We start from the raw sequence: 71,481 nt of genomic DNA, 5'->3' as shown, positions 1-71,481 counted from the left end.
GTTTGATACGGGTCTTGAGAGATGGGCGGGGCGTAGTGAAAGCATTTCCGCCCGAGGATTCCACAGCGGCCGGGGCATGAAGGCAGGAAGGAGGGAAGCGTGTGGGAACAATGAAGAGACAACCTCTCTGGAACAGACAGACTGGGGAGGGGTGGGGGGTAACGGGACAGGCTTGAGCATCAGACAGGGGATCAGATTATGATTATGGCTTCCTGCTGGGAGGTCAGCATGATTATTCTGTTAGCTGAGCTGCTCATCGAAGTTACCTCATTTCTCGAAACGTGTTTGTAGGAACACATCCCAACAGAACCAAGTGCTTTCTATTTAGTAGCGTGTTTGTTTTCTTTGAGGCTGCTCAGACCACAACAGGCTCGGAGGGCCGCTCTCCATTCCTGAGTCATGCCGGGCCTCGCTGAGCTGGGAAATCAGGCGGCTCTTGGCCCTCGGCCTCCAGAGACTCAGGCCTGGCTGGAGACCCTGGAGTAAGCTTTCGTAGTTCTAAGTGCCTGACTGGGGTTGGGAGGAGAGCACCCCGCCTGCGAAGGCAGATAGCCTGAGAAATGTCTTGGCCTTTTGGAATCAGTGACATACTCATTCTCTGTCTGTAGGTCATAAACCCTACAAGGGAAGAGCTCTACAGAATTTTGAGAGGCCCCTCCCCCCCTCCCCTGGCCACCCCTCAGGCCGTCTTACAGAAGTAGAAAGAAGTTTGGGTGTTCACAGACCTTTATTCGACTTCTGACCCTCCTGTGTGACTTGAATTACTAAACTTTGTGGGACTTTTATTTTTTAATCTGTAAAACAGCCCAGCAGCTAAGCGGTTATTATTAACTCTCTTCCTCCTCTTTTGTGACTTCTCTCTGTCCCTGACATTTTTGAGGAATATCTTTTTCTGATTGTAAGTGCTCTCTGCTATCAAGAAGGTGAAAACCCTGTTGTTTAGGTGGCCTGTGGGTCCTGAAGAAAGCACGGGGATGGATGGAGTTGGCCCGCCCCTGACCTCTCTGTCCCCAACCATGTGTTTATTTCCTGAGGATAGGATTTCAAGTCAACCACAGCCAGTCCTTCAGATAGTCCGAATAGTCCAGAGTTCTTGGAAATCATCTCAGAGTAGGGGGACCAACTACCCTCCTTTGAGTTTAAAACAAGAAATAATGGCTTAAAGGCATTACGTGCCCTACAGCATATAAAAATGAAGGTTACATACGACAAAGCATTTTATGAGTTCAGTAACAGGTGGGCAAGGCCATAAACTATCATATTACTAAATTGCTACCATTTCTAATGTTCAAGGCTCCAACTACAAGTTTGTCTTTAGAAACTGTGGCATAATTTGGGTATTCCCAATCGCGCTTGCAGCTAAGAAGCACATAGAGTTTGCTGGTTAGTATTTTGCCTATATTTGAATCCTAAAAATAACCACCTCCTGAGAACAGAGTGTGCTTTGTGAAGCATATACTCCAGTTGGTTAGAAATGGAAGGTACATTTTTCCTCTCCCCTCTTGCCTTTCATTTCTAAACACATTTGCCTCTATTCTGAAGCAGAGGAGACTCTTAGAGCAGCTGCAGCAAGCAGCTGTAGAATCTTCTGTGTCATCTGCTCCCCGGCTTTGCAGACTGTCCCATCCTCTGCTCCCAGTGGTCCTTTCCCGCCTTCCAAAATGGGTCACCGCCCTCTTCCGCGATCTGGCCTGGTGTCCCCTTGCTTTTATCATTCTTGATGATCAAAGAAATCATTCATCAAAATGTTTTTGTCGGGGCGCCTGGGTGGCTCAGTGGGTTAAAGCCTTCCGCTCAGGTCATGATCCCAGGGTCCTGGGATCCAGCCCCGAATTGGGCTCTCTGCTCAGCAGGGAGCCTGCTTCCCTTCCTCTCTTTCTGCCTACCTGTGATCGGTCTGTCAAATAAATAAATAAAATCTTAAAAAAAAAAAAAAGTTTTTGTTATATGAGGAACAACCGGAAGGAAAAACAAAACAAAACAAAGTCTATGGGCTGCTCGCCGCTGCCCTTGCAAGTTTTGTGGGTCGTTTCTGGTGGATCTCTTTCCAGCGTGCTACCGTATCTGCGTACCGTAAAGCTGTGCTTTTACATTTGCGTGCAGAGGCGGGATGCTGATGACTGTTTGAGGGGAGGCCCTCCGCAGGATTACCTTGAGAAAGATGATTTATTCATCCCCTGCCTAGTAGACAACTCTACCAGAGGCCGCTCCCTGTAACTTTGCATGGAGCGTTTAGGGACGGTCTGAGCCGCTGCCGGTGTCGCTCTCAGTGCATAATAAACTGCTCTAATCAGTGGCCACGGGACTTCTGTTTTTCAATGTAGAGTTGAGCCGAAGCTTCCCTCTAAGGTAGATTATGGGAGCTAGTGCAGGAAAAATTCCTTTGCATAATACGTTAAAGCCATTTCTGTTCCCGGGCTTATAGGGAAGAGCCAGCTCATTTCAGCTGGTCCCTTTAATGTTTGATTTTGAACACTTAGAAAATGGGCTTGCCTTCCTTTTTCTCTTTTTGAAAAAACTATTATGTTGTTTTAAAACATACATGTTTTAGACCTCAGGTAATATATGATCCAAATACTAACTTAAAACAAAATATTTTTAATATAGTTGATTTATAACACATTACATGCACCAAGCATAGAAAGCAGGTAATAACAAATTATATGGTTTACTTTACTGTGTTAGCAACAGAGCAGTCTGCCTTGCAAAACAATATAAATCATCTTTTACCACTGCTCTCTGAAAGTAATTCAGGGTTAACAAAATCTAAATTGTACCTGTCAGAACTACCAGTAATATCTTCAATTTTCACTGACTATACTCTCCCTTCTCTGTCCATACCTTTAGACTAATGGAGCAGTGGCACAGTTTTCACAGAGAAAAACAAAGGTGGAAGAAAAGAAAGGAAGACTTTATAAAGTTTCATTTGGGTAGGTAAGGGAGCAGACCCCAGCATATAAGGACACTGGCAAAGTGTACCTGAAATAAGGCAGTACCCGTGCACCAGACTGGATAGGGGTCAGTGTGGTTTGTGCCAAAATAGGCCAAACCTCCCCTTTTCTCACATAAATAGAACAGTTTCACTACTTAGCAATAAATATATTACTGCTTTATGAGGGGAAAAAACCCCAGCTAAATTGCCTTCTTAAGTATCACACCACATAGTAAGTTTTTCTTTGCATAGAAATGTAAAAAGAATGTGCCTGCAAATGGTAATTAACTGGAACTGAGAGTAAATACTTTGTGAAGAATAGATAAGAAACTAGAACAATTAGACCTCAGTTGGCGAGGGCCAACTGCAAAAATACAGAAACTCTGAGCTGGAAGGATTTGATTCGACCTCTATAAATCAAATCTTATAGCCCCTTTGTGGCTTCCCAGTGAAGTGGTTCTTCTGCCCTTGTTTTAAATACTGTAGGTGTGGGGACACTCATTACTGTAGGTGTAGGGAGGGATGAATACCTCCAACCTCAAGTTCGTCTTACTTTGGGAAATATACTTATCTGTACCTACACATTCATTTGAATCTGATTCTTCCCCGTCACCCCACAGAGCATAGATCTAATCCCGCCTACAACTTTTCAAATATCTGAAGACGGTCATCATGACTTAAAACTGTTCTGTAACTGAGCCATTGCTAACTTAAGACTTGTCTCCTAAGCCAGTCATAGCAGGAGCTGTATCCATCCACACTACTCAGCAGCTGAAAGAGTCTCCTCCCTACAGTAGGTTGGTGGTGGTGATTCTCAGTTGATGGGTCTCTGATGCGGTTGTGTTGACGAGTTACTGCTGAAGACACTGGAGCCAGACAGGGGAGGTCCTAAGGCTAAAGAGCCCAGGAAGAGCCCTGAATCTTAATTAAGTTGGTGGCAGCAAAAGCAGGCACTGTAATATTTCACTTTTGCCAAAAAAACAAACACAAAGACTATTAATTCCTGTCATTGACATTCAACCAAGCCTATAATTTGGGGGTTAGGGCCTTGAGCTCCAGTTCTGCCACTGGCCAGTTGCATGCCCTTGGGTAATCCTCCCCACCATTTCAGAGCTCCCTCTGTGATATTTAAAGGCCTCTGCTGTTTTTCTGCCTAGAAAGGTGGCCCCTTCTCCTGGCCTTAGCTCAGATGTCATTTCGCCAGGAACCCTGGCCTGACTCCCACTCCTTCCCCACCCTGAGACTAAGCCTCTGTCTGCCTTTGTGTCTATTGTAGCACTTTCTTCATTGTGTGTTAATAACCTGCTTACTCGCATGGAAGGTACTAGAAATTCTTTTAGACTAGGGATTCAGTCTTGGTTCCAGCTCTTGGTTCAATGCCTGATACACAGCAGAACTCAGAAAATATTTCTTGCATTTTAAAAAGAAGGGAGGAAAGAGAAGACAGAGGAAGAAGATAAAAGAAGCAAGTTAGAGTACATTATCTAAATAGCCTCATACAGTTAAAAAATCTACAATTTCTGGTTCTTGAGTTCCATCCTTAATGTCAAGCCCAGGTTTTTAGAAATTCAGATTTTCTCTAGTAAGGGGATGTTTCAAGTGGTTATACCAAATTAGAAAAACTATAAATACATATTCATCCATATAATGCAAGTTTAGGACTGATATTTAGCATTCATTTAAAAATAAAACCTTATTTTATTAGATGAGGGAACCGAAGCACAATGAAATTAAGTTCTCTGCCTAAACCCACCTGGTTAGTGGGAAGACCAGATTTCAAATCCTGATCTCTCTTGCCCCCGAACCAGGATAGCTGGTCCCTCATCTTCTCCTTTTTTGAAAAAGCTGCTACAAACTCAGCTACAAATGGAAGTGACAGACGTTTTCCCTTTTATGTGATGGTTACATCAATCCACAACTTTCTGGTTATAAATTAAACTTTGAGAAACACTCTTCCCTGCTCCTATACAAACTGCTGAAAATGAGTCCTCTTTTCTTCCAGAAATGTCAGAGGGTGCTGCAATGCTACGAGAGATGACTCCTGTAGGTTGTTTGCTAAACAGAGTTGCGGTCATGTGAATTGCTTTCAGCCGGGTTGGGTATCAAGGCTCAATGTTCTGGTGTTAAGCCATAGGGCAGAGCTGCCATGAGACCAGCTTCTTGGCACAGAGCCCCGAGGTGCAGCTGTAAGGTGACCCAGTGCAGGCCTGAGGCCAGGGCCCAGTGCTCAGTGCCAGAAACCTGAGCCAAACACGGGAACTAATTCCCAGGGCCCTGAATTGGTCTCAATTAAATTTTTAGATGAAAAGATTTTTTGTTTATCCCAAAGAACCACTTCAATTTATAAACTCATAGGCAAGCTGGGTGTTTTGCCATTATGCCTGGAATACTTTCTAGAAGCCAAACCTTTAAAAGCCAATGAAGAAGAAGTTGATGATGACAACTTTAGATGATTTAAGAAGTCATAAAAATATTCTTTGAAAGCAGCATCTTTTATTAGATATGCTGACTGGAGAAATTTTGTTGTTCCATGTCTTTGAATATGCCATGTAAGTTGTCTATCTTCAGTGTGAAGTGGCGTTGGAGTGGAAATGGTAGACGTCGTGGTTAAGGTGATGGTGGTGATTGAAACAAGCTCTGGGCCCACACAGATTTGAATTCAGAACCCAGCTCCACTACTTACGAGCAGCTTCTCTGGGGTAGGTGTGCTATAGTGTAAGCATGGAGATATGGAGATGGTGTTGTATATTGGGGTTTTCAACCTGCCTATGGTGGAAACACCTAGACGCTTATAAAAGGTATCCCTGACTGGGCCCCCACCCAGACCAATTAAATTAGGCTCTCTGGTGGGTCCCAGCATGAATATTTTTGGAATGCTCCCCAGTGATTCCAATGTTATAGACCAATGGCATAGTGACCCAAACTTTGGTTTGGGAGTCAACTTGCTTGGCATCATCCTACCTGTATACCACATCATGATATTTGACCTCAGACAATATACTTAACCTGTCAGAGCCTCAGTGTTCTCGAGTGTATAATGTATTAGTAAGAGTTTAATGTAGGGACGCCTAGCTGGCTCAGTCGGAAAAACATGTGACTCATTGAGTTCGAGCCCCACGCTGGGTGTAGAGATTACTAAAAAAAAATTAATTAATTTTAAAAAAGAGTTTAATATTGAGTGGTTAGAGGATTAAGTTAAGGAAGTCGTGTAAAATATAGCACAGTGTCTATGATGTAGTGAATGTTTGATCAGAGCTGCTATTTTATTTTTATTATCCATGATTCCTTTAACTCACCTTGGGTTTAAGGCCCAATTTGGTCCTGTTCACAGTCGTACAGAGAAGACTAAAAAAAAATCAGAAGTACCTTACTAATGAACATGAACACAAGTGGAAAATTCTACAAGGATAAATATGGGTTATGTAACCTTCCTGTCAGATCTTGAGTGACGGGATAAAGTTCAGGGTCTTCACTGACTCGAGCCCCAATGGGACCTACTATTTATCATTTCTCCACCTCACAGAGTCTTCTATAGAAAAAAAAAAAAAAAAAAAAAGGAAAGAAACCCTGGAAATATGGAAACGTAGAGGCATTCAAGGGAAATACATTTGGGAAGATGGACGATGGAGGCTGGAGACACCCAGCTGGGAAGACAGCTGAGAGCTCAACAATGTGTCTCAGTAGCTGTCCAACTTTAATATCAGAAAATCATCTAGATGCTTGTGAAAATGAAGATTGCTGGGCTGCACCCTCCCAGAGATTCTGGGAGTACGTCTGGAATGGGACCTAAGACTCTGCCTTTCTAACAAGTTCCCCGGTGACAGTGATGCTGCTGGTCTGGAGACCACACTCTGCGACCCCTGTTGGCTAGACGTGTAGCTCTTGGTAATCTGGGTGTTCTTAAACCCTGATGGTTGTTTAGGTCCTTTCCCATCTGCACCCATGTAAAGTTGGTGGACACCCCGCAGATCTCTCTCTCCTGATGACATGTTGCCATCGAACAGTGTTGATTTTCTGTTCATGAGTCCTTTTTCAGCCTGGAGTTTTGAACTGCACTTTCTTCTGTCCCCTTGGAGATTGTTTGTTGTGTAGTCTTAAGCTCTGACAGTAGAATTCCATGAATGGTTGGGTGTTTGTCTTTGCCCCGTGACCAGCCACACACCACCTCATTCCCAATTCCCCCAGGGCTCTTGCATATCAAGACAGAGCCCAGACCCAGAAGCACAGAGTGAGTGTCCTTCCAATAGAGGTCTCTTACTCCTACCTAGCAACAGGCCAAACTCAAAATCTGGGATTTTGGGGGTACAACATCAACTTCTTTTATTTAAAGGACATCAGGACATATAGGCAAATTTAAATTTGGTACACATACAGACTGAACTCTGTCGCCATCCTGGGTCACATATGTTACCAGAAACTTGGGAGGGTAAAGGACTGTATGTAACTTGATAGGCTAATCCTGAAGCCAGCTTCAGAACCATCTTGGTCTTCTAATTTCACAATTTCTTTACTATCACTTTTACCATAGTTATCCAGACTCAAAACTTGGGCATGATGATCTCTAATGTCTGTTGAGTACTTCATCCTCGCAACAATCGCATGAATGGGTACTATCTTCTTTATGTCTGAGAAAACGAAAGTTTAGCAAGGTTAAGTCATAACTAGAATACGAGCTCCAGGATCTTGGTCAGTTTTATTCTCTGATATAGCCCAAGTGCCTAGAATAATGCCTGGCTCATGCTGGTGTTCGTATTTATTGAATGAACAGAGGGTCATAAAATAAGCACATAGGATCTGGGATTTGAAACCAGATCTGGCTTAACCACTATACCAGACTTGCTCTGGCTTCAACTTTGACTTTCCTTCTGTCACCCCATGAACTTACCCCCCAATTCAGTTACAAGTCCTAGCAAGTCCGTATCATGGTGCTTCTTGCATTTGCCTCCCTTTTTCCATTTCCGCTGCCACCAACTTAGTTAAATGATTGCTCTTTAGTTCCTGAGCTGTTCTGTGCCCACTGCAGTCTTTGCAGGACCCTAAGCTGCCTACACAGCTTTAACCAGATAGATAGCTTTTTTTTTTCCTTCTTTTTTTGAGAGAGCGAGCAGGGGGTGGGAGGGGCAGAAGAGAGACAATCTTAAGTGGGCTCCAGCGTGGAGCCCAACGTGAGGCTTGATCTTATGACCGTGAGATCATGACCTGAGCTGAAATCAAGAGTCAGATGTTTAATGGACTGAGCTATCCAGGTGCCTTGATAGCTTTTTTCTTAAAGCACGTTCCATTCACATTGTACTTCTGCTTATAGACAAGGGAGATAGTGTGGTATAATGGAAAACTAAGGAACTAAGAAAACCAGGGCTCTGGTCTCAGCTCTGTGACTTTGACCAAGTTATGTATCCATGCTAGGCTTTACTATCACCATTAGTAGCATTAGGAAGTTAGACTGGGTGAGCTCTTCCCGCGCTAACATTGTCTGGTGAGGGGATGCAAAGATCATTACACCCAGCTAGGGGAATCCCACCTGGCATCAGGTAGGAGGGGCAGTTGTGCCCACCAGGCGTTTAGAACAAGAGGAATACATATTTTTATCAAACAAAGCAGAGCAGTGTAAGTGCCATAACGGGGTAAAATGAGGAGGGAGGGAGAGAGCACATCTGGTTACTAATGGGGGACACGGACGGGCATTGAGGCCACTCTTCCTCTGACATCAGCCTGTCCCTGGTGTGCAGGTCCTCACCACTCTGATGAGAGGAGAAGCTGCTGAGATCCCAGTAGCTTTAAGGGGCTGCGGAAATCCATCATGAACACTGACTGTCATTTCGAAGTTGTTGGCTCAAGACACACCAGTTGGTCTAATGCTTAGGGAACTGCTTACAGGGGCAAAGGGAGAATGAAAGTGGTTGTCATGTTTCTGATAAATGCTCCGTGTCTTCCTCTGCCACTTATTAGTCTGGTGCCCTTGAGCTGGTCCCCTATCCTCTCCGAGCCTTGATCGCACCTCTGTTCCCCATCTAGAGGTTGGGGATAATAGTACGGCCCTTGCAGGATGGCTGAGGGAATAGATTAGATGTCATATGTTAGGTCCCTAGTGTAATGTCTGGAGCACAGTAGGCATTCAGGAAATCTTACATTCCGCTTTACTGCCTGACCCACTAAACAGGTCAGTGTTTGACAACACCTTTTAAAAGACCCCTTGTGGGGAGGGACGCCTGGGTGGCTCAGTAGGTTGAGTGTCTACCTTCGGCTCAGGTCATGATCCCAGGACCCTGGGATGGAGCCCCGCATTGGGCTCCTTGCTCAGTGGGGAGTCTGCTTCTCCCTCTGCCTGCCGCTCCCTGGCTTGTGTGTGCGTGCACACATTCCCTCTCTCTGACAAATAAATAAATGAGATCTTTACAAAAATTAAAAAAAAAAAAAACAGCCTTGTGGGGAGGCCTGGGAGGGGTAGAGAGAGAACTCAGAGTATTTTATATACTTTGCCCTTGCATACATTCAGATTTTGGAAATTATTTGCCATATTTACTTAGGAAGCACCCTCACCTCGCAAGTAGAAGGACCAGGTAGAAAGGGCATATCGGAAGCTGTCCCTGGTTTATCTGTGGATAAAGGACTAGGAAATAGGGAGGCCCGGCAAGCAGCATTATTGCTTCCTGCAGGTGAACCGGTAGAGACTTAGAAAAAGAACTGTGTGGGGCTCCTGGGTGGCTCAGTGGGTTAAGCCGCTGCCTTCGGCTCAGGTCATGATCTCAGGGTCCTGGGATCGAGTCCCACATCGGGCTCTCTGCTCAGCGGGGAGCCTGCTTCCCTCTCTCTCTCTCTCTCTGTCTGCCTCTCTGCCTACTTGTGATCTCTGTCAAATAAAATCTTAAAAAAAAAAAAAAAAAAAGAAAAAGAACTGTGCCTTGGCCTGGATGGCTACCCTTGTACCTCTCACTTTCCTTCTGTAGTTATCAGGCCTTTAAGGAGTGGTGGTCACTCTATCGAGGGTTGATAGTCATCATAACAACCAAGAAAAACTCATGTGGCAGAAAAATGACGCTCCACTAAACTTGGAATGAGGAAATATATGTGTAGGGTAGAATTATTCTTTTTTTAAGTTTATTTATCTATTTATTTATTTAGTAGCCTCTGCACCCAACATGGGGCTCAAACTCATGACCCTGAGATCAAGGGGTGCACCCTCTTCCCACTGAGCCAGCCAGGTGTTCCGAGAATTATCCTCTTTTAGAAATTAAGGAACACCATTCATTCAGCCTTCGCATTATTTATTGATGACTACTATCGTGACAAGTGCAGTTCTAGGCGCTGGGGATACAGCAGTGACTAAAACAAAAATCCCTGCGTCCCTGGAGCTCAGGTTCTGGTGGGAGATGTAGAAAACAAATACTATAAATTAGTTACTGGTATTATTAGGAAGTAGTTAGTGCTAAGGGGGAAAACAGGGCAGGAAAGGGGACCAGAGACTATCAAAGGGGACGAGCCGTTGAAATGTTTAGGTAGAAGTCCAAGGACAGTCTCATGCAAGGTGGTTTTGAAGTAAAGACCAGATGGCAGTGACAGGTCAGCCATGAGGATGTCCAAGGGACAACTTTCAAGGCGGGGGAGGAGTAACCGCAGAGGTCCTGAGATGGGAGGGCGCCTCGTGTGTCTGCGTCTCAGGAACAGGCAGGAGGCCAGCGGGTGAGCTGAGGGGGGAGCTGCTGGAGATGAAGTCATGGAGAAAACAGGCTGGTTGTGTTGGGACTTACAGGGCACGGGAAGGATTTTGGCTTCCAGTCAGAGTAAGAAAAGAAGCCACCCAGGAGTATGGGCAGAGGGATGAGTAAGTATTTTATAACCCATATCGACTGAGTGCTTCCTCTGTCGGAGTCTACTTTAAATGCCTAATTTGTGATCTTTACAATAACCTTGTGAGGTAGGACCCGCCAACTTCCCCATTTTACAGTTGAGGAAACAGAGGCCTAAAGAGGTTGTGTACCTTGCCTGAGATCACACAGCTAGTAGGGACTTGGCCCAAATTTAGACCCACGTCACTCTTAACCACCTCATTGTCCTGCCCCCGCAAGTGTCTAAGAGACTGAGACCTAGTTCCTTTTTTTTCTTCCTTGATATCTGTATTTCCAGAGCACACTTCCAACAAAATTACTTCATACTCATTCATAAATACAGAACTTCTTCACTTAAACTGATAAATATTCCCAGTATTCTGCCTTGTGATTACAAGTTTTTTTTTTTAAAAAGCCTCAGATTAGCATATTAACAAGCATGTTGACATGTTGCTCTTTAATTATGCAGACAGCAATTTATTTTTTGCTCCTAATATAGAGGTTGATTGGGAAAATTTTATTTTCTTGCTTACAGCCTTACCCTAGTGCTGCCTAAATCACTACTATATGATTTGGTATCTATAATTTATCATTTCCCCCTGCTATTAGATGAAATGCCCTTTAAAGCATTCCACAGCAAGGTGAACACAAGTCAAGCTTGCAAAGTTCGAGAGAAAAGAATTCAAAGAGTCATTAAAGAATAATGAAAGTTGATTTATATAGCATACAATATCAGATCAGGGCTGCCCAGCTTCACAAACATAATGATTCCAAGTCATTTTCGGAAGGCATCTCAATTTCAGCACCTCGTTTTCATCATCTTTGAAGGAATAACAACACAAACACCCTATTTTTATAAAGACTCCAAAAGCCAAATCTTTAATTTATCCTCTGGATTTCACTAAAGCGAAGGCTGAAACAAAGACGATTTTAAATATAGGAAACCCAGATTCCTTTTACTGCTGTGTGGCTTTAACATTCTACCGCTGTAGCCAAGAGTCCTTGGCTTCTGGGGCCAACTGCCTTCTGCATGCTGATTTTCCAGTCTCTTCGGAGTTATTACTTTTGAGTACCATCTACCGCGACTTCAGTCCCTATAGGCAGCGGGGGTAGCGGAGTTTGGGAATGAAAACATGGGGGAAAATTTCTCCCAGTAGAATCATCAACTCAATCTCATTTTGCGTTGCAGCCGGACGGCTTAGCTGTCCTCCCGGCTGCTTGCAAACATGTCTGCCTCTCAGGTGGCCGTCGTTGAAGGACTACGACCCGGACCTTAAACACAAGAATAAAGTTTCCTATCATAGTATTTTTCAGTGAAATAGGTGACGTGTGAGGAGGTGTGTGTGTGCGGGCACACAAGTGTGCCAACCATGAGCAAGTACACACACACTCAATTTTCGTGGCATTCGCAATAAGGGAGATGGTCCCAAAGAATTTCTTTCTAGCCTTCATAAACTTTTTTTTTTTTTAAAGATAGAATGAGAGTGAGAGAGAGAGCACAATCAGGGGGAGCAGCAGGCAGAGGGAGAAGCAGACTCCCTTCCAAGCAGGGAGCCCGATGCGAGGCTCGATCCCATGACTCTGGGATCATGACCCGAGCCGAAGACGGACGCTTAACTGACTGAGCCACCCAGGTGCCCCTTCATCAACTCCATTTAACTTTTCCTCCCAACCCCTCAGACCCAAAAGGACTAAAAAGTCCTGGCCTCAAGACCTCAGAAACCCTATTACTGAGTTATGTGAAACGGAAATGTGGGACATTTTTGGTACCGATTTTTACGTGGAAGTTATTTTGACATGGAAACAACTAAATCAAACCTAACAAAGGTCTTTTGAGAAGAAATGGTTAAAAGGGCATGCTTTGTGGCCAGGAAAACCACAGCAAAGTATTCCAATTAGGAATAAATTAAAAAGAGTGCTATACTTTTCTGGAAGGGTCAGGCAGTCAAATACTTGGCCTTGAGCTGCCTCTCATCCCCCCCCCTTGCCGACCCTGCGAACAAGTCACTCCCATCTCTTTGTGAACGCACCAGTTGCTGCCAAGTCTTGCCAGTCCTCTGCGGAAAAGAGCCAGGGATTTTCACCCCAGGCTGCCAGCCAGCGTCAAAGTCAGCAGGAGGGAGCCGAGGTGCGGGGGGGAGTCCTGTGAGGCCCCAATGCCAGCTTTCTGTCTACAGACGAAAACTCACTCAAGTCGTGAAAGCCAAATCTGACATATTTAAAGGCCTCCCAAAGAAGTTTCGTAAGCTGTTTTTCTACTGGAAGAGTAAGCTCTCATTTCCCGGATTATGTTTTCTATTTTCCTTAAATTCAGCAGCGCTTTTTTTTTTTTTTTTAAATTTAGTGACTTGACAGAGAGAAAGAGAGCACAAGCTGGCAGAGTAGCAGGCAGAGGGAGAGGGAGAAGCAGGCTCCCTGCTGAGTTGGGAGCCTGACATAGGGCTCGATCCCAGGACCCTGGAATCATGACCTGAGTCGAAGGCAGTCACTTAACCAACTGAGCCACCCAGGCGCCCCCAGCAGCGCTTTTAATCTGTGACTCTCACTGGTATATAAAACGACTCTGCTGTCTTCGTAATCAATCTAAAGCTTACAGCTGTGACATCTTGGTACTTTCTGTTGTGAGGAATTGCCTCATGCTAACACCTGATGACCATCTGTTGCTAACGTTCCTGAGATAACCTGTGCAGCTGACGTGAGTGGTTAGTTGGGGGAACCGGGGCCATGAGGGGAGGCACCCCAGACAGCTGAATTTGATCAAGAAGTCATACACTCTTGACTTCTTAATCAGAGAGGATTTTGCTCTTTGGACGGCATCCTCCACCTACCTGTACTTCAAGCTCTAGCTCGGTTCCTGCCTCCTGCCCAAAGCCTTGCCTGACAACTTAAGACCTCATGGAGATCTTCCTCTGGGACCACCCGAAGAAGCCCCATGACGTGTGTCGCTGCTATGGCACTTGGCTAGGTCATCACGTACCCCCAATGATTCACTGACTTTTTCCAAGTCAAGGGCCACACGCTCTCTTCAGCGCCCTGCGCGGGGCCCAGCATGGTGGTGAACACACGTGAACACTTTGTGGTAGAAGCGAGTTGAACTGACACAGCCTTTTTCACATTCTTCTCTTATCCGTCGGAAGCTGGAGTTTTAGTTCCCCATTCGCTATGGGTCCCTCGGTGACTCAGAATCTTCCAGAGTGCAAGTTGCATCACTCCTGGAAAAGGCTCTTCACTTGTGTTTTTTGGCTTAGACATCACCTTTCTCTATCGACCATGGAAAATGGGAGACCACGTCCATCCCTCGTCATTGCAGTCATTGGGGAATTACCAGGGAGGATAAAGAGGAAAAAAAGTAATAGAACAGAGAAAGAAAATAAATGTAGAAAAAGGATGAGAGGAAAACAAACCAACCCTAGCCCCCGATCCCGCCCTCTGCCGGAAACAGATTTCCCGTTTTAATGATACGGCATAGACTCCTTGCCTGTGGGTTTAATAGATGATGACTTGCGCATCTTAATAATGTCAGCTTTTTAGGGAATCGTATGCGGAAAGAAGTGCCTTTCCTGGGTGAACTAGGAATAAGCTGGAGAGGCGGTGACTTTGGGGGAAAGTAAAAGCGACAGCCTAGCAACACTGGCGCATTGTGTGCGACGGTAAGAAATGACAGTTCAGAACGAGGCAGGCTTCGCTCTCATGTGATCAGCTCGCTCTGCCCTCAATGAGTCCATGAGATTTCGCGTTTTATAGGTTGAGCTTCCCACTGGCAGCAGCTGAAGCCGTTCATTATGCACATCGGTCACGTGATCCACTTCATCAACCAAATGGAACTGGGAGAATAAGTCACCCTAACAAGATCCTTCAGTGCGCTCTTAAAAACTACTTACAGATGTACTCTTCCTCTGAAGGGATACAATGAGTTTCCTTGTACGGTGCCACATGATACAGGAAATGCATTATCCCCATCCAGATTCAGGCAGACCAGGAGGAAGCACGTGAAAAGAAAGCGGCTCACAAAAGCACACACAGCTTTTGCTAAAGTCCTGAGAGGGGCTCATACACCAATTTATGATAACGGCGGATGAAATCCCAGTCCTCCGAAGCTCGGTTCATTACCAATGCTAATGTCCACACAGGGAAAGGAAACCGCATCAGTATTCAGCATCGACACAAACACAGCTAATGCTTTTTATTTATGGTTGTCACCGAGTCCCCTCAGCAGTAGGCCAGATCTCCATTCGTGTTGTAACTTCAGCTACTTTATGGGCTTTTGTGACTAGCTGTGTTATGGACCCGAAGGCGATTTGTGCCTTCGGACCGTGGCTGGTGAGAGATAAGCAGCCACACTTTGAATCGAATCAGGGCGATTTCGTTCACGGGCAGAGCAGGTAGGATGAATGTTTTTGTAGGCGAGTCCAGGATTAGAGTCACCTGTCATTGTCACATCTTCCGATTTCAGTTGGTGTGATCAGTTTAGCATTCACTCAGATGACAAATACTCATTGACTACCTACCATGAGCCAGGCACAGTTCCAGGTACTAGAACAGTGAACAGACTGTCCTACCGTCATAAAAAAGTACATTCTAGAGGGGGCAGCGGGGGAGGGAGTAAACTAATAAATACGTACTATGTCAGAGAGTGTGGCAATAAACAACCCATCGCAGGGACTTAAAAAGACAAAGTTTCTTTCTCACTTACACTGCGTGTTCATTGCATGACAGCTGGGGGCTCTGTGCACCTTTGCTCCGGAACCCGGGCTGCCTGGAGAGCCATCACCTGGAGTATGGCTAGTCCCCACGGGGGAGGGAGAAGACAGAGTGGTGGATTGCACGCTGGATCTTCAAGATTATGCCTGAAATTGACACATGGCCCTTCTACTCAGGTGTCACTGGACAAAGCAAATCATATGGTGGCATCCAACTTCAAAAGGTGAGGAAGTGCAGTCATATCACGTGTTTGGGAAAATCAGACACACTTTGCGGGCAGAACTGCTCCAGATGATGCTATGAAGACAAAAATGCAAGGTAGAGGAGATGGTCTATGGGTAGGTGGTTTCTGCTTGATGTGGAGGGTCAGGAAAGGTCTGTCTGATAAGGTGAGATTTGAGGAGAGATCCTGAGAGAGGGAGGGCCATTTGGTTGGGGGGTGGAGACTGTTTCCTGCAGAGGATACAGCAAGGACAAAGCGTGCCTGGCATGTGTGAGGTTTGCAGATTGAGGTGTCTAGTGCGGAGTGAGCAAGGGAAAGCTGTAGGAAATTAGGTCAGAGAGGTCACAGAGTCGTAGGACACTAGGTAGCACCTTATGACATGGGCGATGGCCATTGCAATTTTTTGTGTAAAGACTGAGCTAGGTTTTAAAAGTGTCCTCGTGGCTGCTGTGTGGGCCAACCAGGCAGCAGTTAAGAGGCTTTTTCAATAATCCAAGTGCAGTAAGGGGTAGATGGGTCATGGTCAGGTTCTGGGTATAGTCTGAAGGTGGAGCCAACAGAATTTGCCCGTGTATGGCTCAAAAGAGAAAGAGAAGATTCCAGGCTAACTTCAAAGGTTTGTTTCTTCTAGTAATCCCTGGATATATATGAGCATTACCTTGTGTGGTTTTTTAGAATCTTCACATTTGGCAATATCACTGTAGTATATAACCTCCTCCGTAAATGAGTTGAGAGTTGGACAGCCGAGTGGAGATCTGGATGCTGGGCAGTCAGCTTGAGCTAGGCACCGGCTCAGGGACTTATCTCCCCACCTTGGCCTGATATGTGCTGTCCCTTAAGGTTCACGATCCAAGTTCATGTATAAAACCAGAGAAATGAACTTCATAATTATAAGCAAAAAAAGCAGCTTATGACTGAGTCATCCCCACCTTATCCCACCCTTCCTCATCCCATCCTCCGCAAACCTTAGATAGCACCATACCAAGAAACCCATCTATAACAACACAAGGTCTATCCTCAGTGGACACTAGTATAATGATATATCACCTCCAATCCTCCGAGAAATTGTTTGAATAGAAATCTTAATAGAACATTGTGATCTTCTGAATAGTGTGTCCCCTCTTTCTACTCACGCTGTCTTCCTGTAACATGGCTCTCCGCATCACTACCACCCAGTAAATGGCACGAGAACTCCCTACCACACCTGGGCCTTCTCATAGGTCTTCTCCAGTGGAAGAGAGCATAGGTCGAATGCAAAGTTTGCAAACTACCATAAGGGAGTGAATGACTAAAGGTCAATGCTATTTTTGAAAACTACATTTTTGGTATAAATGCTCAAAAGCATTTATTCTTTCAACCAATCTTCTTGAACTTGTGCCACTGGTTCTAAGGTTCTGGGCACTGAAGACACAACCTGTGTTGTGTCTTTTTTTTTAGTTTTTTTTTTTAATTTTTAAAGATTTTTATTTATTTATCTGACAGAGAGAGAAACAGCGAGAGAGGGAACACAAGCAGGGGGAGTGGGAGAGGGAGAAGCAGGCTTCCTGCTGAGCAGGGAGCCCGATGAGGGGCTTGATCCCAGGACCCTGGGATCATGACCCAAGCCAAAGGCAGATTCTTAATGACTGAGCCATCCAGGCGCCCCATAAGGAATTCTTATGTTGAAAACCGGGAAAGCATAGAAAAGTATTTTTAAAAGATAGGATTTCCACTAAAACATAACTGCTATGAATATTCTGGGGCCGTCTTTTTCTAAGCATACCTTTCCTTCCTATCCCTTCATTTTCTGAATAAAATTTATAACTTTGGACTTCTATAATACATTGAAAGTTTTTTTCTCATAAAAATAAATCATAGCAGATTACAGTATTTGTTGAATGAATTGTTTATGGAAACAACAAATTACACTGAAGCAAAAAATTAAAAATGAAAGTCACGGATAATACCACTACTAAAAGACAGTATCACCATTAATAGTTTGGGTTATTCAATATGGTTTAGAATAATCAGCACATTTTTACAAATTGCTCCATGACAAATGATTTACTTTTTAAATAAAAACTTTCTCTCTCTCTCTTTTTTTTCTTTTTTCTAATTACAAAAGCAACCTGTCATTGGAGATATTTTGGAAAATACTGAAAATGACAAAAGGAAAAACTAAAAGTCATTCAGAGTCCCACGACCCACTGGCAATTCTGTTTTGAACATTTTCCACTGGTCAGGAAGCAAGAATTTCTCTTGCCTTCCATAGTCCTTAGAGCTGGACTAAGAATCAAATTGACATAAGGCAGATGAACAAGAGGAAATCAAATTTAATAGCGTACATACAGGGAACCCACACAGACATGGAAATTCCAAAGACAGGCAAAATGAGGTCTGTATTTCATTCTGAGCTAAGAAAGGGTAGGGCCTGGGACTTCAGAGGAAAAGAATGTACTTCACAGGGTGATAAGAAGAGCAGATGATGGGTAATTAGGTATTTGCCCTGCCAGATGGGTCACCCAGATAAAATGTATCTCTGCTAATAACCCTTACTTATTAGGACCCCCAGTTTCGATTCTTCTGGGTAGTTAAGGAAGGGACAGAGATTTCTCTTGAGGCTGTAGGGTCTTGACTGCATTCAGCTCAGAATAATCTTCATGCCAAAGTGGCTCATCTTGGGTTGGCATGCCCTTAGTCCCTACACAATCTTTCCGGAAACTTTTTCTAGTCTTTTCTCTGAGCAGTATAGTACAACAGGTTAGTTAAGAACCTGGGCAAGTTATTCACCTCTCCAAGCCCCAGATTCCTCATCTATAAAACAAAACTAGTAACACCCACTTTGTAAGATTGGTGTGAAATTTAAATGAGATAAAACATTTAAACTTCTTCGCCCGTATCTGATACATAATAAATGCTCAATATGAGGACTCTCACTATTTTGCAAGATATTTCTATACGGCTGGTCATCCTTCGTACGTACACTTTTATCATTTTTTAAAACGTAACTACATATCGTTAAATTTTAAATCTTGAGACAATTTTGAATTTTCGGAAAAGTTGTGAGTAAGATACAAAGACCTTTTTCCTCCAAACCATTTGGAAGGATGTTGCCAATCCGATTCCCCCAACACCCCCGAATATCATAGCGCACATTTCCTCAAAGAGAAACCTTCCCTTCTAGAGCTCCAGTTCCCAACAGCAACACCGGGAAACTAACATTGACACGTTGAGGTGTAATGTTCAGACACTAGTCAAGTTTCTCCATGGCCTGATAATATACTTTACAGCAAAAAGACTCAAATCAGAACCACATGATGCAATGATTTGTCCTATCTCCTTAGTCTCCTTCAGTCTGGAATATTTCCTCTTCTTTCCTTGACTTCCATATCCTTGACAATTTTAAATAATAGAGACCGGTTATTTTGTAGAATGTCCCTCCATTTGTGTTTGATGTTTTCTCGTGATTAAGTTCTATGTCTCTGTCAAGAACACCACAGAAGTGATGCTATGTTCTTCTTGTTGGATGCTATGAGCTAACCCACCTGCTTTGGCTGTAACAACCCATGCTGGACCACCTTCCCACACAGATACCCTGCTCATCTCTCCTGGGCCCTGAAATCTTCTACGGAGCTACCTCTCTGCAGGGACGCCCTCTTCACCCTGCCTGGACTCAGACACCCCACACACGAGGCTATCCCTTTGTAAGAACAATCCCCTTGCCCCATGTGGGCTCTGAAGCCCCAGGTGGGCTGCCTCCCCCACCCATGCCCAATCCTCAACCCACCTGGGATCCAGCAACCTGCCCTGAGCCATCCACTCAGCCTGCTTTTTTGGTTCTGACACTGAGCCAAGCCAACCCTCTTCACCAACACCCAACACCCTACACCAGGCTTTCCTCTCATGCAGATGCCCTCCTTACCCCAATTTTCTGGTGTTCTAATTCTTCAAAGATTTGTATTCTCTCTCTCTATATCGGTTTTTCCTCAAACTATAGGAGTCTCTGTATATATTATTGATGGTCCATCAAATACTGTTTTCATTTCAACGATAGTCTAAAAGCACTTATACAATAAAATATAAGCTTATTTGGTTCAACTGGGATGTTTGTTTTACAGCCACACTCTTGTTGTTGGTGCTTTGTGTTTAAAATTGGGTGGGCACCCTGTGACAGTGAATGTGGCAATAATCAACTTTTAATGTGTCGGTAATCTTTAGATCGGCATTCCTGGCATCAAAATAACGAAAACCATCTTGCTTCCTATTTGATGAAAATCATAGCGAATTATCTTATCAATTAGAAAGCTAAAGTTGCTCTTTTTCAGGGATAAGATGCAATTACATTTAGTGTCTTAATGTATTTAATAAATTGGTTTTTGATTTTCCATCATAAAAATAGCCATGCTACTTTAACTGTCACAGGCTAATGAGAAAAGATGACTTAACACACAGATGATGCGTTCATGCAAAGTGAAGGCCAAAGGAATCATGGCAGCAGCATAAATGAAGTTCTACAGTAGTTCAAAGAGAGAAAAATGGAGAGAAAATTGAGTCATTACAGGTCTCATGGTAGCATAGGCTGAATTCAAAAGAAGCTAGGCAAAGCAGTCACTTAATTCAGATTATAAGCAGATGTGTTGGTTTGATTCTATGTTTGTTTGACATACCAGCTTGCAAATATTCTCCATGAAGAGTTTTTTGTTAGGAGCGTTCCAAAAAAAATATATGATCTATCAATATTATATTTTGGAGTGAACCCTTTTTAAAATCAGTTGGACTAATTAAAATAATCAACTGATAGTTTCACATGAGTAACCTGATGGGAGGAAAAATTATAATGATAATGATTGTGAGTCAAAGACTGTCCGTCACTTTTAACATCAAATATTTAAGTCAACAATTGAAAGATAAAATGCAAAAAAGCATCTTCATTTGCTTTTGTAATGACACAGATAAATTAAACTCAACACTGGCTATTTAGTCTCAGCAAAATGTTACCACTTTTACACTAAATTATTGTTTTTTATTTGAATTTATCTGCTGATGTCATTTTTATTTAATTTGTAAATTTGATTTGTTCTTATAGTTTATTTTTTAAATATTTTATTTATTTTTTGACAGCATTACATGTGAGAGATGGAGACACACACACACACACACACAGAGCAAAAGCAGGGGAAACAGCAGAGAGAGAGGGAGAAGCTGACTCTCCCTACCGAGCAGGGAGCCCGATGCGGGGCTCGATCCCAGGACCCCAGGATCATGACCTGAGCTGAAGGCAAATGCTTAGCTGACAGAGTCACCTAGTCACCCCTTATAGCTTTTTTATTTTTTTTATTATTTTTTAAAGATTTTATTAATTTATTTGACAGACAAAGATCACAAGTAGGCAGAGAGGCAGGCAGAGAGAGAGAAGGAAGCAGGCTCCCTGCTGAGCAGAGCCCAATGTGGGGCTCGATCCCAGGACCCTGGGTCATGACCTGAGCCGAAGGCAGAGGCTTTAACCCACTGAGCCACCCAGGCACCCCGGCCCCTTATTGTTCTTTTAAATTGCAAAACCACATACCATAAATTCACCATCTTCACCAATTTTAAGTGTACAGTTTGTAGTGTTAAGTATACTCACACTGTTGTGCAGTGGGTCTCTAGAACTTTCTCATTTTGTGTTCGTATAGCTTTTAACGAGCTAAGAATATGCGCTATGAGAATTTATACTTAATCATACATTGGTACATATTTAAGGAATGATATAATGAGAATTACTTACGCCAACATGGGGGAAATTTCAAGAGAACTTTTTCCGTTGGGGGGAAAAAAGTCTGAGAAACACTAATCAATATGGCAACTGTCTTTCAATTTAAATGTCTGCTTAACCAACCCTCCCCCCTTTTCCTTCGTGGCTAGAGAGCTTGGAGTGAGCTGTTTTGGAAGTGACAGTGATACCTTGTTTCTTGAAAAAGCAGAGCCGGGGAGAGCATAGCAGTGTTCCCGACCTGAATTCAAAATTTCCTTTTTAATAATAGGTATAATATGAACACAATACTGCCTTTCAAATTACTTTTCAAAATAGTTTCAAATCCATTATCCTATTTTTGAGGCCCCGTTGTGAATCTCTAAAGTTAGTTTCCTTTAATGTCAAACATCCTTGCCAAGTTTGATATGTTACCTCTTTAATCATCCTAGCCTGTGCTGCTCAAACTCTTGCTCCTTCGCGACCTGACGGTGGGAAGAAGGCTGTGTCCAGGGGCTGGGATTGTTCTGTGAGTCGACTGTGGTCCAGACCTTAGTAAGAAAACAAACGAATGCTGATGATCTCCTCTGGAAAACTAGATGGAGGTGTTTTTAGCTTAAAAGTTCATGTGTTGACTCTCCTGAGGCTTCATTTTTAAAATGAAAGATTTTTTGTTGTTGTTAGGGTTTGCTATTTTACTTCTCAGAAATAAGAAAATACTCAAAGTCCCCACAAATAATCACCGGTTAAGAGGGAGAAAGCAAGAAGGGCAAGAAAGGAACATTTACTGAGAACTGACTACCTGCCGGGCACTATTCTAGAAGACTTCTGTCATCCGTCTTACCTTATCCTGACAGTCTTCCTGGGAGTTGGTTCTGTCGTCTTCATTCTGGAGCTGAAACTCCGAGAGAAAGTAACTTGCCTAAGGTCACGCAACTTGCGAGTAAGTGAACTGGGACCCACACTCAGGTTTGTCCCATTACAAAGCTGCTCCACCTGCGCAAACGAGAAACTGGTTAAGACGCTTGTTAAACTTGTCCAGACAGACTCAGCGTGGTCGGTGCTCTCTGCCACATACTTTGCTTGGGGATATTGGACAATGCCAATACTCACTCATGGAGAGAGTTCCCTGGCCCCTTCCCGCAAATTATCATTTTCTGCTTCCCCACTTAGTTATTTGTAAATAACATTGGCCAAACGGCTGACAGGTTCAACTTCCAGCCTTCCCCACTCCCTGCTTAGCAGAGTCGAGAAACCCATCTGCTCTCTCCCAGTGGATCCCAGCACCGGCCAGGTCTCTGCCTTCCCAGATCACTGGAGGGTACAGTGCAAAAATCACATCCTTCCCTTCCCTTTCACTGCAGTATGGTCTGGCCCTTCTTGTGGGATGGACGTAGCCTGTCTTTAGAGAGAGCTGATGTATACCTTGCAGACTGCATTGGCATTTATTGGTTTATTTTTAATTTTTTAAAAGATTTTATTTATTTGAGAGTGAGAGAGAGCACAAATGGTTGGGGGTGGTGGGAGAGGGAGAAGCAGGCTCATCTCTGAGCAGGGAGCCCGACACGGGGCTCGATCCCAGGACCTTGGGATCATGACCTGAGCCGAAGGCAGACGCTTAACCTATGGAGCCCCCCCAGGTGCCCTCATTTATTAGTTTAATACATATACTCTGCAGTGCTTTTCCATACTTTCCCGTTTCTTACATTGTGTCTCCTAATCTTGGATCTCACCCACATGGTGGCTTATAGGGATGTTGAATATTATAATCAAAAGGGTGTGTGCGGGGAGGAGGAATGAGCAAGGCTTCTGTTTGTTAGGAAAATGTCCAGTCTGCTTGTTGGAGACACCTTGAAACGGCGTAGATGTGAGCTGAGAGCTGGGTCATAGCGAGGGTCAGGGGAAAGGGAACAGTGGCTCCATCACTCAGCATTTACCATGTACTGCCTTGACTTGGTCTTCTCACGTGTCATGTCCCATCCTAGATTTTAAATAATTTTATCTATGTCCTAGATTTATTTATTTATTCATTTTGGAGAGTGAGAGAGCAGGGAGAGGTGCTGAGCGCGGAGCCTGATGCAGGCTTCAGTCCCACCACCCAAGACTCAGATGCTCAACTGAGCCACCCAGGCACCCCCCGCCCCAACCCCGCTGCCATGTCCTAGATTTTAAATAATTTGAAGGCAAGAGTCATGTATCACTCACCTTTGTGCCAAACATAGGACCTTGTACACAGTGGGCATTTAATAACTAATTGTAGATTGGTTGCTGATCTCTAACTACTGCTTAGTTCCCACTGAGTGACCCTTCTGGAATTAGCTTTGAATACCTGTCTCATTGGAAATGGTAGCATGATGGAACCAAAACCTTCACGGTTGCCCTGGGGCTTCTGCTTCCGGGTGCCTTTTTGACGAAGAACTGTATGCTGGTATCCAAAGACCTTAGTTTGGAATCTTAAATTTTAAAAACCTGGATGTAGGAAGGTCCTGTCCACCCAGTGTGCAACCCCCCCCCACCACCACCTTCAATCACCTCCCAGCCTGGCTGAGTGCCTGAACTTGGTTATACTCTTTTGCCTGAGAGGGTTAGTGCATGAAACTTTTTCCAGCGCGGACACCGGAGCTCTAGTTATTTCTTCAGACATTCATTTTTTTATTTATTAAGGTCAAAGGTAAGATGACGAGTGAAGGGGCCTCCAGGGCATTGCCCAGGGGCCTGGGGGTTGACAGTGGAGAAGGAGCACTGGTGCTGGGCATCCGGAGGGAGGAACGCAGGGGCGTGGACAGGAGCAGGGAGGGGGATTGGTGCTGCTAAATAGTAAGCACCACTGGACGGTTGCTCAGGGAGGCGAATGCACAAGTTGTGCCCAGTGCAGCTCTTTTGCCCCAACCTGGTTTAGAATTGTCCTGTGTCCTTGGAGTCTATTGTAAATGAGCATCCTGTTTTGAAAACCAATTCGAAGCTAGAATGGGAGACGTTTTCTTTTAGCCACAAAGTGAGAACAATGAAAATAGGACTATCCTAGTTGATCATTACTTTCAATGTTGTAACCACAAAAATGGGAAACTTCTCTTTCTAGCTTGGGAGGATTTTATAAAATCTCCACATTTTGTGCACATTTTGAACGTGAGACTTTCCCACCCCTGAACCCATCTGAGAGGGATTTAAAGCTCAGGGATGTGGCTGCTCTCTGTAAGTTTCTGAGTAACTGAACTTTATAGATAACAACAGATTGGAAGATAGAATCAGTTAATCCTTGAACTCAAGGAACCCTTGGCCCATATCCCAGATAACACACGATGCTGAAAATCAGTCGGTTCCCGGCCTCACCTACACGCCTTTCTCCTCTCCTCGGTAGAATGCCGCTTTTGACCCCCGCCAGCCTGAGAGCGTGGCCTCCCCGTTCCACCTCGTTGCGCGCAGGGACAAGCGGCCTTCTGTGCAGGGCGTCGCCCGCAAGGTGGCAAAGGCCAGGCAGGTACGCGCCGCCCAGCTGCTGCTGAGCGACGAGGCCGGCCGCCGAGCCCCACGCCAGCTTGTTCTAAAGCAGCCCTTTTGATAACAGCGATTACGTTTCCCTCACTAGAGCCTTGGGCTGATTGAGCCCCAGCCAACTTCTCCCGGTAACAAAGAGGAGGGGAAAGTAATCCAAACACAGGTTTTATTATAAAAACCAGGGAGTGAGAGAAGTGTGTTTATTCTGTAAGATAGCACACCTGCTCGGTGCCCGGGAGGCTCATTTCCATCAGTTGCCATGGCAAACTCGTTATACTTCAAGGCCATGTGGCTTTGTTTCCTTTTGAGGTCTGGTCCTTGTCCTACCTTTTCTAACAAGTCCAACACAATGACATGCAAGCCTGCGACAGCATAATTGATTTCTCCTTGCCTCTATCCACGGTTTACGTTTGCGCGCGCAGGACTGAGGCTCCCTTCTCCTTTGAACTCGCAGCTCGCCACGCAGGCCTGCCTCCGAGAGCCATCCTCATTAACATTCCAGGTCCCCCTTCCCCGCCAGCCATAAACAAGCCCTGCATCAATGGCCTCCTTCCTTCCAGTTTTACAAATGAGTGGCTCAGTTCCATGTTTTGCTGCCGATCCAGGTGCCCGTGCGCTCCGTGCGGGGCGAAGCAGCACGCGGGAGAGGCTAAAAATAGAACAGCAGTTTGGACGCATACCAGAGCAGCTACTCCATTTCAACTTGCTTTGCACACTAAGCCTAATGGGATCCATCAGGCACGAGTTCTCTCTTTCGTCCTCCCCGCCCCGCCCCCCCCCCCCCTTTCCCCAGCTGCTGCCTACCATCAGCGCCTTCCTGGTGCACAGAGCACAGGGAGGTCAGGCAAGGGACAAGAGATGTGTGCCCTCGTGGTTTCAGTTGCAAGTGCTGGGAGATCTGGGGGCTGCAGTTATTTATTCCTTCCATACGAGTGTTTCTAGAAAAGAGCAGGCAGGCCCGGCACATGGTCACCTTGACCCAGGCGCACTTGGGTCCAAGAGCCTCTCCTCGTTTTTAGCGGAGGCTCGCGTATCACTTCCTAAACACCCCAGTGAGTATGACCTGGACCCACACTCACATGCTCCTTGAGAGGTGAAACAGGGAGCTCTCCTACGCTGAGTGTCCCTCTCCCAGGTCCCACCTGTTTGGCTTGAGGCGGAGGACTTGGGAGCAAATGCGCAGTCACAGACGGAGGGGCTGTGGCGCATGTGGGTGAGCTGGCAGTCCGGGTGCCCGGGGTCTGTGACAGCGTCCCAGCTCCCACCAATTATCCTAGGATTCTTTTTTTTTTTAAGATTTTATTTATTTATTTGATAGAGATCACAAGTAGGCAGAGAGGCAGACAGAGGGGAAGGGGGAAGCAGGCCCCCCGCTGAGCAGAGAGCCCGATGCGGGGCTCCATCCCAGGACTCTGGGATCATGACCAGAGCTGAAGGCAGAGGCTTAACCCACTGAGCCTCCCAGGCGCCCCCTGGGATTCTATCTGAAAGCTTTTCCCTATAGAAAATGGAACCAATCAGTATGCAGTTAGGAACATGCTATCCTGCTGGGCACAAGGCCTCCCCAGATGCCAGCTCTGTTGACTGAGCTCGGCTCTTGGGTGGTGTCCGTGTGCCTCCTGATAAAAGGGACCTTTCCTGCAGCCCCCCTCACCCTGACTCAAAGGAGAGTGATCAGGACCCATATCTTTCTCGTTCCTTCACCTGAAAGGTAATGCAGGTTTTCCAAACAGCGACGCATTATTCCAACAAGTTGTCGCTCTTGTCAAATGAGAAGGACGGCGGGGAAAGATGACTGTTACAGGATTTCGAAGTAAAAGCATTTTTCATTGTCCTCGCTGTGGAGTTTGGCCAGATAAAACTCAACCAAAATTGATCTAATGGCAGATTTTATCTGTAAGCTTCGGGAAGGTGCCAAGATCTTTTAAATTGTGCTTCGGTTTTATATAATACTAGTGTGAAATAAATAAATATGCCAAAATGACTTCAAGAGAAGTCACACTCCAGCTAATCACAGCAGTAATTAATTCCCCAAAGAGTCTCCCCCAGAACAAGTTGCAACACGATCGTTTAATCCTCCAGGCACCAGAGGACAGAGGGACGACTTCCCTCAGGCCTCCTGCGTTCATGAGGCTCAGTTTACCTCTGGGAGATACTGGGTCATTTGTGGAACAAATCTACCATCAAAAGCCAGAAAGCTTTCTAGGTTTGCTAGATACATGTCAGCAGACTAGACACCAAGCTATCTGGGTTCTAGTCCTAAGGTGAACTTAAACAAGCCGTGGTTTCGGTGGGTCCCATGCTTCCCATGCCGAAAACTACACTGCAGAGGTGCGTGGTTTTTAGGGTCTTTTTCAGATTGAAAATTCCAGATGGTTCCAGAAGGAAATGATTCAAGAATTAAATTTATTTCAGTGCTTTCTTTCTTCCTTTCTGGTTCTTCTTTTTGTTTATTTGGTTGGTGGGCTCATACAGAGCTATTTATCGTGAAAAGGAGCTCATAATTCTTCGGCAGGAGAGGCATTTCTTCTTTGTGGTATTTTCCCACAGTCTAACCTTCCTTCTCTTTTCACTCACCACGAGGAGGCGGGGCTCACTGATTCTTCTTGGTTCATTGGGAAGAAACAGAAAGATCCTGTGTTTTGAGAAACTCTTTCTGGATCATTTCCCAATGATCACAGGACTTTGCAGTCCCTTTGGCAAAGGTGACGGTGACAATGGGGTGTTTGGCAAAGTGGTGGAGGTGGTTAATGAAGTGGCTGAGGTGAAGAAAAACGCTCTTGGCAAAACATCATGAGACAAGGTCTGGAATGCTCAGAGCAGAGGGCTTCCCTCCCTTGCTGAGAAGACGGAGGAAAAACTCAATCTTTAAATAGGTGATTTATTTAAGAGGAAAAAAGAAAAGAGTATCCACACGCATCATTTTTCTGAGCCCTGAAATGAGACATAGCTAGTCTAATACTTAGACCGTGGCCATACACCGAGATGCCGCCGGATGATAGAGGTTAAGTTGAACTAATGAGGCATATGTACATTCGGTCCCTGAAATTAAAAGTTACGTTTCAAATTCTAAGTTGGTCACTAAACATTAGATAAGAATCTCACCTTGCATTCAGCATACCTCACCCCTAAAATCACTTTCGGTCTGAATAAAGTCTTGTGGCCAAGGGGTTATTTTTTGACTGAGTCAGCCTTACCCCACATCCTCCCCCGAAATATCCGCAGATGAATGCACAAGGACAGGGATAATGTCTAAATAAACCAAGTGTTAATCTTTGCGTCGGTGTTCTAAAATAGTTGTTAAATTCCTTTGATGTCCGTGGTCATCAGATTGCATAGAAACTTCAAGGGTCAAGTTTTCATCACCTGGCCAGGTGTTCTCTGTGTGTGTGTGTGTGTGTGTACTTTTGTTTTGTCTTTTTGCTACCACTGTTACCAGCTTTAACACTTTAATGACTATTTGTGGGAACACCAGGGACCTTCCCTCGTCATTCTCCTGGGGTGGGAACAGTGGCCGAGAGCTCAGGACAGGTCTCTGAAGGAAGGGTCACAGCCTCACATTATTAGACCCTTGCAAACTAGAACTATTTCAGAGAAATAATTGCTAATGTCATTTTACTTACAGTGGTTGGAATCCTTAATGATGGTGTTCCCTCAAACAAGAGAGTCCCACCACGTCTCAGACGCTACAGCACTAAGGATGCTGGTGACCGTCTCACTTCGGGTAATGATGACCTCAGGCAAACCAGTGGTTTCCCTTTTCCTGTTTTTATAAACAGACATTCACCTTACCACCCAGTAGACATCTAGGTACCATACATGAACCCGTGTTCTTTGCAATTCATTGGCAAATCTTCTTATTTAGCGTAGATATTTGTCTTTTTCCTACGGTGACATATGAGGGCTGAACTGACAGAAAGATCCTGTGTTTTGAGAATGACGGAGATGACGGAGACAGGTAACAGGAAACAGTAGCTCTCTCCCCCCTCCCCCACCTTAAAATCTTCATATTTCTTATTATTTAGGGCATAACTAATGTCACCCCACCAGCATCACCCCACTTGCTCTACAGCTTATGTACATTATATATATGATATATTTATCATATACAGTTGTTTGTTTTTAAATTGTTTTTTTTGTTTTCTTGAGATCAGATGAGCAAGATACATACGCTTCTAAAATTACAAATGTGAAGGTGTTGCTGAAGACATTTTAAAAAAGAGGAAAATGTCCCTGTCAAGAAAACGTAGCTTTATCCTCTGGGTGATGTAATTATGAAAACTCAGTCGTTCCTCAATTGGGTATTTAGAACTTGGGTCTCAGACCTTAAACCACTTAAGGCCCAAGAGATATTTTCATCCATGTCATTTTAGAAGTGAGTCCTCGGGGTTTCAGGCAAGTGACAGGACCTGCTCAAGGTCACACAGCTAGTTAGTGGGAGGAGCGAGTCAAGAGCACCAACCCCCGGTCCAGGCTGCCTTCTGCCGCTGCCGTCGCTGCCTCCCGTTCCTGGATGCTCTTCCGTGGCTAGCCAGGCCCTATTTAGAATATATTTATAACCACGGTTGTGTGTTGTACAGAATGGTTTTGCCAAAAAGTTCTACTGCAAAAATAAAGCTTTGAAGATTACATTAAAAGGGATTGTTTAACTGTCTGGCTCTAATCCTCTCATATAGACCAGTCGGATACATTTATCTAATATGACATCCAAGCAGCTTTCCCGAAGCAACTGCCCGCATCACTAGGAATTAACACACATCCATTTCCTTTGAGATAAGTAAAACATCATCTTACAAAAGAGTAAACATTTTATTATTTGTACACGAACCAGGCTGATCGGAGGACCCATGAGCATCTGGCTAACTCATAAAAGTAGCTTTAAGCGAGGGGAGGGTGTTTGGGGTTGTCGATGGCAACGTCATTTATATGATCTACGGGCTAAGCAGGGAGAGGCCCAGAACGGACGCATCAGGCTGTTAGGAGCAGCGTGAGGAGGGGGGGGGGGCGTCAGAAGTAGGGACTACAGAGCAGCCACAGCCTCTTTCTGAAAGGCAGGGTCTGTGGAGGTCTCCATGGGAAGAGGGGTCTGCAGGACAGGTCTTCCGGGGTGGGGAGGGGTCCCCTGAGAGGGACCTCGAGGGGACGTGTGGTCGGAACAGGATCTGCCCCCCCCCCCCGCCGCCCCCACCGGCACAACCCCAGGGCTCTGGGCACGGAGGGGTCACAGGGGCACCACCTGAAGCGTGGGCAGGGGCCCCCGGGGAGGGGCTATGTACTCCTCTTCCCTGAGCAGCCGCAGCAGGATGTTTTTCTTATTCTTGGGCCAGCTGTAGACGTGAGTGTTCTGAAGCCAGGTGGGCACGTGCTCCTGGGGGAGAGAGAGCAGCACAGGGGTGAAGGCCTTTAGAGAGAAACCCGGATTCCAGATCCCAGGCCCAGTTCCCAAACCTCCATGGCCTCCCTTCATGGGCGCGCCCTCCTGCAGTCTCCCGGGAGTTGTGCTGTTTGGCTTTTGGAAGGGGTTAGCACGTGAGACGCTCCTGGCTTCGGGGGTAAGCTGTAGATCTCATTATGGAAACCACATGTGCGCAGCATTTGCTGTCAGCCTCCCAGGCTACCTGCCCTTTGCGTTTCAACGTGCTTTTCACCACCCTCACATAAAAGGGGTAGGACAGAGGTCACACAGAGTGATGTGAATTCCTTTGTGGCTTCAGAAGTATGCCAAGGCTATGGGCTTAATGTAATTCATTATCCTTTCATTCCAGCCACACAGATCTGGCCTGCAGTAGAAGGAGCCCACCAGATCTGGGATCAGGCCAAAAGCAGAAACTATAAGCCTGGGATCGTGAAGGGGCCGTCCCAGACTGCCCTCACGCAGTGGACATTCTGTGGGGGAGACAGATGATGAATAAGGAAAACACAGAGTGGGTTTGACGGTGATACATACTGTGGGGGAAAATAAGGCAGAGAAAGGGGAGGGAGTCCTGGGCGGGGCTGAAAGGCCCGCTGCTTTAAGTGGAGTGTTTAGGAAAGGTTTCACTGAGAAAATGAGCAAAGACCTACAAGACCGGAGGGGGCCAGCTTTGTGGATGTCTGGGTCCAGGCAGTGCAAAGGCCCTGTGGCGGGGGCATGCCTGGCCTGTTCAAGGAGCAACAGGCCAGTGTGGCCAGAGAAGAGTGAGTGAGTGAGACAGAGGAGGAGAAGAGGTCTGGAAGTAGAGGGGCCTGAGTCAGGGCCTTCTAGGTTTTGCTCTGAGTGGATGGGATCCCTTCGGTGGTTGCAGAATAAGCTCAGAAGCAGCACCTGCGACAGGTCGGGCATCATGCTGGTGTGGATGACACCCAAATGAAAAAGACGCAGCTACTGCCCTGAGGAGTTCACGGCCCAATGATGGAATGTAAATGAAGTAAAGAAACTATTTTCTAGGCAGTGGTGTACCAGAGGGGCAGGAGGTGGGAGCAGTCTACCTGGAGCACAGGCAACCAGGGGGTTGTCTGAAGAAGTTTCATAAGCATTAATAAAACTCAGAGTCGGTCTCCTTTTCATCACCGGGCTCCCGCTAGCCCTTCCACCCCCAACCGCAACCCCCTGGCTCAAGGCACTATAGCTAAGAGAGCTCAAAAGAGGAACGACTTAGTATATTGGCAAGGAGGATGAGAGGTCAGCAGAATCGAGAGACTGGGTGATAGAAGGCTAAGCGAGAGTTGCCTACACAGAAAAGTCAGGGAAGGGCATTGCCAGCAGGGGGAACTGACAGTGCGAAGGCCCAGAAACACGAAAGAAAGAACAGGGCAGGTGTGAGGGCATGCTGGGATAGCCCAGTATGACCAGAGCATAGCGTCCCTGTGCAGATGGTGGGGAGAGAAGACTGAGCAAGTGGGCACAGCCCTCTTCTAAGGGGCCTCATCTGTCACACTGAGAAAAGCGGATACGATCCCGGAGTCCATCGGAATCCACAACACAGTTTCTAAGCTGGAGCGAGACAGATCAGATCTGCATTTTGGGTGTTCCTCTTTCATGGCAGAAGAGAGGGTGGCTAGTACAGGGTCAAAGCAGACAGGGAGACCAGCAAGGAGATCCCACAGTGGGAACAACGGGAGCCTGGGTGAGGGATGGAAATGCACGCTGTCGACCAGGGTGCGAGCTTTGTAACCTGAGGTCGTCTCAGGGCACCTCTGCCTCCTGCCCCATGACGTCTCTGCAGTCCTGACCTTCAGGGATCCTCCCAGGTACAGCTGGGCCTGAGCTCGGGGTGCTGTGGTCTGAGTCTCAAGATAGTCAGGACACCTCTGCCTGCCCCTTGCCAAGCCTGGAACATGGCTTCAGATGGTTTTTGTCCCCATGCCCCAAACTGCTAGCATGTTCTTTCGGTGTAAAAACCCTCATATGAACCACAGCAAAGTTCACTTTGGTAACGCTGTAGATTTAATTCCTGTCATCTACAGATTTGAGAGCTGAACTCTGTGCACCAAAATACCTCTGTGGACAGTCAGCAAAAATTGTCCGTATCTTGACTTTTATGTATGAGAGATAAGAAGTATCAGATGAACCGTCTTTTTTTCTCTCCTGAGTTAAAACACAAACTACCTCTTTGTGTGTAATGGCTGTTTGAACAATTAGGACAGTGATGGCCCAGCAGATAACACCTTAAAACCTTCCTGATTCATGCTGCTGAGCTGAGTGCTACAACTTGTGGATCCTTCTGGTAACACTGTTATCTCTAAGAACTGATACAGAGTTCACAAGCTTTTCCACTGAGAAGCCCAGATAACAAGCACCCCAAAGCTTAAATTGGAAGGTTTTTTGCTTGCTTATTTCTTTGTTTACCTTCTTAGCATTCGGGAAGAGCACGGGGATGAATCTGAAATTCATGCTTCCTTGTTTGATGAACTCGATCTGCATCTGGAACAGAAAGAATTTGAAGGTTTGAGTTCAGGAATGAGGGAGAGTTAATGGCACCCAGGACCCTGCAAGCCCCCATAGCATTTTTATTCTGACTTCTTGAGTGCCACACACTGAGGCTTTTAAGGTGTCCCCATTACACATGCATGCCATTCACTCATTCATGAACCATTTATTGAAGGCCTATTAAAAGTCATACTCTGGACACCTGGGTGGCTCAGTGGGTTAAAGCCTCTGCCTTCGGCTCAGGTCATGATCTCAGGGTCCTGGGATCGAGTCCCACATCGGGTTTTCTGCTCAACAGGGAGCCTGCTTCCTCCTCTCTCTCTCTCTGCCTGCCTCTCTGCCTACTTGTGATCTTTCCTCTGTCAAATAAATAAATAAAATTATTTAAAAAAAAAAAGTCATACTCTGTGCTAGACTTCAGGTTTCACGGATTAGGATACCTTCTAGGGTGTGCTGAGCTGGCTTGTACCGGCTCACAAAAGCCAGTCGTATGTATCCCTTCCTAATTCTGTGTTCGATGACTTTACACTGGTAGCTTGAAATTGGCCAAAATGACAGTATTTATACCACGGAAATGGGGAAATGTGACAAATCAGGATTTCTTTCTTTTTTGGGGGGGGGGTGGAGACTAGTTTATCAGAGCACTGCTGATACGATTCCTATCCTCCCAAAGCCAGCAGATTGGTGAGCAGGAAGAAGGATACACTGCCAACCACAGTACAGTGTGAAAAGTAGAAATAAATTGCTGTGGAAAACCAAAATGGGGGCCATCCATTTCTGCATCAGTGATTTGAAGGACAGTCAGGAGGGAGATATCACTTAGATACTGAAAGACAAGAATTTGGTCAGGGAGAGGAAGCAGGGGTAAGGGGAAGGGCATCCTCAGTAGAGGAAACAGCATGAGCAAATGTCTGGAGGTTGTGAAAGAACGTTGGTGAGGTCGGGACCAGCTAGCAACGCTTCGTGGCTGGGGCACAGGATGGGCTAGGGAGGGAGTGGGAGATGAGGCCGGGGGTCCGCTGTGAGGAGATCTGTCAGCCACACTGGAGGTCCCCCACACAGTTCCAGTTTGCCCTGACACTGTCGTGGCCCCCAAAGACTTAGCTGCCAAGAACTCTGATCAAACCCAGAATTTTCAAGCTGAGGGGAGCTAGCGTCTTCCCAATGCTGTGACCAGCACAAAGCTCTCAGTCATCCGATGACAAGGAGATGAGGAATTATGTGTTCCCAAGTATTTCATCTTCCAATTGATTTTTATCACCGAGAAGTCTTCATTGTACAGGGGAATAAAAACAGGACAGAGAAGAAAGTGACGGTGGTGACAGCTGGTTATTGAAGTCACCATAGAAACCCCCTCATAAACACACACGCACACACACTCGCGCACGCACACACACACGAATGCACCACAGTTTTGTTTTTTTTTTTTCCTCTCAGAACCACTGTCTTTTACAACTGAGAGGACCAAACTGTTTTAAAATGATCTGTGTCCTGTGTGACGTGAACACGCCAATCACTAGGACAAACATGTGAAAGGAAGGGCACAGGGTTGAAGTCTGTGAAGTCTCAGACTTCCCTCCGGTTCCCAGAATCCGTAAAGTTTTGCTCGTCCACTAGGCCGCACCGGATGCTGATTTTCTCTCCTATTTCCAGACACTGGCTTTTTGTGGAGTCGTTGGCCCTATGATGCAGTTACTCATGGCGACTTCTTCATTCCCTCCATCCTAGAGGCTTCTGCTGCCTGGAAGGGACCTGGAGTTCTTCTTATCTGGCCTCTTATCCGGTGATAAGGAAGGGCCAGAGACACTGTTGTCCCCAGAAAACTGAGTTGGGAGACAATCTGGCTGCCGGCAGGGCACCGTCAGACAAGCTCTGGGGCTGAGCTGCTTCACTGCCTGGCACTGCCGCACACCGGCACAGCGTGACGGGTTTCCTCAGGAACCGGCAGGGACCTGGAGCCCTTCCCACACACCAGCTGTCAGCTCCCAGGACTGGCAGGTTCCTAGAGATGCAGACAGGACATCCAGTGCTTTGGGCCACGCAGACACGCAGCAGCCAGCCAAGGGACGGCGGCCCCCGCAGCCAGCCGTGACCCCGTGCTGGGCCTGTCCGTGGGCCATCAGACCGGCAGAAGATGGAACGGGGGGACGCTTAGCTCCTGGCTCCTTGGCCTTTACTCTCTGACTTCACCGCCTGCCTTGGCCTTTACTCTGGGTTGGTTCTAACCTCAAATAAGGGGTCGGTACTTGCTAGAAGAGGAGGCAGATGGGGAAGCCCCATCCGCCCACCTGCTCTGCCTTTTTCCTGGGCTCCTGATCCACAGGGCAGACTCGGACTTAAGTCAGCCTCCCCTGACGTCTGCTGCTGGTCTCGTGCCTGCCGGTGTCCTGCCTTGTGCCGCTTACTTATTCTATCCGGGCCACTTCAGCGTCCTGCCCCATAATCCCATCTTGGTCTATGATCCTTTCTGTCCATTCCAGGTGCTTGTGGAATGTTCCAGTTGGAATGGAGCTTACAAGTTCTAGTCCAGCGGCTGTCAAGCCTTTTAAAATCTCAGAATCCTTAGTAAACAAACAAGCCTGAGAAGGGCAAACCAGCTCTAGCTGAGGTGGGATGGGAGACCCAGAGCAGCCCTGACCCCCAGCACCTATGGGCACCCAGTAGGGACTCCACAGAACATTTTGAAAGTCACAAGCCTGGTCCAGCATCCTGGTCAAGCAGAACTGTCTCCACAGCATCTCTGTCATCCTGGAAAGCAGGGAGATCACTAGCTCACAGAACAGCCAATTCCAAAGCTGGGTGATATTTTCCGTCAGAATGTTCTATCAGATGCTAAGCAAGCCTAACTTCCTGCAAATTTCTCCCACTGGCTTTAGTTGGGCCAGGCCCCATAGTTCGGGTATGGCGGCGGACTGTTGCTCATCGATCATGAGCTCAGAATAATCCCTTCCCTTGACCTGAGCATGGAGATGTCCCATACACGTCACAGACATGATCCCATCACATCTTCACAACCACCCTATAAGTAGCAGTGACCCACTGCATGATTAGGGACATGGAGGCACAGAGAGGTTTAGGCGGTTGGTCCCACAACTATACAGGAAGAAGCGAAATTTGAACCAAGTCCCTCTGACACAGCACCGTGCGTCCTTTCCACTCCGCTATTCTGCATCTCTGATGTACCAGGGGACAGAACAGGACAGATGCAGGAGCCCCCCTCTCCTCACAGCCCTGGCCCAGGCCCTTCTTGGGACCGCCCACCTGTTGGTGAACAACCAAGCCAGCAGAGCCCCGCTTTCCAGGGTCATCTAACCGGAAGTGAGGGATCACCGATGACTGTCCCCTTGCTACGGACGGGAATGGAGTCCCAAAGATGTGGCCGTTGGCCCACAGTCCCAAAGGCAGCCGGAGCCAGAGGCGACATCCCCTGTCCTGCCCGGGGTTCCTCACCCCGTCACTGCGCCACCTTCCAGTTGGTCCCCAGCGGAGGACAGGCCTTCCCAGAAGGGCGCGCCCCTCTCTGGGGGGTGGCGGGGTGCGGCGCTCCCCTCGCCACTCACCATGCGATGAATGTACTTAGTATGTAAGCCGTGCTCGTCCTCGTCCAGCTGCGACTCGGCACCTTCCACATCCTGTTTGTATTTGGGGCTGATTGCTACAATTATCATCACTGTCTTCTGTTAATGAGAGAGAAAGCATGTTTATGGAAGTGTCAAGGGTGGTCCGTTCGGGGAAGGGAGGTTCGGGGAAGGCAGGCTGGCAAGCGGCCAGCACGGCCCCAAGCCTCCCCACAGGCCCCCGCCCCGAGGGCCTGGCTCGCTGGTCCTCTGCGGAGAGCGCAGGCGGCGGCCCCCACTCGGCCGGGCTCCTGGGTCCCCACCTCCCCGCTGTCTCCCTCCCGGCTCCCTTCAAACGCCAGCAAACGGCTCTGCGGGGCGCGCTCCTAAAGGGAGGCGGCCTGGCCCACCATTTTGCACCGGCGACGCTGCTAAACGGACGGAAGCCTGGCCCGCCCCGCGTGGCCGCCCGGGAGGAGAAGCCCCCTCCCTCCGGCGGCGGCCGGGAGAAGCTGCGGATCCGCACTCCCGAGCGCCCTGCCCGCCGCGAGCGCGTCTCAGCGCAGGCGGGAGGAGCGGCCCCTTCCGCACAAAGCCCACGTCAGGCTGCAGACAAAAGGAAAAGCCGCAGAACCCCAGCCTGCTGCGACTCTGTCCCCCCACCGCTCCCTCCAAAGGAAGCGGCCGAAGCAGCCGACACGGACACGCTGGCAGCGATCAATTTCTATCTTGTTAAAGCACAAAGTGTCCCAGTGGTCAGTATAGATTCTGTCAGTGGAAAACAAATCACAGGGCGGCGAGTGGGCGCCTGGGTGGGGGGCTGCGCGGCAGGGGCAGCCTCCCCCTCCTTCCCCCGATGGAAGCTCTGGAGCCCCATCGGGCAGAACCCTTGGGGTGGCCTCGGATTAAATTGAATTCTGTCGCTCCCTCCCTACTCCCTGCCTTCATTTCCTCTTTTCCTATTATGGTGTAAAAAAACACAAAAACACAAAAAACTGTTTGCTCTGATTGTTATCAACCACCTGTGTCTGGTTTGACCGTTATTTCCTGCCTGTGCATGTCCACGAGGGTGACCCCATCCTTCCTTTCCAGGTCTCTGCACCGCTGCCAACAAGCGAGGCTTTGTTGGGGGCTCTCGCAGCTCTGGACTTGGAAGGTTTGCCAGGGCTTCTTTCATAAAATAACTCCACAGGCGAATTGTCTTTTTCTACCAGAAAACGAGCTCAGAATTTGGGACTGTACTTACATCTCTAAGGTAGCGTTCCATCCACTTAATGATATCAATGCCTCGGATTCTATCCTCAAATATGTCAATCTAAGAGAAAAAGATGTGGGAGGTGGTTCTTAATGAGAAGCTTTCTGTAGATGTAGAGGGAGAGAAAACACAAGAGACTGTATGCATTTAAGACTGGAAAAATTACGATTGCTTTTTGCAGGGAGGAACATGTAAGTCCAAAAAACAAGATACAATTTTCTTAAAGTGTTCCCTATTTCAACATGAGTAGGCATTCAAGTATTTAATATCCATAATTAGGATATAGTGGTACACATCAAAATCTATCTTTGGCTACACAATAATTATGTTTTAAAAATCTGAGAGACATAGTAGACCAAGTTGGATATAAGCCAGCTCGCTCTCTCTCTCTCTATATATATATATGTAATTTGAAAGGCTAACATGAAATCATCCTGGAACATTTTAATGAATGTGTGGTATACAAGTACTAAGATACAATTGTGGTGCTTTTGTTGCATTAGCCAGGTCATTATTATGGTATTATGTCCAGTTTCGATCTATGCGTTTAAAAAGGATTGGATGAAACTTGGAGCAAATCCAAGGAACAGTCACAAAAACAATTACTGAGATGGTGAGAAAAGGTTTATGATGAAAGTCAAGAAGCAGATCTCTTGGGCCTTGAAAAGACTGATATTAAATATCAAGTCTTCGAAGGAATATTTGAAGGGGAGAAAAACCAGTTATTTTCTATTTTTCAGAAGACCAAATAAGGCAGTCTTTCTGTTGCTCCCGCCTGTCCTGCAGCCAGAAAGTAATGTACGCGTGTACAAGGTGCTCCTGCTTACAAGACGGATTATACACCAGAGTGGGTGACTCAGGGATGGTGTTCTCGAGGAGGTGTTATTTGATTTAGCCACTGCTCTCAGATCAGTTGTCCTAAATGTCACTCCGCCATTTAAGACGTATCAAGTCCTAGCCATTCAGCAAGCTCTCCAGGCCATCTGTGACCCAGCCTTACCTCTTTTCCTCACGTGCCCTGTCTACTTTACTCCCCGGCACCCTGAAAGCATAGCACAGGCCTCCCTGCTCTCTTCTCCCACACGCTGACTTTGTCTTTGCCTCACCTGCTTCTGTCCCATTGTGACCAGTGGTGCTGGACAGTAAACACATTATTATAACATCCTTTCATTTATTATATGTGTCACTTACATCTGCCTTATCTCTTCAGCCTGGCTCTACTCTTCCTGTGGAACGAGAAAGTGCCTCGAGTACACCAAACTGTCAGACACAAGTTCAGAATATGTGTCTTTATTGATGGAACACCCAAAATGGAATGGCTTTCTTTTTGGGCTGGATGATTCCTGCTTTAAAATGTCAGATGGCCAATGACCACATGAGGTAATCTTGAGAAAGCCTGTGTGGCTTTCGGTGACTGGATTGGTAACCCAATTCTATCATATGAGACAGAAGCAATATAATGTCGGGGTTGAGAAGAAACAGACAGCTGGGCTCTACTCTTGGTTCTACTCTTGGCTTCTGTGCTTCCTACTCGTATAATTTTAAAAACATCACTGAAACTCTCTAAGTCTTATTATCTTTATTTGTAGTATGTGGTTAATAAGCCTACTTCCCAGGACGGTTGTAAGGACTGAAATAGCTGGACATGGAAAAGGTATATCATAATGCCAGGCTTGAAGTAGATACTCAATAAATGGTTATTTTAATTGTTACCCTAGGACCCTAAATTATTCCTTGCTACTGAGGTGGGCTTTCTGGGAGGCACAATGTGCTGGATTGTTTCCCCAGATCTCCGCCAAAGTCCACAGCTTCTGTCAGGCCAACTTCTCCACACAGCTACTGTTATAGGCCGAATTGTGTCCCTCCCCCCCACAAATTCATTATTTGAAGTCTTAACCCCTAGTGCCTCAACCTGACTGTATTTGGAGATACACTTAGGGGATCTTGATGTACCAATACAGCAACTTAGCTGTCCAGGGTGGGACTCTGTGATTCTACTAGAAGGCTTCCTGGTGATCAGACTCAAGGATAGACTTAAATTCTAAGTAGCGTCTGATTGGTAAGGCCCTAAAAACCTGTCCTCTTTTCCAAGGGCAATCAGTATGCTTATTTGGAAACATCCAAAAGTAAGATCTTTTCTGAGATATTGGCCTTATGACCTGTAATTTGATTTTATGTCCTGGTTTCCACAGTGCTTTCTTATTCCAGAAATGAGAAATTGAAATGTTGGTTCCCATACAGTCACTAAGTCGGAATATATAAATTGTATGCATCTTAAACTTGCGGACACTTCCATTAAAAAAAAATTGACAGAATAAAGAAAAAACTCAGTAAAAACTGTTAAATCATGCTAAGCAATCATTAAAATGGATGTTTAGTTACTAAGTAGTTCCTTTTAAGCCTTCAACATTGCTCTTCATAGATATTTTCCTTGATTTCTCACCACTCTCTAGAATTCACTGTCACTAAATACCTTCCTTCTGGGAAGGAAAAGACGAGATCTCAGTGTTTGAGGAAAGCCAGCCCTTTGAGTGGCCTCCTGTGGTATTTTATTTATCCTACGGAAGAACGTACATGACGTACATGACGTGAGGCTGTGCTGTTGGAAGGCACTGCAGGGAAACTTGGGGAGCGTGCACTTCCTGAGATTCCTTGGGCCAAGATCACAGTGCAGGGCAGGGCTGGGTCGTCTGCCTCCCCTAGAACTGGACAAGACCAGCTGAGAACCTGGCCGTGGATTCCTCGCCCAGGAGCAGGACGGCCGCATCAGGGTGTGGAAGGCAGCTGGGCACGGTGGGCCTCGTGCTTCAGGCCTCACAGCCCAGTGCCCAGCACTAGGACCTGGTGCAACAAGCAGGGGGCCCGGGGAAGCCTGCAGCCCCCTGCACCACAGGAATCCCAGCCGAAGCAGGCATGCTTGGTGGAAAACGGCCAAGTCCAAAGTGTGGCCGGCTCCGGTGTTTCCTTCAGGCCAGGGGCCAAGCTGCATTTGCGATCAGCATGAACGCACGCCATTCTGGCTGTTCTGAGGGACTCGGGGTCGCTCAAAAAGCATGCAAGAAAGAAGTGCCAGAGTCTCTGGATAGCTGAAAATCTAGGAAATAATTACCTACGTCCATAAGCATTTAGTTCACAATCCCGTAACTCAAATAATACAGTTTAAAACCTCAACAGTTATACGTATGGCTTTTCTCTTTTTTCTTCCCATTGTACTCACTTTAGCTGTTCAGCCTTCTCTGGGGATGAGATACTTACTGCAGTTTGGAAGCCATTTACCAAGAGGAAGTTCACAAATTTCACCACCTCCATGGCTGTGTCCATAGAATAGGTGATAAAGACTTTCCCTAAGAGAGATTTTTCACATTTATTAGAAACTAGTCGGATTATTCTATCCTGAGTGCTTGTAAATTGTGTGCAACGTCTTTTTGTCTTTCTAGAATAATAAAGTGAAACTTTGGGATGGGGGTGGTCTGAGGGCTCACGCCTGCAGCTGTGTGAATTGCTGTCCTCAGGAGAGGCCAAGAGGCCGGGGGTCTGAAAAAGGGGGCGCAGACTGCCCCGTGTGCAGGGAAAGAGGAACGCCGGCAGCCTCAGACAAACCAAGGAGGCTGCTGGAAAACCACGTGATGCATTAATACAATCCATCAGCCGGAACCCGCAGGTCCTTGAGATGAGGCCACCTCCCGGTTTCTTAGAGACACTTGGCACTGTGCCTAAGGAATACTCTCACAGCAGGCCAAGAAGCCGAACCTTGCTAAGGGGCCACCCAGCAGTGTCCTCTTTTGATCTCACGATGCTCTCTGCTGCCCTGAACTCTTGCTTGACAAGAGCAGTTAGGGGAGAGGGAGGAAGTGGTTCCTTATGCCCTCCTGCCCCTTATAAGAGGGAGAAAGGCCAGGCTATTGGGGTACACGGAAGCAGAAATGTTAGTAGGACCATCAGCGGCTTGAAGGACCGAGATGCCACCTCGGGGCACCCAATGTCACTGACCCCCTTCCTCCTCCCTAGGTCAGCCTGGAGCCACAGAGGGCACTGTGCCCACGAGCCTGACCCAGTCAGGATGCAAACCACTGTTTTCTCAGGCTAAAATCTTGTGGGAAATTATCTGGCTAGCACGGTGATGGGAGAGATGAATAATCTCTGAGTGTTGGCTTTTAGTCTGCAATGGATAGGCTCGATCTCAGGAAGTCCCTGGGCAGAGCGTGGAGAGGAAAGGAAGGCTAGAGAGAAAATGTAAATGTGTATGTATTCATCTGTGCTTGGGCTCTGGTGCTTTGGAACAGATCTCTCAAACAGAAGTGTGGACAGCGGTCATATTGACTCATTTAAGCAGCCCTGTTGATAGCACTCAACCTATCCTTAACACCCAATACGCAACCAACTCCTACGTAAGAATTTTAGGACTCCTTTACAGACGATAGTAAGATAAATAATGATCTATAGACTGACATCAGGGTGCTGACCGATGCAGCATCCATTCTCCAGAAATACTCCGAATTAAAATGTGTGAGATCTTGGGATGCCTGGATGGCTCAGTGGGTTAAAGCCTCTCTGCCTTCAGCTCGGGCCATGGACTCAGGGTCCTGGGATTGAGCCCCACGTCGGGCTCTCCGCTCAGCAGAGAGCCTGCTTCCCTCCCTCTCTCTGCCTGCCTCTCTGCCTACTTGTGATCTCTGTCAGATAAATAAATAAAATATTTTTAAAAAATAAATAAAATGTGTGAGATCTTTAAGAAGATTAAATAAACAACAGTGATAAACAACAGTGGATCCTTGCCACAGAAATCTTTAGGAGTCCTAAATGACTAGAGCACAGATTCTCCAGATGGGAGTTAGCAAACGCAAAAGGCTTGATTTCCAGGTTTGTTTCAAAGAGGAACCCAGATTTGCAAAAGGCTTCTTAGAATTACCTGAGCTTCTCTAGCAAGCACAACAGAATATAACAATTTCACAAGTAGTGGCTGTTTTCGTAAGATTCCTGGAACTTACTGTCCTGACTGACCTTAATATGAGAACATTTTGGTGACAGTTCAACATTTCTGGTTCTGGCTGCAAAATATGGAAAAAGAATCATCACCTGACACTTAGTCGAATGTTTCTTTAAATAAAAGGCTTAGTTTGCATTTGGTTGTAAAGCAGTATGGAGAATGTGAGACCGCTTTTTCCAAACAAGATTGCTCATTCCTACAGGAAATGACCTCGTTCTTGATGGCTGCTGCTAATTTATGGCGAAACGCTAGGTCCCCGGCCAATACCACATGGGCATCCAATCAATTTACCCAGGGGCAGGTCCACTCAAGGACATCATTTAGAAGAGAGAAGCATTCGGGTTACTTGTCATTGGAGTATATGTTTAAGAAAATCTCGTGGTAAGCATTTTGTGAGTATTGCTGGTGGTCTCAGGGTCACGAAAAACATTCCTACAAAATGCTGGTTACTCTTTTTAGCCAAGAGTAAAGAAGTAAAATTTATTTCACTGTGTATATGAGAAATACCCAAGATTATGGGTGAATAATCCTCAAGTATTCTGAAAGTATAAGACCTGGCAAAAAGAAGAAAAAAAACAACACTGCAAACAACTTACGTAACTCTTCTGGCAAATTGCTTGTTTTCAGAGTCCCTCTGGCTGGAAGGTTACTAAGGGGTCTAGGGACAGCAGCTGGGGACGGAGCCTGGGGACCCGGTGGTCTCAGTTCTGCAGGACACTCCAAGGACTCCTCAGGAACTCCGGCTCGATAGGGTGGCTGGTTATACAGTTGGTCCCTGGAAAAGAATACGTTTATAATAAAATTTTCGTTTTTTACAACGGCCAACCCGGAGGGACAGAAAGTCTTTGAGACGCCAGTGAGCTAGCTCTCTCCTGTGCCTCCGTTTCTTTCCTAAGCAAGGGTTGCTTCATTGAATTTGAGTCAATAAGTGATTGGCGGGCAGCCGAGTGGAAGGACCCGTGTGAGGGTTTGAAAGAGGGAGCTTAATTCAATTTCTCCATTCAAGGACTGTCTAATTGGGAAGATAAGTGGTATGTACAAGGCAGACATGGTCACCAATAAAAGAAAGTAGTATAATGGGTGATATACAAGTTTGGTGTTATAGGCTTTCAGATAAAAAGGACTCTTAACTCATGATAGGTAACATTTAATCGTGTATCAGAAGGTAGGAAAGGCCTTGGAGGCTTCAAGTTTTTATGTTGTTGCTAATATATAGATGAGAAATCTGATTTTGAAGACCCCTTAGAGAGGTTTCTACCACATCATTATATGGCGTCTTCATTATTTTTTTGGTTGACAGGTGCACTTGTGGGAGATCTGGAAAGCCGAAGGAAATGGAAGCCGTGCTTCAGCCACTTCTGCAGGTTCTGTTGCAAAGTGCTGCCGTGAGATGCCAAGCTCGTCAGGAGGCATCCCCGTGTCCTATTACCAGCCTCCCTTGTCAAGTTAAGGGTGTAGGCATCCATTTTGGGTCAGTGCAGATCCAGCAGGAACAGAATGGATCCAGTCGTTGCAAGTGGCTGTGGCTTCCTGATTCTGGATTGTACTATGGCAGCGTGGCCTCCAACAGAGAGTTCTCTGGTGACTTTCTCATCTTCTGCCTCTCTCCCTGGGACGGAGGAAGCAGCTTCTTCGGCGTCCTGTTCTGTGGTGCTACTCTGGGATCTTTCTTGGAACCCTGGCCTAAAACTTGCTCCTCCAATGGCCAACAATTCTAGAAGCACCCACTCCCCTGTGTTAAGTCCCTTCTGCTACAAATAACTAGAGTTGCTCCTGGGTTTCTGACAGGGGGACTAAAACTGTGTCTGTAATGTTTTATTTCCTTAAAAAAAAAAAAAAAAAAAAAAAAAAAACCTCTGAAGGATGTGTGGCTCTTTGTTAACATTTTTTTAAAAATCTAGGGAGTGGGAACGTGGATGTTTGTTATTTGTTGTAGGTTTGAGATGGTTTTCTAGTCTAAATTTTCAAAACTGCTTTGATTTCAAAATTGATGTGTATCTGCCCAGTTTTTATAGATTATTGCATACACTTACATTTTTACCCTAAAGAGTAATAAAAATTTTTGAAAGTCTTATGCAACGGGATTTAAAATAAAATTACACAGAATCTCAAGTGTACTATATTTCTGAAGTGTGAATGTTTGAGGAAATTATTTTTATTTTAGATTTTTACTAATACATAGAAAAAAAATCCTTATAAAATATGCCCTCATCTAACGGGGACCCAGTTCCACATCCTTTTTGCATTAAATTCCTTTATACTGAAAGTTGCTTGGTTGTAATAGAAGGCAATTGCTCATTAGATTAAAAAATGTTAAAGCTTTGGTAATGTTAAAAAACTTCCCTGTAAAAACAATATCATGGATATTAATGACAGACTAAAGTTTCTATGTCAAGGTTCGCTTTCAAACTTATCACTGAGGACTAGCTTCTTTATCAAAATTTATTTTTCATTATCCTAAAATGATAAAATAAATCCAAGGAGAACACAGCAGGCTTAAATTGATGTTATAAAAGCAATTCCTCTGTACTAACTTCTCAGTTCTTCTGTAAATCTAAAAATATTTTGAAGTAAATGTTTATTTAAAAAATTACTATTGCCTCCCCTATCCAATGCCAGTGGACATGTTTCATAAGGATGCTTAAGTTGTGTTTGTTTTCTTGGACTTGTAGATATTTCTTATGCAAGAGTACTTTTCTGGTTGTAAAATCAGATTGTCTTGATTTCGTTATTTAAACTCTGTGCCATTTTTTAAAGTTTATTTATGTATTTCATTAAACTCCACACCCAACTTGGGGCTTGAAGTCACAACCCTAAAATCAAGAGTCACATGATTCTCTGATGGAGCCAGCCAGGTACCCCAAACTCTGCGTAATTTTATTCTTAAAAAATAAGGGCTCCGTCAGGAAAGAAAATCTGAAAATGTATGGGCTTTTTAGGAGGGGGGAAAGCAGGCGTGTGCCTTATCTGCCATTGTAAATAGAATGGGCTTCTCTTCTTTTAATAAACTTTCTGAGCTAATTACCCACTTCCGCATTTCTGAAAAATCTGCTTTAAAAGGATCTTTGTATCTCTCTTTGTATCTCATTCTAGTCTCAAAACAGAATATAATTTTACTTTGAGTGGTATATAAAAATTCTGCTTGAGCAAGAACAAACCTTTCATCTACTCTTCAATTTTTTTCTTAAATTAGTAAGTTCCATTTCCAGAAGTTCTTCCTCTGTATTTTAGATCGGTAAATTAAGAGAAGAGGAAAATGTGAAGAAAAGTCAAAGGAGAACAATGAGGGGGAGACATGACTGAAGGTTAGACAGCTGGTCTGGTCAAGCAAAACCAGAAATGGTTTTCTGAAAGAAGTATTGGAAAGACCTAATAATGGCGCTCCATATGTGTGGGTGCTTATATTACAAAAGAAAACAACAGGCTTTTTAAAACTGCTACTGAGAGCTAACCGAATTTAAAATTTCAAAGTTAAGACATGGATTTAAACAGGCGTAGAAACTAGGGATATAAGCAAGAATTTCCTAATGGCGGAAGTCAGTCCCAGTAAAAATAAAAATCTATTTCTGAGCTAAAAGACCAGGTGACTTGAGAGTAAAAGGAGGGGGTGTCACTTGGCATCTTAAGGGCCTTTCCTTCAAGAGAATTCTGACAAGTCACCAGTGGCTTGAATGTGTCTGGTGGAGAGATTCCTGACCACCAGCCGCCGTTTCCTCCTGACTCCAAGAGTCTGTTCCTCTGTGGGCCTCGGTCACTAGCCTGGGTGGCACACCAATGGAGAGTTTTGATACATCTTGGTCCCATTGGCACCATTCTAAATCGTCACTAAAAAATGTCTGAAAGTTGGCCCTGTCATAGTGATACCTCGGGAGCCCCGGGGAGGAGTGGTTTCTTTGTGCGGGCCTCTGGTCTTGGTCCCAAGGGCTGGGGTAGTTCAGGACGACCTTCTGCACAGGCCTCGGGCCCCTCACACTGGCTCCAGGGATGGGCTGGACCATTTGGTGGTAGGCTGCTCGGGGGTGGTCGTGGCCACCTGTAGGGGAAGACAGCAAAGTGAACAGGGCAGAATGACTCTAGCACCTTTGTGGGAAAGCAGAAGCTCAGGGCCAATTTTTTTCTCCATATCGTGGGTTCCAGATATCAATTACCACCTCCGTAATGCTTGCCATATTTCTGTACTATTATTTACTCGATCGTTTTCATGAAATTGAGTCATTTTTTTTTCCCTAAATAAAAACATCTGTGAAATCACGAGTTCGGTGTTCTAATTGGAAAGCGCAGAGCTCCACACAGGCCTCTATTTTAATAAGATACTAAGGATAATCCAACCACGAGAAACTCACACCAGCATTCCGGCCATAATTTTCCAAGTTTCTAGAACCCAAGGCTAGGAGAAATTACCTCCATGATAGATACAGAATCGATACTCTCTTTTTTCCTTCCCCCAAGGGGACACCACACACACACACACTCTAACACACATATGCCATTCCCTTAGGAAGAAGTAAATGAATGAGGAAAACTTGGCTCGTACCTCTGGGAAGCAGCTAACCGGTTGGCAACACCTCCCAACTTCCTTGGTTTTGTTCTTGTTAAAGCCTACATGCGCTAGGGGCCGAGGCACTTACGAAAGGGCCAGCCCGGGAGCAGAGTGAGGACAGGTGGCGACTTGTGTACATCTGTAATCTAAGAGAAAGTGGGTCCCAGCCAGGCCCAGAAGCAGAAGGGTCCCCAGGGAAGAGGGGCAGCCTGCCTGACCAGGTGAAAGACGAGAATTGAAGGCCAGAGGAGGGAGGTAGGGAAAACCAGGCAGGGTGAGAGAGGAAGCCCGCGAGGGACCTGCCCAGGCCCCAAGGGGTTCAAGGAGGACATCTAAGCAGTGAGTGTGGGGATGCGCCTTAGGGATGGGTCTAGCCTACGGAGGGGTTGGAGAGAACCGAGTGGATAACCATGCAACATAGGCCACGAGTACCTCCTTGTGATCCATGCACCACCGCCTCTGCCCAAGAAGGATGATCCAGGAGGCAGAGCTGGTCACAAGAAGAAGGAACCTTGTTTTTCAAAACACTGATTGGCCTTTATTCTTTTTCTGATGATAATAATAATGCTGTTTGCTTGCCGTGAAGGTAGGATACATGCAGGAAGGTAAAGCGAAATAAAACTAGCAAGTAAGCAAGCAAGCCACAGACAGGGTAGGTCAGAACCAGAACGCAGGGCGGTGGGGGGCTGGTGAGAATGTGGCTGGGAATTTTGTTCTTGGTTTGGCAGTCAGCAGCCATGGACATTTTCAAGGGAACGTTCAGGGGAACGATAGCCTCAAGTATAGACAGAAAACAAATAATGTGCATGTTCACTGTCTCCAGGTCTCCACTGTCTGACTCAGGCAACTTGGCTGGGTGACCATGGAAATGTGGCCAAGCCAGTCTCTCAAGCATGGTCAGGTTCCCTGGGTTCAATCTATTGTCTGCTTTGACACAGGACACCAGCCAGGTCCTTCCTGTCCCCTCTCCAACACAGGCTGTCTCCTGGCCCAGCCTTTTGATGTTGGGGGGCTTAAGGAAGGGGAGGCGGGATGGAGAGATATTCCTGGATCCATCTTGAGTCCCTGGCTGATAAAGGAGACCAGGACTTGGAGAGCATGCCTACGAGTGGGGACATGGGACTGCATAAGATATCCCCAAAGACTGCTCTTACAGTCATTCTGGGGCAGGTCAAACATATTCCAAGGGGTCCGATGGCCAGGTGGAAATTCAGGGCAACAGAGCAGTTGCTACTGCTGTTTCTTTTCCCTAGAAAAGGGGAGAGTGTCACGGCCATTAGGTCCCCAGGCAGGGGCCAGCCCTGCTTTTAGATGAGTCTTGTGTGAGTGGACCATTTATAAAACCAGCTACAGCTACACACCTCCGGAGATCTCCCCTTGCACTTAAAATCCTCCCTGCATGACTGCATCTCTGCCCTTGACCTTAGCCCTTCGTATGCTCTCCCAAGCTCACCAAGCCCCAGCTATCCTGGTCATCTTTCTTCTAGAACACCCCAAGCTTGTCTCTACCTCCGGGACCATGAGATGGCTGTCCTCTCTGCCTAGTGTGCTCTCACACTCTATCTTTACAGACCAACTTCTTGTCGTTCTGGGCTTATCATGTTTGAGTAAGCATGACTCTTACTTATCAACTTTTCGTCTGTCTTCCCTACCGGCAACTAAGGTCTGTGAAAGCAGAGACTGTGTCCGTTGGCTGCCATGTCTCCAAGCACAGAGCCTGCACACAGGGGTGCTTAACACATGAACAAATGGAGACTGCATGCTTTCAAAGCCAACCTCCCGCACACAGAGAAAGAGAAGCCACAAGACTGGCCACTTAGCTGCAGCCCACTTGGGTCTTGCCTCCCTGCGCAAGTAGGAAGGAGAAAGACGAGGTAAAAGAGGGGAACCTTTGCCAGTGGCCTTGAAAGTTTTTCATGTTTGCAGCCATTTTTGCTTCCCCGATCCATTAATAAGTGGCTAATAAGGTTTTACTTGCTTTAAAAGGGCTACCAGGCTCTAATGATAGGGTTTGTTTCTTTTCCAGAGAGCGGATGTTAGTGCTCTTAATCAAAAGCCTTTGAGTCAAGGTCATATGATTTCTAACAGATTATTTCCCTGCACAACATGTTTTTGTCTCATAGCAACAAATCGTGTCATTAAAATCACTAAGGCATGTGGGCTAAGGTTTGATTAGCTGTAACTTTCATTTCTGAAACGGTCACCTGCGGTAAAAACTTACAGCGGTCTATGTGAACAGATGAAAAGGATCCACCTTCCCAATTTTAAAAAAAATTGACAACAGAGTCCTTGGTGCCATGCTTTGATTGGTTAAAACAAAGAGATATTGAACTCCAGAGGATCAATCAAAAATAAGCTTTCCCTTTCGTGAGTGAAATTTGGTTGTGTGGAGAATTGGCTCAATAAGAACATTTATCAGGTAAAGGAGTATCTTTTCATTGTTCACGTTTTAATCATTCTGTTCCACGATGTTGACCAAACTTTGCTCGTTTAGTTGGGCTCCTCTATAGAGAATTGTGGCTAACATTTATTCAACCCTCGCCACATGCCAGATACTCTACTAAGTTCCTTATTTGGGATTATAGAGTTCAATTTTCTGTTTTCCTAAAGAAGTTTAACTTAGGATAAAATCCAGTTCCCTACCCTGGTCCTTGCATGCTTCACCTTGTGGCATAGCTCACCTCGCTCCAGCCCTGCTGGCTCGCTTTTGGTGCCTTCACTACACCAAGCTCCTTGCTTCCTTCACTTTCTTCTCCTTCAGATTTCAGCTCAAATGTGTCCTCTTAAAGAGGTCTCCTCTCACCATCCTACTAATATCCGACACCCAGTTTCTTCCTGTAGGGCACTTAGAACTTGTTGTTTCGTTTGCTGATTTCTCCTCCTAGCTGGCTGTTGAGGAGACCGTGAACTCCATGAACACAAGACCACATGTGTTTTATAGCTGTACACCTGGTGCCTAGCACAGGACTGGGGAAACATTTGTTGAATAAATTGATTAACGAATGGATGAGTTCTGTTGCCAAGTCCCATCGAGCTCCCTCCTTTCCTCTCCTGCTCTCTTGTACAAGACCATTAAAGATGGCCTTTCCAAGGCTCGCTGTCACAAAGGCTGTACTCATGATTAGGGATTACTCCTTTCCCCAGGAGGCCGGGAACAGAAAGAACTTCTTTTTATTCATTCAACAAATATTTGTTGAACCTCTATTGCTAGCCACGCAGTGAACACAGATAAATAGGATACAGTTTCTCTGAGTGGCTCAAAATAGAGAAAAATCTGTTTTTTTCTGTGGGTGTCTGTTTTGAAACACAAACCCACACTCGTTAGTATGTGAGAAGGGGAGGTGTGCAAGTCGGCAGCCACCTACTTGGTAGACTTAAGAATTACTGCCCAAAAGTGTCTCCCTTACTGACTTGTCCTCGGTGCCTAAAATTCCATCAAGAGAATTTATTGGGCAGGGGTTGGAGGATAGAAGGCGGTGGATGGTGGGACAGACAAGGGATCTGTAAGCACTGGAACTCAATTCTGAGGCAGGGTTAATCACAGAACAAAGATACAAATCTTGCACACTTATAAATGGGTGCCCAGAACTGTGTGTTATTTATCAATCTTAGGATCCTCTTGGCCTGGGTATACATGGTCTTCATGTTACTAGCTTTTTACCACTTGGAAACTGTAAACCAAATCCTAAACGAGGTTTTCCACTTATCAGTCAAAACATTCAACATTTTTCTTCCTTATTAAGCATGGTATTACAAGAGCACGAGAGAGAAAATAAAATCTGATTTTCAAGTTGTCAAAAAGCATGATGATGTAACGCAATCAGCTTGGCCAGGAAACAAAATGGCCAACATAAACTGTTACCGGAACACCCACAGCTGTAAGCAGCTGGGGTTCCTGAAAGGCAGCTCCTTTCTTTATCATTTTTTCCATCTGGGTTATTTTTTTTCCCTTACTTTTAACTGTGCAGGCACTCCAGCATACAAATGATCACTTTTTCGGGTTCCTTCGAGTAACAGTAGGCATATGCCCATAACTGTATGTTATTCAGTCTTCTTGGTAGAGAAAGCAAACATTTTGATAGTAAAACAAAGGCTCTTTAGATTTCATTATATTCTTTTTTTTTTTTTTTTAAAGTGATTTGCATCATGGGTTTTATTTGATTGCACAGCCAACTGCAACCAGCCGTTCTGGTGACCTTTAGTGGAAGGATCCTGGGACAGTACGGGGCCAGCTTCTCTGGGGGACTGGTCGGGGGTAGGGGAGAAAACACCGGCTTATTCGACTTCTACTTACTCTCTACTCATTTTCGCTAGCTTTGAACTCTTTTTTTTTTTTTTTACATAAAAGGGGTGACCAGTAACTTCTCCTTTAACTTGCGAAGACGAAGGTATGCCATTTGCATGGCGATCATTATTTATTTATATTTTCATTAATAGATGAGGAAGTAATGCTCTTGGAAAGCCAAGGAGAACCACGTAGCCATGGTTTCCAAGCATCCCTTAGGTGAACAGCTCTTTTGAAGTGGTTTTGTTGGCAATTAAGTGCAGTTATAGTCCTGTCAGGAAACTAAGCATTCATACACCTGCTTTGAATGCTTAAAATCTGTACCAGCCGGAGGGATCTGGAAGGGGGGGTGCTCTACAGGATCCATGTAAGGAGTGACAATAATAACTAAGAACTGCTAGTTGGGGAGGGCTTCCATTCCCAGCGCCTTCAGTATATTATCTCATTTAATCTTCAGGGTGACCTTCCTGGGAGCCGTTGGAGCCAGAGGCCTCATCAAGCTTCCCAGCTTGTGGTGTCCTGAGGAAACACTTCAGCCCTGGGCTTCCCGGACAAAGCCAGCCCAACGCTGACTCAACCGGTGACTGGATGCTTTTGGGAGCCGGGGCCAGGGTAAAGAGAGGCACGGGATATGAGGCTGCCCTATGCTCTCATTCCCCCATGTTCTTCTTTCTTCGACATTTACTTATTTTTAAATATAAAAATAATACCTGTTTGCTGTAAAACATTTAAGTATATAAAGGTAGAAGGAAAAGTCTCTCTGTCTCTTCTGAATTCCCTGCCCCCACCATCCCCGACGCCTTGATCAACGGCAACAGTTAAGGCAATCCTTCCAGACTTTTCAATGTATGGTTTTTAAACACATTTAGCTTTTTAAAACTAACACATATGGGATCAGCACCGCACCTTGCTTATCCGCCTAATCTTTTTTATGTCAAAATGTGTATTTTATTCTGTATAACAGTGGCCTAGCAGTCCACTGTATAAATAAACCACAACTTTCTTATCTGTCCCCTTATGAGTAGCATTTGAGTTGCTTTCCTTCTTACTTTACTATAATGATGGTTTACTAAACATCCTTGTTCACGTGTTTTTATAGGATTGTTTAGTGTTTCTATGGGATAGATCCTACAAGTACGACTGATGGGCCAAGGAAGCACATTTAAAATTTTGATAAATAGTGAGATGCCTTCCAGAAGGTTGTACCAATTGCCACTTCTGCCAAGAGCAGGTGGGAGTGTTCATTTCCCCATAACCCCATAATCCCACAACAATGGATGTCAGCTGAGGGTTTTTTCTTTCTGCACACCTAATTAGGAAAACGGCAGCTTAAAAATTTTTGCATATATACATTTTTCTTAAATTTAGTAACATGAAGCTTGATTTCAAATGCTTATTGTTTGTGTTTCTTCTGTGAATTACCCTTTCTCCTGCCCAAATTCTCTCCTCTGCCTTTCAACACCTCTCCTCCCTCCCAGGACCCACAGTGGCCTTCTCCTCCCTGCTGCAGTGAAAGGAAAATAATGTAGGGAGGGAGAGCAGGACAGCTGATGAGAGAATTTCATCAGCAGGTATTAGAGACTAAGAGTCCCCAGTCAGGGGTGTTTGCATTTTAAAAGAGTCTGCCCAGAGGGGGCAATTTGCTCTCACTTCCGAGACTGGACTGCTTGTGAGACTGGACTGCTTGTGGCGTCACTTCAGGCTTCAACACAAAAAAATACTTGCAAGTGAGAAGATCTTTCTGGAATCCTCAAATCATACTGAGTTAATGCTTTCTTTGTCTATCACAATGAGGCTTTCTCCTGATAGCAGATAAAGGCAAACTGCCTGGGACTTAGTATCACAAAGCCCTTACAAAGTATTCACACTTCTACACATTAATCTAAGGAATTCATCAGAAATGCAGATTAAAAAAAACTTAAGAAAAAAAAATGCAGATAAAAACTTATATACATGATGTTTATCCTCCAATTTCTTATTGGATCAGAAACGGGAAACTCTTTACATTGTCCAATAACAGAAGAACTTAAAAGCAATTTGGTAGATCCATCTGAGAAAACACCATGCAGCATTTTTAAATGATTGCGGAAGAAGTGCACTGAATGTCACTGGGAATTATTTTAATTTTACATTAAATACATGTGCTATACATATACATATTTTATAAGTCAAAACCCCAAAAAGGAATGATATTTAGGAGATAGAAACATGAATGGGACTTTTAGGCATATTTCAATTTTGCGAGCAAACGTATGTTGCTGTTATGATCAGAAAATTTATCTTTCAGTGCAGAGAGTAGAATGCTAAAAAAGTAGTTGATGGGGGCGCCTGAGTGGCTCAGTGGGTTAAAGCCTCTGCCTTCGGCTCAGGTCATGATCTTAGGGTCCTGGGATCGAGTCCCATCTTAGGGTCCTGGGATTGAGCCCCTTGGCGGGCTCTCTGCTCAGCAGGGAGCCTGCTTCCCTCTCTCTCTCTCCCGGCCTGCCACTCTCTGCCTACTTGTGATCTCTGTCAAATAAATAAACAAAATCTTAAAAAAAAAAAAAGTAGTTGATGGTTTTAACCTTACAGAATTATTCCCATTTAACCTGGAGATCATTGAGAAATAAATGCAACCCTAACACTGGCAAGGTTCAATCCTCAGTGATTCAGACTTACGGAACTCTGCCACCCGCCGGCCACACCCATCCTATTACCCGGCACTTAGAGCAGGCAGTGGTGTCCACAAGCCCAGCCAGTGACTTCCCAGCCTCCAAAACTCAAAAGTCCCAGTTTGGGGCCTCAGAGGCGCTTTCTCCCCGAGCCCTGCTGCTTCCACAGCTCTTGGCCTCACTCTTAACCTCACAATCGTTCCTACGTTTTGCTTCCCAACATCTTCTAAGTTCCTCTACGACTTAGCTCAAAGGTCCTTCTGGCAACCGGCCCAGATCAATGCCTCCTTCAGGCTTTCCTTCTCCCTTGTGCTCTGTCAGAACACCTCATGTCAGCATGGCATCTGCTCACGGACTCCTTGTGTCTACCTCTCCCTCTAAAATGTAAGTTTTTGTACAGCGGGACAAAAATTTCTCTCCCTCCTTTTTTTTTTTTTTTTTTAAAAATTAGGAATTACTCCATTGCTCCATTCACTTTAGGAAGCTTTATATGAGATGTACATGTACAAATACAAAAAACTGCGATCACTTAAACATTTTTGGTTATTTTCAGAATTTATTTTAAAGGTAGGCATCAGGGGTGCCTGGGTGGCTCAGTCGTTAAGCATCTGCCTTTGGCTCAGGTCATGATCCCAGGGTCCTGGGATCAAGCCCCGCATCAGGCTCCCTGATCAGTAGAAAACCTGCTTCCCCCTCTCCTGCACCCCGGCTTGTGTTCCCTCTCTCGCTGTGTCTCTGTCAAATAAATAAAAATCTAAAAATAAAATAAGATAAAATAAAATATAGCTAGGCATCAGGCCTTTGGTCAGACTCTTTGGTCTGGCCATTTGAACTACTTCTTGTACAGCATTTATTTGCTAAGAAAAATATCAGATCTCACAGCCCCGTTATTTCCCAGTGGCCTCGGCTGACACTTAACATCAAGAATTGTAATGGACCTTTTGTCTCAATCTAAGACTTTATCACTTTCAGAAATGCTTACTGCACTGATACACATTGTTCACCTAGCCACTCATTTGTAAATAATTTACTGAGAGCCTAGGATACGCTGGTCACTGTGCTAAATTCTGGAGAATTATGGGTTAAAAATAGAACTTTCCTGGGGTACCTGGGTGGCTCAGTCAGTTAAGCGCCAGACTCTAGACTTTGGCTCAGGTCATGATCTCAGAGTCATGAGATAGAGCCCTGCATTGGATTCTCTCTCTCCCTCTGCACCACCCCAACTTTTGCACATGCGCAGGTGCATATGCACTGTCTAAAAAAATAAAAAAATAAAAAAATTATACCTTCGCTGACATGCTGGAGGGAGAGGAAGATGAGTCCCTGAATAGATGTCATACTGACTTTAGGTGGTTCCCACCGGCAGAGCACAAGGAAACTGAGAGCCCGAAGGCAGGACTGATCCAGGAGCTTTCCAGAGTGACCCCTGAGCTAAGTCTTACGAGGTATATACGGTGATGGTTGTATAAGTCTGCAAACACTACGATTCATTGACTTGTACACCTAAATGCATAAAAGGCAAACTTTACGGTACATAAATCAGATCACAATAAAGCTGCTAAGAAAGGAGGTATAGAGCTGGGTTAAACACACAAGGAGAGGAAGAACATCCCGGAGACAGAAGAGAAAGGCAGGCACTTGCCGGCGAGAAGCAGTTAGCCCAGTTCCGGGGACTGTGGTCCTTAGGGGTGGCTTAAATCCCCAAAGGGGTTTAAATAACAATGTCCCAGGAGCAACTCCATCTTCAGGTCATGGCCTGAATCCAGAGTTTTAAGAGCATTCCGGGATTTTTGACTGAAGGCCTCCTTTCTTTGCCAAATCTAAGACGGGGAGGAGCATGCAGAGAAGGCAGAGCCCAGGTGCCCAAGAATTAAGTCAACAAAAATCTACTCTAGAAGTCACTTGGGTCATCTCCTTGCCTGTAGGCAGGTTTCAGTTAAACTGAGACAGAGGAATCTGTTGTCTCCTTCAAGTTTTACAGAGAAGTAGGTTCCAAGTGGGATAGGCTTTGGGCTAAGACGCAGCCTTCTTCTCGAGCTCCTGGCAAGTCCAACCACCCACGGAGAGTCCCTCCCTGCACTCTGTGCCGGTCTCAGATGTGAGGCCCTGAAGCCAGGCCCATGCTTGCTTAGTTACCCAGCCCAGAAGGTCCAGAGGAGGTGAAGTTCACTTACATGGCACCTGGTGATAGGGAGCTCCAGGACAATGGTAATGACAGTTCCACTGAGTGTGTGGGGGAAGGATGGGAGGCAGCCTCTGTGCACACGCTGGGTACCTCTGAGGTTCAAACTGAGGGAACTCTCTGGAGCTGAGTGGTCTGGGGAGGTCCTGGGGGTAACACACGGAGGTGAGGGGCAGGGGCCTTTCCAGCTGCCTGAGGCCCAGGACATCCAGCGGCTGGGAATCATACCCCGTGTCTATCGTAGGCAGATCTGGAGCTGCCCGGTTCCTGTGGGGCTGGGGCTGCTGCACCGTCTCTTGGCTCCGGCTGGGGGAGTCTGCTGAGGCATTAGGTAAACTTTGGTCTGATTTGTCTGAGTCATGGCCAGTGTCAGGAGAAGCTGCTGAAAGCTGAGATCCTAGCCCTTGATTCCGTTTTTCCATAAATGAAAACTGATGCTCCAGAGGGAGGCCTCCAACCACAGACTCCGGCTCCTGCTTGCTGGCTGCAGGGGAGCCTGAGGGAAAATCTTTGCCTGGATCTGGGTGTCTCCTCCAGAAGCTGTCTTCGCTCTCCTCCAAGATTTTCGCACGCAGGCAGGTGACCTGCTGCGACACAGGCCGTAGGTGATTGTAAAGTTTCAAGGGTGGCTGAGCCTGAGAAACTTCTCCCGAGGAACAGTGAGGGGTTTGGGGCGCAGACAAGCTGTTGGGCGCCATGTTTGTCAGATTTGGAGCAGGTGGTTCTGATTCCTCTTCCAGGGAGTAGTCTGGGATTGGTTTCAGTAACTGACTTGGGTATGGTTCTGATTCATCAACCTCCACAGGAATGCTTCGGTTCATTCTAGTTTCTGGAACAAGAGAAAACATGCCACAGCCTTAGAAGACAGATCATTTCTTGGAGTCCCTGCTTTATGACCTTAAGGGACCTCGTTCAAGATGTGGTTTCAATTAACAGCAGTGTGACACCAACGTGCTTCAAAACGCGAGTCGCATGAAGCTATTCTCTTATTCTCCAGCAAAAGCTCTAATCCTTACTGAGATATTTTTATATGGAAGGTGATTCAAAGAATGTGACTGAACAGTCATGTGGTAGATGGCACCACGGGCGGTGGGGGGCAGATGAAAATCATCAGTTAAGTACTGAGGAAGGAGACATAATCACGTGGGCTGCTTCGTGTGTGCATGTAGATCTGTCAGACCCGTGTGCAGGACAGACACACAAGACTTTGGTATGTTGGTTGCCTTTGAGGATGGTGTTAAGTAGGGGAGAGTTTTCACCTTTTAAACTTTAAAAACTTTGCTGTGTGGCCATTGCCTAATCAAACACACACACACACATACACACACAGAAAGAAGAAAGCATGAGTTTTTAAAAAGCACTGGAAAAAGGTCATGGTGACATTTTCCACTTAACAGCTATAGATTGTTTGCAGGACTTAATTCCCTTTGGCCCTATGCCTGCAGTTAAGGTAGGCCTGGCCATCTGGTTTGTGATGTACGAGCTGAACGAGTAAGGCTGCCTGAACTCGCCTTTCGCCCACGGTCCCGGTAATATTGGTTTTACTGATAAAAACAGAACTCTTAGTCAACATGACTAAATGAGAGAGGAAATTAGCCTCCCCTTATCATGAGTTTGGTTGAGATGATGCCCCAGGATACCCAAACTCCAGGGGAAGGCAGGAGATAGGGAAAAAGAGCAGAGGAGTGACTGCAGGCCTGTGGAAGTCTCCAGAGCAGGTGGAGAGGGAGGGAGACAGTGAACAAAACATCCCAGAGGTTTGTTCTATGCAGGCCTTGCACACAGTGTACTTCACATATCAGAAAACACGGGTGGTAATGCTGGAGGGCGACTGTTAAATGCATGTTCTGGGTCCATTTAGAATTTCAACCACAAACCTTTCCCGAGGGCTTGCTGGGCCTAAAATCATGATGTATGTCAACTATTGCCCTAAGACAAGTTTTGAAAAACATGAACTCACCTTCTCTTGAGCCCTGTACCCAACTCAATGGCAACCTGACAGCAAGATGCTCCCCTCTGAGCAGAGGGGGGACCAGCAATTTCCTCCCAAATTTATCTTCACCGCCTATAGGCAGATCCCCCCCAACTGCCCCTCCCCCCTCTCTGCCAAGTGAGCACTAACACGTCTCTTCCCCTTGCTTGGTGACAAACTTACCCATCTGCCACAAAAGATCTTTGTACTGTTCTCTGGCACAAAAGAAAACTCTTTAGTTTCTAATTCCTGGCTGGCCCTCCCTCCCTGCCTCAGGCTCCCCCTTCTCCTGCCAGGCTCTCTTCTAAGCAGCTGTCTAGGTGGTGGGTGCCCCTTGCCCCCTGACTCTGCAAAAAAGAGACCTCATCACCTACATCGATTAGACCTTGTAAAAATCAACAGGAACCTACTGCAAACACAAATATTTCAGCAAATAGCTGAAATACCAAATTATTTTTGAAGGCTTACCACTGTTTTCCTCTCTTTCCTATAATTTTTTTTTTAAAGATTTTATTTATTTGACAGACAGAGATCACAAGTAGGCAGAGAGGCAGGCAGAGTGAGAGGAAGGGAAGCAGGCTCCCTGCCGAGCAGAGAGCCCGATGAGGGGCTCGATCCCAGGACCCTGGGATTATGACCTGAGCCGAAGGCAGAGGCTTTAACCCACTGAGCCACCCAGGCGCCCCTCTTTCCTACAATTTGTCTATAGCTATGACATTGGATAGGCTATATACAACATGCTCTTCAGCTGGCCAGGAAACAAAAGCATTTTCTGAGGGGCTGGCCGAGGGCTCGTGAGCATTTGTGGGCCCACGGCTGGATGGGAGAGCAAAGAGATGCACCAAGGGAGTCAACTGGCAAAAGGACTGCGTCCTGTGGACTGTTTCTTGTTGAGATTCACTTTCATTGCCCACACTTCAGAGGCCACTGTTGACATTTTCCCTGGGTTTTTAAATACAAGTATTCCCCTAAAAAGCTGCAAATTCTCCTCCAGCCGAGGAGCCTTCAGGGGCCTGGTGGGAGCTCATGAGAAAGCGGACAAGTGGGGTCATCCCACATAACCAAAAACTTAAGGTCTATCTTGCAGCGGGGATTCTACAGTTAAACTGGACTGAAAAGGAACAAATGGCCGCTTGCGTGATAGTGCGGATGCTGCGGTGATGAACAGCCTCTAAGGAAAGCTATGGGGTTGGTACTCCGTAGAAGACAGAACAGACCCAGATGTTTTATACGAGTCACTCTCAAGTATGCAAGCAGAAAATAACTACTGAACCCTACTATGTGTCCAACTCTGTGTTGGACTCATCAACTATGTGTCAAACTCATCCTCCTTCTGAGGCATGAGCTGAAGTAAACATTTTTTTTTATAATAAGTAATACCTATAAGTGATATAAAATTCAAGAGTATAAAAGGGTATACAGGGAACGGTAATCAAAAGTATTTCTAGGGGCGCCTGTGTGGCTCAGTAGGTGAAAGCCTCTGCCTTCAGCTCAGGTCATGATCCCAGGGTCCTGGGATCGAGCCCCACATCGGGCTCCTTGCTCAGCGGGGAGCCTGCTTCCCCCTTCTTTCTGTCTGCCTCTTTGCCTACTTGTGATCTCTGTCTGTCAAAAAGTAAATAAAATCTTAAAAAAAAAAAAAAAAAGTATTTCTAAAGGGACGCCTGGGTGGCTCAGTTGGTTAAGCGGCTGCCTTCGGCTCAGGTCATGATCCCAGCGTCCTGGGATCGAGTCCCGCATCGGGCTCCTTGCTCAGCGGTGAGCCTGCTTCTCCCTCTGCCTCTGCCTGCCACTCTGTCTGCCTGTGCTCTCTCTCTGACAAATAAATAAATAAAATCTTAAAAAAAAAAAAAAAAGTATTTCTAAGGACTTAAGAAGCATTATTCCTACCTTCATGTTGCTTGTGATCCAGATCAAGAGAGAAAACTAATGTAGGAAATCAAAGGCCTGGGGCGCCTGGGTGACTCAGTGAGTTAAGCCTCTGCCTTCGGCTCAGGTCATAGTCTTAGGATCCTGGGATCGAGCCTCACATCAGGTTCTCTGCTCAGCAGGGAGCCTGCTTCCCCCTCCCCCTTTACCTGCCTCTCTGCCTACTTGTGATTTCTCTCTCTCTCTCTGTCAAATAAATAAATAAAATCTTTAAAAAAAAAAAAAAAGGAAGTCAAAGGCCCTACCTCAGGGCCTTTGCACTTGCTGTTCCTTATTTTCTGAACACTCTTCCCCCACATATCTCATGGTTTGCTTCCTTTCCTATTCAGGTCTTTTTACTCAGCTGCACTTTCTCAGTGAGGTGCCCTGGGCACCCTCTCTAAAATGGTTACATACCCTTCTCACTCCCTGTCTCTCTTCTCTGCTTCACCATCCTCTCCAGCAATTAGCACCACCTTACATTCTATAAAATGCATATTATAAATACAAATATCTAATACTTATTTGTTTATCGTTTCTCTCCTCCCCCAGAATTTAAACTTCACGAGGGTGTGATTTTTGACTATTGGTCTCATGGTTCTATTCTCACCACCTAGAGCTGTACCTGGCACACATAAATATTTGTTGAATGAATAAATGATCAATTCCTGTTTTGGAGAGGGTACAGATCTGTTAGCTGGAAGGATCGTTGACAGTGAGAACTCCACGGTGGGTAGCAAGGAGCATTTGTGGGCCAAGTACTCAGAGTTCTTAAAATTATGCCACATGTAGGGGTGCCTGGGTGGCTCAGTCAGTTAAGTGTCTGCCTTCAGTTCAGGTCATGATCCCAGAGTCTTGGGATGGAACCTCATATTGTTGGGATCCCTGCTCAATGGGGAGTCTGCTTCTCCCTCTCCCTCTGCCCCTCCCTCTGCTGGTGTTCTCTCTCTCGCAAATAAATAAAATCTTAAGAAAAATTATAGCACATGGGGACCTTTCCCCCCCTTCCTTCCTTGCTTCTTCTCAAATATTTATTAAACGCTCACTGAGTGTCAGGCCCCCAAGGTGAGTCTGGACCATGTCTCAGAGGTCCCACCCATGGGCAGAGTTGACCACTTGCTTGCAGGATAAAGGTGATTCTACTACCCAGTGTAGTAAGAACATCCCGCTATTCTGTTCCAGACAGGGAGCTGGTCTGTTCATGCATCCTGAGGGCTTCACACAAAAAGATAGAGAGCGGGCACGCCTATAGCCCCCATGTGGGCCCCTCCCAGCCCTAGACCCCTACCAGAACTGGCAGAACCAACCCTGCCATCCTCCCCACCCCCAAGGTGTCACAGAGAACAACTACGCATGAATGGCACACCAGAAGGCCGCGGGCAGATGAGTGGATTGTTGGAAATGGCACTTTTTGGTCTTGAATGTCAATATTGTAAAAACACTACGCATTTTAAAAAATCAGTCAATATCTCACCACTCCTAGTATTTCCTTTTCCCCTGTTTCACTGCAAGGCTTCTCCACATGATGCCCACATGGTTATAATGCTGGCATGGCCTGTGCTCTAGTCCCTAACCAGGAGTGGCACGTGGAGGGAAGTGGAAAAACCCTGTTTCCTACCATTGCCCTAGAGGAGAAGGCTCTGCAGAAGGGCTGCCAGCCAGGACCCTGTGAGCCCCCGTGCTGGCAGTGTCCTGGATAGTCTGTGGCTCCCCAGCATCCTGCCCAGCTCAGGAAGCCTGGAGCAAGCTTGGGCCTGTCAGACCTGGAGGGCAATGGCCCTGTCTATCTCACCTCAGGCCAAATTCCTGGGGGAAGTGAGGGGCTAGCAGCTGAGGGAACTCAACTCAAGAGAGTCTCTGGCTCAGAATCTCTCTTTTGGGGCTCACGATACAGGTGCTCAGGCCCCCCACCTAGAGATTCTGAGGTGAGGTCGGGGCTCCTGTGTAATTTTGTGTAAGTGTCACAGGTAAACAGGTTATCTCATTCTTTACCAAGGGAATGTAATCCGTGCGATTTGGCAAGAACTGTCAGAATTGCTAAAGCTCATGCCCTTGGACCTTCATTTCACTTCTACGAATCTCCTCTACAGGGATATGTGCACCCTGTGTGACCTGAAGAGGCTCTGAAGACGGGCCAGGCAGCCTTGTTTGTAATGGCAAAGGCTAGAAACAACCCGCATGTCCAGAAAGGTTCTGATTTTTTAAAAAACTGTAGTCCGGCCAACGATTTCTCTGTGTCTTTTAAAAAAAGACTGAGGCAGTGCTGCGTGAACTGAGGAGAACTGTGTCCAAGATTTATCTGTGAAGGGAGAAAAAGTAACGAGCAGACAGCGTGTGGAGTATGTGGCTTTGTAGAACCTAAGATTGGGTACACCATCTCGTCAGAAATTCCCAACAGCGCCTCTGGAAAGGGAACCAGATGGCTGAGAGAACAGGGGCAGGAGGGAGACTTGATTTCTGGAGCATTTTTTTTTTTTAATTTTAAAAGATTTTATTTATTTATTTATTTATTTGAGAGAGAGAGCGCACAAGCAGAGAGAGCAGCAGGCAGAGTGAGAAGTAGGCTCCCCACTGAGTAGGGAGACCAATATGGGGCTTGATCCCAGGACTCTGGGATCATGATCTGAGCTGAAGGCAGACGCTTAACCAACTGAGCCACCCAGGCGCCCCTCTGGAGCATTTTATACCTTCTATATCTACCTAAAAGATTTAAACAAACAAACAAAAGAAAAAAAAAAAAAGGAAAAGGAAAAGGAATAGCTCCAGAATGCTTCTGATGGTCACGAAGATTAAGAACCAGTGTGAAGGAGGGAGGCGTTCCTGAAACCACTCCAGGGAAAGAACATGTCCCTTATAATACAAAAGAGCATTCAGCAGAGGGTGAGAACATTTGCCTGGGGTGGGAATGGGTTGGTACAAGCCCGGAACAGAGGATGGAACAGAGGACTAGTCCGAAGCTCACACGACCTAGGCGTAACCAGTTGTGCGTGCTTGGAAGTCTGGTTCTTACTCACTTGAGTTGACCCAAGAGACGCTAACTTTCCTTCTCTTCAATCTCATTGCCCTTTGGACCGTGAGCTGTGGTTCTAGCTCTTGGATTCTGACCACACCTTGCCTCAAATCTGTCAGTGTTTCTCTGTCCAAGTCTCTCGTTTTGGGCTGCCTCGCTGTCTCCTCCAGCCTGAAACCTTTCTCTCAGCACATCCACTCTACCTCGAGGAGCCTGATTTCGTAGCTCAGATCTTATCCAGGTGCCAGCAGTGCTGGTGTCCTATATGACAACGCTCCCTGGTGTCCCAGTCACAGAATCCCCCGGCCCCTCCCCCGCTCCCTGCGCACAGCTCTCAGGCACCTCCCTGGAGCGGCCTCCAGCTCTGCTCCTATCTGTTCCCCGCAACCTTCTTCTCCTCCAGCACAGCCTTCACAACACTATTTTCCTGATCTCCTATTTCCTCAGAAAGCTTCTTTTCCTTCCATCATCCCCACCTCCCTTTGTGCGTGTCCATTACACCCGACCCCAGCCTGTGTGGCAGACAGGTCTCTGTCAGAGCACAAATGAAGGGATCCAATGTCCACACGCACAGTTAACTGCGGCTTCTGCTTTCCAGATGGGCTTACCCTGAATCAACACACAATTCTAGGAAGTAGGAAAATACGCAGTACTGAACTGCACAGGCTCTAGATTCAAACTCCCTATGTTTTAATTCTTTCTCTGCCAGCTGCACGATGAGATGCGTGACCTTGAGAAAATGACTTCACTTCTCTGAGCCTTATTTTTCTGGGATGTAAAATGGGGGAAATAACATTTGCTTTACAGGTATATTGTGGGGATGAAAGAAGATATAAGTAAAATGCTGACTCTAGGGGCTGTAAAAGGCTGAACTGGGTAGCTCAGTCAGTTAAGCATCCAACCTTGGTTTGGGCTCCAGTCATGATCTCAGGGTCATGAGACTGGGCCCTGCAACCGGCTCTGCTCAGAGGGGAGTCTGCTTGAGATTGTCTTCTGTCCCTTCCCCCACTCACACTTGTTCTCTTTCAAATAAATAAATAAATAACTCTTTGAAAAAATGCGGACTATAGGGCCTGGCCCATAACAAGCTTTCAAAAAACAATACCCATCTTGTTATTTTTTTTAAATATTTTTTTTTTTTTTAAATTTGACAGAGAGAGAGCCCAAATAGGCAGAGAGGCAAGCAGAGAGAGAAGGGGAAGCAGGCTCCCCGCTGAGCAGAGAGCCCACTGACGTGGGGCTCGATCCCAGGACCCTGAGACCATGACCTGAGCTGAAAGCAGAGGCTTAACCCACTGAGCCACCCAGGTGCCCCATTGTTATTATTATTATTATTTTTAAAGATTTTATTTATTTATTTGACAGAGAGAGAGAGAGATCACAAGTAGGCAGAACAGAAGGCAGACGGAGAGGGGGAAGCAGGCTCCCCGCCGAGCAGAGAGCCCGATGCGGGGTTTGATCCCCGGACCCTGAGATCACGACGCGAGACGAAGGCAGAGGCTTAACCCACTGAGCCACCCAGGTGCCCCTGTTATTTTTTTTTTTTAAAGATTTTATTTACTTATTTGAGACAGAGAGCACATGAGTGGAGGGAAGGGACAGAGGGACTGGGAGAAGCAGACTCCCAGCCGAGCAAGGAGCCCAACTTGGGGTTCTAGCCCAGGATGGAGATCATGCCCTGAGCTGAAGGCAGGCAGACACTTAACTGACAGCCATCCAGGTGCCCCATCATTTTATTATTTTTATAAGCGACCTGGTTTTAGAACTTTCTTCTACACTATGTTTACTGGTTTTATACCTGAATGTTAATGCTATTATATGAACCTAATGAATAGAGACTGTATCTTTTTAGCCAACGTGTGTTTCTGGCACATTCAGTACACATTGTTTCTTGTCTTAAAACAAGCTGGGCCACAGAATAGGTACGTGCTAACACTTTTGCATTCCTGTTTCACAGAGGCTTAGATACATTAAGTAGCTTTCCCAAAGTCACAGCCAAATCTAACCTACAGATCTCCTAGCTCTTTCCATTAAACCACATAGATCAGAGGCTTGGCAAACTTTTTCTGCAAACGTCCAGATAGTAAATAGTTCATGCTTTATGGACCACATATGGTCTCTGTCTCCTACTCTGCTTTTTAAAATGTTTTTAAACAGTACTTAAAAAATATAAAAACCAGGGGCGCCTAGGGGGCTCAGTGGGTTGAGCCTCTGCCTTTGGCTCAGGTCATGATCTCAAGGTCCTGAGATTAAGCCCTGCATCTGGCTCTCTGCTAGAAGGGGAGCCTGCTTCCCCGCCCCCCGCTCCCCACCCCTGCCTGCCTCTCTGCCTACTTGTGATCTCTCTCTGTCAAATAAATAGAAAAATCTTAAAATAAATAAATAAATAAAAATAAAAATATAAAAACCATTCATAGTAACATGCTATACTAAAAACAGACCATGAGCCACATTTGGCCCAAGGGTTACAGTTTACCAACCGTTGATACAGACTATACTGACAAATCAAAATATAAAGAAACCTTCCCCTTATGGTGCCTGCATGACTCAGTTGGGTAAGTGTCCAACTCTTGGCTCAGGTCATGACCTTAGGGTCATGAGGTTGAGCCCCACATGGGACTCGCTCTGGGCGTGGAGCCTGCTGAAGATGCTCTTCTTCTGTTCCCCACCCTCCACTTGCATGCTCTCTGTCTCTAAAAAAAAAAAAAGGAAAGAAAGAAAGGAAGAAAGGAAGAAAGAAATAAATCTTCCCCTTTATTAGTAGTAATTGTTGTGTTCATTGTACATTTACTACATGTCAAATATTGCTCCAAGTGCTTTACATATTTTAACTTATTTCATCCTCACAGCTACCCTATTTGGTAAGGACTATTGTCAATCTCATCTAACAGGTGGGGCAACTGAGGCTCAGGGAAGTTAAGTAACTTTCCCAAGATCACGATCAGTAAGCAGCACAGACCGGATTCAAATCCAAGCAGTTCAGCACCAGAACCCACGCACTTAATAATTTGTTGGTTGGGAGCCCTGACTTGTACAGCTATTTGAACGGAGGAGGGAGGAAGGGGCCTGAAGGAGCTGAGTAACCCCTGGAAGCTTCTAGAATGAATATGTTTTGTAACCATTCACCTTGAAGCTAAGGAGGCGTGGATACAGGCCACCTGTGTTTTATAAAGGATTACCAGGCGGGAAACCTGTGGTGGCTTTCCTTCATGCCATTACAATAGAGGACACGGATGAGACTGCAGAGGCATCTTGATTTGAGAAAAGCACTTGATTGGATCTCATTAAATTTTAATCATAAACTGAATTCAAAATAAATTGAAAACTGGTTGACAGAGCACAAACAAAGGGTGATGATAAATGGTGATGCATCTAGAGAGGGGATATCTTCCAGGGGACGCCTCTGAGGCAAGGACGGATAGGATTTAATGAAGGTGTTATGTCCCTGGAAGAAGACAAATAGCAGAGCAAGAAACAGAGGAAGGGCAGAAGTGAGCAGCCTGAGTAATTAATAAACCACATTACCAGCTCCTAAGTAATCAAGGCTTGTTCTTCACCTACTGCTTGGATTTTTTTTTTTTTTTAAAGAATTCTTTGGGTCAACAATGGGGCTGAAGAGTCCTAGAGACACACAACATGAATATTTCAGGTGGACAGAATAAATAAATATATAAATTTACAGCTAGAAAGATCCTCAGATCCAATTTGGATCAGATACTTTCAATTACAGAGTCTCAAGGTCTTACTTCATTCCTCAGGGAGGAATTTTTTTTTTTTTTTAATAAATTAAAAGTCTAAAGTCACGTATCAAAAAAAAAAACTTTAAACTCATTAATGTTCTTTGTTTACTGCCCAAATGCATGCAAACTTTCACAATGTCAGTTTGCTCACAGGAAGCTGGTTTTGAGTGAACTGTTTGGCTCCCGTTCAAATTCCAGCGAATAAATACTTCCAAGTTTACTTGCAGAATTTCCCAGACAGAGAAGTTCTTCCATTTGGTTTGCCAGAGGATTGGAAGCAGTGGCGAGCCCAGGAGACAAGGGAGCATTTACTGGCCCCTTTTCATCCCCTGCACAGTACGACTCACATCAGGCTTAAGGCAGCACAGCATGACTTGACCTGATTTTGAAGTTCGCTCTGGAGCTCCTCTGAGCTGCTAAGCAAGGAGACCACGGACTAATGGGAACGGACTGATTCTGTTCTCCAGTTAGCTGGGGATAAATATTTGGAGAACAGCCTCAAACCATCCCAGGTTTTTGTTCGTTTTGTTTCAGATAAGGTTTCTCTAAGCACATATCTGTGATTCTTAATTTCAGTCCAAGCCCCAGAGTGAAGAAGAAGGGGCAGAAAGGAAAAATCAGGAGAGAAAGAAGAGGGGATATTAAGCAAGAATGGAAGAGGAGAGACAACAAGGAAAGTGGGGAAACCCTGAAGGGTATTTTAAAAAATGTGCCTTTTATTGGTGTAGGAGAGAAATTTATTTAAATTGTGATTTTTATGTATTACTGGGTATGAGAAGGGGTAGCTGGAAGGGAAGGGGAAGAATGAATACAGGTGAAAGGCAAGAGTGTCCTAGGTCAGCTAATGAACCAGGAAGAGCCTAGGCAGACAGCTCGGAGGAGGAACACGGATCAGAAATGGGAGGGAGCCCCAGTGACCCTGGGAGGGGAAGAAGGAAAAACACTGGAACCCCCCAGAGCAGGAAATCAATGAGGCAGAAAAGAGCCAAGTTTCCCTCATCACTGAGAGACCTGCCAAGACCCCAGCCAGCCTCGGTCTTCAGGGTGGAAGGAAAGGGACACGCGGACTGGGGGAGGGCCCGGCAGTTCCATCATCCCCCAAATGGCTCCATTTTAGGGGCCTCATTAGGGACCCAAGCCAAACTGGCACAGCTCTATGGGGTCACCCGGCAGACGAAAGGTGCCCCACCTCCTCAGCCCGTTTACAATTCACAGTACCGCCCCGCGCCCGCTGGTGTCTATACATGCGTGTACACACGCGCCCCCCACACGCACGCGCCCCCCACACGCACGCGCCCCCCACACGCACGCGCCCCCCACACGCACGCGCCCCCCACACGCACGCGCCCCCCACACGCACGCGCCCCCCACACGCACGCGCCCCCCACACGCACGCGCCCCCCACACGCACGCGCCCCCCACACGCACGCGCCCCCCACACGCACGCGCCCCCCACACGCACGCGCCGAGCGACCCTTGCTGCAGGTATTGGAGCACATGTGGGCTAGCAAAGGCGTGCCGGTGACAGGACACGAAGAATGTGTTGGGGGGGCGGGGGATGGTAGGGACAGCTGGGGTTTCACGAACTAAAAATATCTTGGTGACAACACACTGAGAAGAAACCGGAGAGGCCCAGGGGGAGAGCTTCTTGATTCCAATCCTCCAATGCTTTCTCACGGAAGGACAGCAGGATTGTTTTGATAAGGAAATCTGATTAAACATTAGGGGTCATTTCACTGGATCTGAAAGGAATTTAAAGTTTAACGTGCCTCATCTGTGCCTCTTCCCCATCCCCTCCAAACAGTTGCCCGCAATTCTTACATATTTTTTATGGGCTTATCGAAAATCGCCTGCTGTAGAAAAATGGTGGAATTCAGGGTATTTCTTAGCTTTCGATTCTGTGCTGTGTAAAACAGATTTCATTTAGACAAATTACCCACATAATCTGCCTTTCTGAATGCTTGTTAAAGAATGCCGGCAAATATGACTGCTTTCTCCTCCTATTTTCAGAGCATTTGAAAGTCACTAACTTTTCCTGGGAGAAGCAGGCTTAAACATTTTCTGTCTTTGCACCCTACAGAAGTGGGAATGTCCCAGTTAGGAATCTTCTCCCCGACATGTTGGTTCATTGCCCTGACCTCACTCCTAGTCAGCCTACCCCACACAGCCGCAGAGCCGTCACCGCACCACTTCATGACCTTCATCATGAAATGACTTGGAGCCACAACACCAGATTAAGAATGACCGTGGGTGGTCTTTCTGGGTAAAAGCTAGGTTGGCAGCCGGGACCAGTGAGCTTCATTTCAGATAACGGTGCTTCGTTATTTGAAAATTTAATGGGTAACTCATCACAGTTGAAACACTGTGACATTTCTGTCCTCTCATCCCGGGGTGGGGGGAGAAAGCCATCTAAGAACATGACAGTGACTATACCACAGCCTTTCCACAGAAAGAGTTTGGCAATACTTAAAGCCCTGAGTCGGCCCATCGCAGTCAGCCAGGGCCTGCTGGAGCTGCGCTGACAAAAAAAACTGCCCAAAAGAAATAATAATAATAACAACAACAATAGCAACAATAATAATAAAGTAGTGGTTTGGAAAAGGTTAAGGATTCTGTGTCTGCCAATCACAGTCATCACCCTTACATGGTATCAGGATGTGCTGCACGGCTTCCTTTCACCTCCCGTTAAAGCCCCCCCACCTCACCGCAGAGTGACTGGTTAAGCCCAGCAGTGGTTTTCAGCTCCAGCTGAGTCGGTAACACAGCCTCCTGGAGCCAGGCTGGTCTGGCCTGCCTGGACTCTGTGGGCAAGGTCACAGGACAGTTCTTCCTGGGGAACCCAAATGGGACATGAACTAATTCAAGAAACCCCCTGTTTTATGTAGCAAGAGCCGATAAAAAACGCCTAAATTCCGGGCAGCCCTCACACAGAGCCACGTGGCCTCACAGCCATCCCCAGTCTCTGGCCCTGAAAGCTGCTTTTACCTTGTGCGTTGAGAGCAGGTGATGAAACAGAAATCAAAGCAGCTTATATGGAAAGAGCTTGAGCACCTATGAAGCGTTTGGTACCCATACACGGTGCTAGGGGGTAGGAAAGGATTAAGAAACAAAACCTTTTTCCTCAAGGAACTAACCATCTAGTAGCAGGAGGTAAAATTAATATATTTGAATAGTCAGCAAACAAAACAAATCTTCCAAGACCACCCAGTATGGCTACCCCCGTGGGACTCCCATTATTTTGTTAGAAGGGATGACAAAATCATGTTAGTTCATCTCCCACACACATTTTATTGATGAAGAAATCCAGGCCTAGGGAAACCAAAGTGAATTGCCTAAGTCACAGAGCCAGCAAGGAGTGGAGTAAGGACTTGAAACCAAGTCTCTTGTCCTGTTTTTTTATTAGTTATTTGGCCTCCCCTTACCCCCCCGCCCCCCGCCGCCCTGCCATCCATTAAAAAAAAAAAAATCCCCTATTCTAAGAGCTCATCTTGAACTTGAAAGTCACATGAAGCTTGATTAGATGCTGAGATCAAGTAATAGCATTTCTCCCCCCGTTTTCAGTGCCAGTAAATGTCTCCGCAGCTTGGGAAGGTGGGAGGGGCTGTAGGCACAGAGCAGAGCTGAACTTCCTGGCCCGAGAATGTGGGGTTGATCTTTTCCCTGCATGAGACAAGGAGCAAGAAAACTGGGAGCTTTCCTTCCATCTTTGCTACTGACGTGTCCTGGGGCTGGAAGCCAATTACTTAATTTTTGCCGTCCCCAGCTCCCTCCTTGGAGAAGTGGGGCTGGATCCTTAACCGAAACTTGTGGGGACACTAAGTACTCAAACAAATGGTTCCCAAGCAGCTCCGAAGAAAAACACACCCGTGTGCGCACCGTCCTGTTGCTCAAAGAGTTAATCTCACTCAGCTCGCCCGTTTGAAATCTTAAACCACCAGCACTTTCTCTTCGCCAGAAACTACAGTGTCATTTTCTCAGCCCAAGTCGGTACAAGAACAAGTTAAAGGTGGGGAGTGGAAGGTGGGGGGAAAGGAAGGCAAAACGTTTCAGTAAAGGAGAAAACAGTGTTTGGGAAAATGGGTCAGCAGCTAAAAAGTAAGGCCAGGCAGGCGACCGCTCTGAACAACTTACCTTAGCACCACCAAAGACAGACAGACCAGCGGGTAGGGTGGTCGGGCTCTCTCCTTCTCACACTCCACCTTGGCTGGCTCCCGCCTCCCTCCTCCCTCTCCAGGCCCAGGTAAGTAGTAGAACAGGCTCTGAAGCAGGAAGTGGAAGTTGTATGCAAATTTCTAGAGTCTAGGAAGCCTCGGCTGAAAAATCTCCCTGTGGGCAGTGAATCAACAGCCGAGAAGTCACTTTATTTCTTAAAACAGAAACCTCCTTCACTCCCTAGAAAAGGCCACTGACTGACCAATTAGGGTGCATTTTTGTTTCCACCACCCAGCTAAGTAACTGTGGAGGAATGTCCACACTGACCCGGATCTCCGTGCTCCCCGAAGTGCCCTAGCCTTAGCAGGAGAGGGTGCCTGGGGGTGGGGAAGATTGAACTTGGGTGTTAAGATGGTTATTCATTAGCAGCTCCAAAGGAGGAGACT

General features: G+C 46.1%; 1 protein-coding gene across 3 annotated transcripts; it reads right to left on the bottom strand.

Annotated features, from left to right (window-relative positions):
• Positions 1 to 29,652: 29,652 nt before the first annotated feature.
• On the bottom strand, positions 29,653 to 71,251 carry TRAF3IP2 (TRAF3 interacting protein 2). Of its 3 annotated transcripts, none has more exons than XM_080806920.1 (9): positions 71,015 to 71,251; positions 56,246 to 57,082; positions 46,460 to 46,628; positions 43,192 to 43,370; positions 40,864 to 40,952; positions 37,600 to 37,668; positions 36,357 to 36,473; positions 32,716 to 32,790; positions 29,653 to 30,255 (listed from the first exon to the last, which is right to left on the bottom strand). In XM_080806920.1, exons 2-9 carry the CDS (start codon positions 57,072 to 57,074, stop codon positions 30,109 to 30,111), a joined length of 1,674 nt encoding a protein of 557 aa, XP_080663046.1. In that variant the 5' UTR covers positions 57,075 to 57,082; positions 71,015 to 71,251; the 3' UTR covers positions 29,653 to 30,108. The 3 variants fall into 3 exon arrangements, with proteins under 3 accessions (XP_080663046.1, XP_080663045.1, XP_080663047.1); XM_080806919.1 differs by lacking the exon at positions 71,015 to 71,251 and adding an exon at positions 58,409 to 58,492; XM_080806921.1 differs by lacking the exons at positions 37,600 to 37,668; positions 40,864 to 40,952; positions 43,192 to 43,370; ... (1 more) ...; positions 56,246 to 57,082; positions 71,015 to 71,251 and adding an exon at positions 36,764 to 37,235.
• Between the last annotated feature and the right edge of the window lie 230 nt (positions 71,252 to 71,481).

This window comes from Martes martes, assembly GCF_963455335.1.
Source record: "Martes martes genome assembly, chromosome: 6".
Lineage (NCBI taxonomy): Eukaryota > Metazoa > Chordata > Mammalia > Carnivora > Mustelidae > Martes > Martes martes.
The sequence above is the reverse complement of the archived record's forward strand: the minus strand, read 5'-3'. Positions and strand labels throughout refer to the sequence as shown.

What these genes read in the sequence shown, in the direction of transcription:
- TRAF3IP2 (XM_080806919.1), bottom strand. An exon ending in TCCTCCCCGGGGCTCCCGAG is followed by an intron (nt 43,371 to 46,459) that starts GTATCACTATGA and finishes ATTCTTTTCCAG; the next exon opens with GGACCAACTGTATAACCAGC. An exon ending in TCTTCCCGAATGCTAAGAAG is followed by an intron (nt 30,256 to 32,715) that starts GTAAACAAAGAA and finishes TCTCTCCCCCAG; the next exon opens with GAGCACGTGCCCACCTGGCT.